The sequence below is a fragment of the Capricornis sumatraensis genome, chromosome 4 (assembly GCF_032405125.1).
Source record: "Capricornis sumatraensis isolate serow.1 chromosome 4, serow.2, whole genome shotgun sequence".
Taxonomy (NCBI): Eukaryota; Metazoa; Chordata; class Mammalia; order Artiodactyla; family Bovidae; genus Capricornis; species Capricornis sumatraensis.
Genome location: NC_091072.1, coordinates 36387897 through 36459985, shown reverse-complemented (window position 1 = coordinate 36459985; position 72089 = coordinate 36387897).

The window sequence follows — 72089 nt, the reverse complement described above, 5'->3', positions numbered from 1 at the left end:
AAGAGTTTCATGGTCAATAACTATTGTAAGTCCTTTGCATATAATTTCAGATTTTTTTTTTTTTGGTAACTTCCTTGCTTGGTGCTAGCCTGGCAAACCTATAACCTGATTGAATCCAATTCTCCATCCAGTGCCATGCCAGCATTGTAATGGGGCTGAAGAAAGCACAATCATGCTGACAGGCCTCATTGAATTCACAGCCGTGAACCTCAAGAGGGCTGCTTGGATCCAACTGTGTAACCGGATGCTATTCTAAGAAGACCATTTCATAGCTTCTGTTTTCATATCCCAATGCCTCTCCCCCAGCCTTCCTCTGGACTTGTTTTCTATTGCATTACAAAAATGGAAGCAATCAGGAGGGACTTTTCATGGACTCTGTCTTCCTCTCCTTCATCCGTGTGCTGTGCTTGCTCCTAACTGATGCTCCTTTTCTGCTACCCCAGCTGGAAAGCCCTAGCACTATGGAAAACCAGGGTCTCCCCTCCTCTCGGCAGGGCCACGACATTTCTTTGTTCCTTGAGAGCTGACGCTCCTGCCCACTGTGCCCACCCTCCCACCCAGGACACCAGGACAGAGGCAATGGGTTCCCTGCATAACCCCTCCCCTGACTGTTGGCCTCTCACTTCTATGGGCTCCACAAATACTTCTGTTATTATACCTCTTACATGCTATTATAGTTTCTTGTTTATATGATTGCCCTCTTCCCTAGGCTTAACTGTGGGAACCATTTCCTCACTCATTTTTATCTCCTCAGAACCTGACACATGGTAGACCCTTAAATATATCTGTTGAACTAAAATAATGCAATAAAAATATTTCTGAAATTGTAAAGAAAGGACCAGGATGTGACTAGATAACAGGAAAATAGGGATAGAAGTGTGCCGCTTGCTAAATGCTAGAAGTTTTGTTTCTGGAAGCTGTATTTGTGATAGAGAATGCATATCCAGGAGAATGTGGACCCAGAGTAGGCTTATAACTGAATTACTGTGTGTTGTTTGTGTGTATTTTCTTCTAAATACCTATGTGTTATTTAGAAGAAAAGTGTCAAAGGCATAACCTTTTGTTTTTATTACCCAGTAAGCAATTACCCAGTAAGCAAAATATTCTCAATTTCAATCTTAAAACAACAAGAAAAAAGCAAACAAAATACTGTATTTTTATCTAAGAGAATATTGCATTCATAGTTCCTAACTTACTTAGCTTAATTTCTGAGAGAAAAGTTAAAATAGACTAATTTCTATTTGTTCAGCATTATGTATGTAATTAGAAATGGTTGGGTCATTCATTAGGTAGTCTGTGTGAGAGTTCCATTACTAGTCTGTCTTTAATTCTGGTTTTCAAGAACTTTTTAAGATATATCTGCCAGCACATATATTTTAATGCCAAAAATAATGTGCTACTTTCCTTTGAATGAGTCTTTTTATCTTGGAGTATTTATCCTTGTTGACACTGCATTGTTTTAGAATGTAGAGTCCTGAATTTAATTCTGAATTCTGTCACTAACTTGGCTAACTTGGTCCAAGTCATTTTTCTACTCAGAGCAGGAGAATAAAAATAGACATCTAATCTTACCCTATTGGAAAACCTACAATAGTGTTTTCAAAGCACGTTGTATTCCTAAGACAAAATGCACTATATAAACCCAAAGTTTCATTCTTTCTAAATGTGAATTGAGACTAAAAGAAAAAAAAAAAGTCCAGGTTTATGATGGGGTTTCTTCTTCCTGAATAAATAATTAAAATGCCATGGAGGCACCCCAGGGTCCAGTGACTAAGACTCTAATTCCAGTGTATGCTCCCACAAGTGTCTTGAGAGCAATTCCTGCAGTGGTAAGGTCACATCCTCCTTGGGTTTTAGTATCCTTTTGCTTTGAATTCATCATAGATCATGTATAACATAACAGGTCTTTAATAAAAAATTGAAAACTTAAAAAGAAATCCCCCTCCTCATTCTTTTGACCAATTCAGAGTTAATTGCCCAACTCTCACACTTAACTATAAACAGAAGCCTGAACCTCCTGTGTAGAATATACTATTAGAATTTCAATTATATTGTATGATAAGGCTTGCTTTACAGTCATTTTATGAGCAAATACATTTGCAGGCGTCTTGATGCTATGAAACTAAGACCAAGAGCAGGCATTTTAAAGATCTCTGAGTCCTGCTGGAAAAGGGAATTTTTTAACCTTAATGCTTAATGTCAAAGCATCCACAGTGTGATGTACAAAACATCTGGGGTGAAGTGGGGTTGGAGATGGAAGTCTCTAGAACTTTACCTTAAATGAAAAGTCCAAGAACTTCCAGTTCCTTCACTCTCTTATCTTCAGGATGTCCCTTTTCTGGTTGTGTTTGAAATGTCAACCTCCTGTCCCCTTCATGTTTGTTCACTGTAATGGCCCCTTCTGTCATTGGCATTCTTCCACGTGTGCTTAAGATTCTAAGGTCATAGGGCAGTCATTCTCTTTCCTGCGTAATAAGCATCACTCTCCGTTTCACTTGGCAAAGCCCCAAACCTGGCAGAAACGCACATTTAACTGCCTGATTTATCCTCAGCCCAACTCAGGCTGCTGCACAGAAAGACCTCCCCTGTTCAGAGACTCCCGCTGAGACCTCCAGTGTCCTCCGGATGCTTCTGGAAGAGAACCGCACTTCCTCACAGGGCTTCGAGGACCACGGGTGTTCTGTGTCCCTCTCTTCCCTTCTTGGCACTTTGCAAATGTACTGTAAAAACAAGAGAGACTTTACCATGGGATTCCCCACCTCGTCCTGGGCTTTTCTCCCCGCAAATATTCTCAGACCTCAGCATTCAAAGAGCCATTTGGCTTTGAAACGATCCTGTTACAAAATCACAGTGACTGTGGTCGATTTGGTTAAGCTTGCGCTTGGCGTAGCTTAGCCACATATGTCTTTCAAAGTTTTTTCTTCCCAGAACAATTCTAGTGAATATACATATTTACTACAATGTATTATAATTATATTGTAATATGATAATTATTAATGTTATAATATATAATATATATTATAATTATATATTTATATAACTTCAGTCAAGTCCAACTTCAAGTCACTTCAGTCAAGTCCACCTCTATGTGACCCCATGGACTATCGCCCTCCAGGCTACTCCATGCATGGGATTCTCAAGGCAAGAATACTAGAGTGGGTTGCCATGCCCTCCTCTGGGGGATCTTTCCCACCCAGAGATCGAATCTTATTTGGGCAGAATCCTTTTTCTGTGTGTGTTTTTTTAGGTAGGGGATAAGAAAAGAAAAGTTTAATGACACATGCTGAACTCAGGTATTTCATGAGGCTGAGATATCTATCCTTGTTTGACCAGTAGACCACATTCTGATTACTTGAAATGTTCTGAGATTTCTTCTTCTTTTTCTTTTTTTTTGAGATAACTTCTTAACAAAAAGAGCAAAGTTACTTTCCTGTGAAATTGCAATACCAATACTATATTTTCGAGGTGAAAATGAACAGTCTGTTATTTTTCATAAGTGAAACCAGCATATTTTAGAGATTTGGCTTTTGTCTAGTTTTGTACAGTCATCATTCTTAGGCATACGATGCAATATACTTGCTCCATCACAAGCTAGAAACATTCAGGACAGAAAATTGTGAGACAGGAAGTGCTGATTGTCAGCTTCCTCTGCTTTCTCATCCTGCATCTCAGCCAGAGACGGGGCCCCACAGTCCTCGTTGGGAGGAATGGGAAACCAGTCCTCCACTTGGGACCTGCAGCCCTTTATCTGGGACTGAAGGGCCTGGGTTTTTATTTGTCTGCTTTGTTTTAAACCCCAGAGCAGACAATTTTCTGAAAATGAACTTGGCAAGAATATACACTGATACAGTATTACGTAAGTTTTTACAACATGGCTCAGACGGTAAAGAATCTGTAAACCATGTGGAGATTGAAGTTCTATCCCTAGATTGGGAAGATCCCCGAGAGAAGGAAATGGCAACCCACTCCAGTATTCTTGCCTGGAAACTTCCATGGACAGAGGAGCCTGGCAGGCTACATTCCATGGGGTCACAAAGAGTTGGATATGACTGGGAGACTAGCATGCTTTAGCATGCTTAACAAGTGGTTTCCAAGATACACCATTTTAATATTAATAATGGACCACTTTAGGCATGAAAGCGGACTAATAAGAGTAATGTTTTTAGACATGTTAGTTTTTCAGCAACTTTCGGAGCTTTTCATGGTTAAACCATAGTTTCTCAGCCTAGATTTTTGAATCATAAGAGGCTTCAAAGATTGGTTTCAGAATACCAGGTGTTTGTGAAGTCTGAAATAATAAAAAGAGCTTGCAACAATTTGTATATGCATATTAAATTTTTTTTCCTGGAAAGAGGGTCCAAAACATTATTTATATTTCCAATAGGGTCTGAGACCTCACAACCTATTAAAAACTAGCATCTGTTTTTGGTAACTTCAAAAACACTTTTGAATACAGACAACAGATATGCTTGCAATAAAGTTTAGAGACACGTTTCAATGTCAGCTGTTGTTTTCTCACCCTAGATAAAATCACTCTCTACACTACTTGATGTATATTGCATAACAATACAGTGTGCCTCTACATATATAGTTGGTGAAGACTTGAAGCATTTGCTGCTCATGAAAGGATCTTGTCTTTCACTAATTTGAGAACCTCAGAAAATTTCATGAGTCCTTTTCCTTCCCAAACTTAATTGTTGTCTCATCAGTTTTTTTCTCTTAATAGGCCACAGACACTAGTCTTTTAAACTAGTATTTAGTGTAGAAAGAAAAAAAAATCACAAACTGTGGCTTGCTCACAGTATTTTTTTTTTTTTGCTTCATTTATTTTTTTAAACATTTGTTGATGGAGTTTTCAACCTCAGTCTTTCAAGAATATATTTTAAAACATATTTTAAAGTTCTGACACTATATTCATTTACTCCTAAGGTAGAAAACAAAGTGGAACTAAACAACATTCCTAACCCATAAATGTGAATATAGGTTTGCTCATAAGATTTCCTATGGTATGATATCTATCAGTAAGCTGGTAGAATAAAAGATATTGTTAATTTTAACAAAATTAACTTTGTGCTTTGTCAGTGTTTTATATTTCTTTTTATATTTTTCCCTGGATATTTCTAATTAAAACCAAGTGCCTCATTTGCAGTCAAAGGATGCATTCCTGGCATTACCTGGCATCGTATTGGTTGAGTGTAAATAGCTCAGTAGCAGTTCAGCAAAGCCTACTAGATGCTCCCTTGAGCATGTTTTGAATTTTTTACTCTTCAGTTTTTAATATACAGAAATACAGGCACGTCGATCATTAAAACACCTCTGAACTCAACGTAATGTGGCTGCATTTAAATTATTTTCAGATCTGGTGCCCTATACATTTATCAGACCAGAGGTGTACTCACTGTTCTTAAAATCATGTCTGTACATACAAACTAAAAGTATCCTCGAGAATCCATCATAAGGGCAGGCTGCTCACTTGACACGGAGGTCTCTTTCTCTTTGCTCCATTAATTGTCACTGAGTGCAATTTTATCATAGTTAAAATGAATTCAGGCCTATTTCCCAGTAGCAATAATTTTGGAAGGCTGGAGAAATTAATATTCCTCAAAAACTAATTAATAATCTCTAAAGAATCATTTGCATAAAGGATGTTAGAATCTCACAGCCATTATGTGTTGTATGTAACTAATGAAAAGGTCCATTTTCATTATTGCCCATAGCCGGGAGGTGACAGGCGTGACCGCCCCAAATGGCCAAGCACAGGACTAAGTGATTGAGAAATCATGTGACATTATTTCATCCAAAGCATCAAATTGTTTTTGCAGTAAGGTCTCTCGAAGGAAGGAAGGAAGGAGGGAAGGAAAGGGGGAGCGAGTAGGAAGAAAGAAAAGAAGAGAAAAGCTAGCCATATGGTGGGATGGTTTTCAAACCTATGCTTTGTTCTACCATAAATTTCAGAACTTTCCACGTTTATTCCCCTTGAGTCCAGTTTATTTCTGTATTTTAATACTACAATGCATCAAGACAAACTGTTGATTTCACCATAAACCTACATGGAAACAGATTCATTATATAATACATATTTTTACATTAGCAGAAATAAGTTTCCAACTTTTCATTTGTTTTGATGTTAATTTATTACAAGAAACTACTGCCTGGAAATAGAGCTGTTGTGTTGCTCTGCTGAAAATTACTGTATATAACAGCCTTAATATGTTAAATTTGTTTGACTTATTGGTAGAGCTGGCCAAACAAGCTCCATAGAAGAGAGCATCACTCTTAGCAGACAGAAGATCCATTCATTATTTCTATTATAATTACAGTGAAAACATTATTGATAAATCAAACTGCAATAATTATTCTTTGAAAAGGAAAGGACATTTAGCTTTCTAATGTGCTGGAAGATGCTCTGTGTAAAATCTGTTTGCTTGCTAACTCTCCAACTTGCTAGGACAGCCCAGAAATATCAAATGTGGCTTTCCACATCATTTCCTCCACCAAACTTCATTCCCACCATCAACAGTGGTGAAATTACAGGCCTTCAAACAGAACATATGGAATAAAAGTCAATTCATCTGAATGAGGATGCAACATCAACCCCCCACCCCCAACCTCAAGCAAAAGAAAACAAAATGAGTTCTTATAGCTTTGAAGACAATCCATGGGAGGTAAATTTCCCCCATAGCAACACTCTGCTGAAAAGTGTGTGCTCAGAAAGCATTTCAATTACCAGCTAGCCGAATATGATTCACAATTCTCCAATAAATCTTTTCCCCCCAGTTTTCTGAATAGATAGAAAATTACTTGAAGAAATAACTATAGAAAATAAGAATGCTAAAGTCAGCAGCTAAAAATGGAGAGAGTAATGTTGAATTGTTGGTCAAAGAAATCTATTGAATCTGCACTTACATCGGTGGACTCCATATTTGAACTTAATGTGACAAGCTTATGTCATTGTTGTTAGCTGTGGGCATAAAGGTACTTGCATGAACCCATATGGAATCCTTTTTTTTTTTTTTTAACTATACATCTGAAGAATCTTTTGGCTTGGGAAAATAGTTGTCTTTGGCTTATTCTTTTCCTTTAAAATGCCCAAGGCTTTTGTTAAATGTGTATGACCTCATTTCTGACTGCTGTGTGCCAGGTTGGTCTGTCGACTGTTGTTATTTCCCAGAAGCCCAGAGTTACTCCACATTGTTTCAAATTGTGTTTCTGTATTCTTCAAGCTTTTCTTCAGACTGCTGTGCTTATAGCCATTATAGGGCTTTCTAGGAGCAAAGTACTTTTACAATCTTACAAAATACAATAGGAAAAACACAAAGATGACTTCATTTGCTACACCACACAAAATGGGAACATTTGCTTTAAAATGTCCCTGAAGAATGTTGCTGAATATTTGCATCAAGAAAAATCTGTTTAATTACAAAATAGCAAAGCAGCAGTTTCAACATTAAAATAACACCCTGGGTTAGCAGTGGTTTAAATAATCCCCCAAAGAGATTTAATGCTTTTGCTGAAATAGACAAAAATGCTGCCATTGCCACATTGTAAGAAGGGGTAGAGACAAGCCCTAGTTTACAGGCTTGGATTCTGGGAATTCTGTAGAAACCAATTTAGAAGAAGCAACAGAATACAGGGTTTTAGCTCAAGAGTGAGAGAGGACTGAGTTAATTCAGTGGGTTTGTATATTTTTTCATAAAAAATAAGCTGTGCATTTCATAACACAGGAGTCCTTCTGGAGTAATCAGAAATCATTTGGATTCTCATTTTTAAAATATTTTAGATTATGTCATCTCAAATATTATTGTATCAGATTTTACTACTATGACTACAAGTTCATTGAGGGATAAGCAGAATATTAACTAATATGTGCAAATAATATGGTATTTGGAGTGCATTAGCTATATCCATGGTTTGGTGCTTTTTTCTTTGATAACTATTTTTTAATATATATGCAGCATTATTGAAGTGAGTTCATAGATGGTATTAAAATCTACATATTATGCCTTACATAGTCACAATACAAAAATCAAATATTGCTGCTTCCTACCCACCCTATTCAGTTACCAAAAGTACTTCAAAGTATTTTCTCTGTTTAATTTTAAAAATTTGTATGCCTTGCAAATATTTTCTCCCTTCCAGTAGGCTGTATTTTGTTGGTTATTTCCTTTTTGTGCAAAAGCTTTTAAGTTTAATCAGGTCCCATCTGTTTATCTTGCTTTTGTTTCTTTGGAGATAGGTCCCCCAAAAATATTGCTACAATTTATGTCAAAGAGTGTTCTATGTTTTCTTCTAGTTTTATGGTTTCTGGCCTTGTATTTAGGCCATTAATCCATTTTGAGTTTATTTTTGTATATGGTATTAGAAGACACCCTAATTTCATTCTTTTACATGTAGCTGTCCAGTTTTCCCAGCATCATTTATTGAAAAGACTGTCTTTTCTCCATTGTATACTCTTTCCTCCTTTGTCATAAATTAATTGGCCATATGTGTGTGAATTTATTACTGGGCTATCTATTCTTTTCCATTGATCTTTGTGTCTGATCTATGTGTCTATGTACCAGCCACATACTGTTTTGATTATTATAGCTTTTTAGTATAGTCTGAAGCCAGGGAGTGTGATACCTGAGGATTTGTTCTCCTTTCTCAAGATTGTTTTGGCTATTCAGGGTCTATTGTGTTTTCATACAAATTTTAAAGTTCTTTGTTCTGTGAAAAATGCCATTGATATTTTGAAAGGAACTGCACTGAATCTGTGGCTTGCACAACCTCTCAGCCTACAAATAAATAACTCTTCCATATTAAAAGTATTTTCCATGTACAGTTACTCCTTTTCAGTTTGCCACCTTACCTTTCTTCATTAATTCATCAAATAATGAAGCAGGTTTCAGCTATATAGTAGACTCTGACAATATAAAAATGACAAAGGCAAAAACTCTTTCAGAAGAAAATCAGTCTAGTGGAGAAGACATAATGTAGGAAATAGAAATATTAAACCTACCGCCTGCACCAGACACCTCAGTTCTTTTCTCTCCTCCTTGACTGCTCTTTTTATACCTTAGAGAAGGTACATGGACTAAGGTCTGGAAGGTGGTATTTTTCTTAAATTCACCGTCTCTACTTCTGCTGAAGTTTATTGAGTCATGGATATGAATAAACATAAATCAAATTGTCTCTTCCAGATTTACACATTTATATTTGGATATAAGAGAGTGTGAGCTGCAAATTGGGGTAATATATAATGTAGATGGTAAGTAAAGAAGTTAGTCTACAAAAAAAAAAAAAAAAAGAAGGTAAATGGATGGAAATAAATATGTAATAAAATACCCTGTGCCAAGACCCCCGGCACAAAAGTGTAAACAATGTTTGGGAATAAAGTCATTCCAAAGTGTAAGAGGCCAGAGTCTATCTGGGGCAGTGGGCACAGGTGATAATAGCATAGAATGCAGAAACCAGATCACAAATGACCATATTTTGCCCTACTGAGGAGACTTAATTATATTCTAGAGGTGATTGGGAGTTGATGATAGAGACTTCCCTGGTGCCTCAGATGGTAAAGTGTCTGCCTACAATGAGGGAGACCCGGGTTCAATCCCTGGGTTGGGAAGATCCCCTGGAGAAGGCAATGGCAGCCTATTCCAGTATTCTTGCCTGGAAAATCCCATGGGCAAAGGAGCCTGGTAGTCTACTGTCCGTAGGGTTGCAAAGAGTTGGACGTGACTGAGTGAATTCAACTTCAATTTCACTTTCACTTTCACTTTAATGAGGGAAATGACATGATCAGGTTTTATTTTAGAATCTTTAGAAGATTCCATTTTTTTCCCCCCTGAATGTGTGAATGTCCTTGGGACTCTGTGTGAAAGGACATGCATGGAATTGCCTTATGTTGTGTCTAAAGGTTCTTTTATTTATTTATTTATATTTTAAGTTTTTATTCTTACTTTATTTTACTTTACAATACTGTATTGGTTTTGCCATACATTGACATGAATCTGCCACGGGTGTACATGAGTTCCCAATCCTGAACCCCCCTCCCACCTCCCACCCCATATCATCTCTCTGGATAATCCCCATGCACCAACTCCAAGCATCCTGTATCCTGTATCAAACATAGACTGGCGATTCGTTGCTTACATGATAGTATACATGTTTCAATGCCATTCTCCCATATCATCCCACCCTCTCCCTCTCCCTCAGAGTCCAAAATTCCATTCTATACATCTGTGTCTCTTTTGCTGTCTTGCATACAGGGTTATCATTATCATCTTTCTAAATTCCATATATATGCATTAGTATACTGTATTGGTGTTTTTCTTTCTGGCTTACTTCACTCTGTATAATAGGCTCCAGTTTCATCCACCTCATTAGAACGGATTCAAATGTATTCTTTTCAATGGCTGAGTAATACTCCATTGTGTATATGTACCACAGCTTTCTTATCCATTCATCTGCTGATGGACATCTCGGTTGTTTCCATGTCCTGGCTATTATAAACAGTGCTGCGATGAACATTGGGGTACACGTGTCTCTTTCAATTCTGGTTTCCTCGGTGTGTATGCCCAGCAGTGGGATTGCTGGGTCATAAGGCAGTTCTATTTGCAACTTTTTAAGGGATCTCCACACTGTTCTCCATAGTGGCTGTACTAGTTTGCATTCCCACCACCAGTGTAGGAGGGTTCCCTTTTCTCCACACCCTCTCCAGCATTTATTGCTTGCAGACTTTTGGATCGCAGCCATTCTGACTGGTGTGAAATGGCACCTCATTGTGGTTTTGATTTGCATTTCTCTGATAATGAATGATGTTGAGCATCTTTTCATGTGTTTGTTAGCCATCTGTATGTCTTCTTTGGAGAAATGTCTATTTAGTTCTTTGGCCCATTTTTTGATTGGGTCGTTTATTTTTCTGGAATTGAGCTGCATAAGTTGCCTGTACATTTTTGAGATTAGTTGTTTGTCAGTTGGTTCATTTGCTATTATTTTCTCCCATTCCGAAGGCTGTCTTTTCACCTTGCTTATAGTTTCCTTTGTTGTGCAGAAGCTTTTAATTTTAATTAGATCCCATTTGTTTATTTTTGCTTTTATTTCCAGTATTCTGAGAGGTGGATCATAGAGGATCCTGCTGTGATGTATGTCGGAGAGTGTTTTGCCTATGTTCTCCTCTAGGAGTTTTATAGTTTCTGGTCTTACATTTAGATCTTTAATCCATTTTGAGTTTATTTTTGTGTGTGGTGTTAGAAAGTGATCTAGTTTCATTCTTTTACAAGTGGTTGACCAGTTTTCCCAGCACCACTTGTTAAAGAGATTGTCTTTACTCCATTGTATATTCTTGCCTCCTTTGTCGAAGAGAAGGTGTCCATAGGTGCGTGGATTTATCTCTGGGCTTTCTATTTTGTTTCATTGATCTATATTTCTGTCTTTGTGCCAGTACCATACTGTCTTGATGACTGTGGCTTTGTAGTAGAGCCTGAAGTCATGCAAGTTGATTCCTCCAGTTCCATTCTTCTTTCTCAAGATTGCTTTGGCTATTTGAGGTTTTTTGTATTTCCATACGAATCTTGAAATTATTTGTTCTAGATCTGTGTAAAATATCACTGGTAGCTTGATAGGGATTGCATTGAATCTATAGATTGCTTAGGGTAGAATACCCATTTCCACTATATTGAGTCTTCCAATCCATGAACATGGTATATTTCTCCATCTATTAGTGTCCTCTTTGATTTCTTTCATCAGTGTTTTATAGTTTTCTATATATAGGTCTTTAGTTTCTTTAGGTAGATATATTCCTAAGTATTTTATTCTTTTCATTGCAATGGTGAATGGAATTGTTTCCTTAATTTCTTTTTCTACTTTCTCATTATTAGTGTATAGGAATGCAAGGGATTTCTGTGTGTTGATTTCATATCCTGCAACTTTACTATATTCATTGATTAGCTCTAGTAATTTTCTGGTGGAGTCTCTAGGGTTTTCTATGTAGAGGATCATGTCGTCTGCAAACAGTGAGAGTTTTACTTCTTCTTTTCCAATTTGGACTCCTATTATTTCTTTTTCTGCTCTGATTTCTGTGGCCAAAACTTCCAGAACTATGTTGAATAGTAGTGGTGAAAGTGGGCACCCTTGTCTTGTTCGTGACTTCAGGGGAAACACTTTTAGTTTTTCACCATTGAGGATCATGTTTGCTGTGGGTTTTATTATGTTCTATTCCTGCTTTCTGGAGAGTTTTTATCATAAATGAATGTTGAAATTTGTCAAAGGCCTTCTCTGCATCTATTGAGATAATCATATGGCTTTTATTTTTCAATTTGTTAATGTGGTGAATTACATTGATTGATTTGTGGATATTGAAGAATCCTTGCATCCCTAGGATAAAGCCCACTTGTCATGGTGTATGAGCTTTTTAATGTGTTGTTGGATTCTGATTGCTAGAATTTTGTTAAGGATTTTTGCATCTATGTTCATCAGTGATATTGGCCTGTAGTTTTCTTTTTTTGTGGCATCTTTGTCAGGTTTTGGTATTAGGATGATGGTGGCCTCAGAATGAGTTTGGAACTTTACCTTCCTCTGCAATTTTCTGGAAGAGTTTGAGTAGGATAGGTGTTAGCTCTTCTCAAAATTTTTGGTAGAATTCAGCTGTGAAGCCGTCTGGACCTGGGCTTTTGTTTGCTGGAAGGTTTCTGATTACAGTTTCAATTTCCGTGCTTGTGATGAGTCTGTTAAGATTTTCTATTTCTTCCTGGTTCAGTTTTGGAAGGTTGTACTTTTCTAAGAATTTGTCCATTTCTTCCATGTTGTCCATTTTATTGGCATATAATTGTTGATAATAGTCTCTTATGATCCTTTGTATTTCTGTGTTGTCTGTTGTGATCTCTCTCCATTTTCATTTCTAATTTTATTGATTTGATTTTCCTCCGTTTATTTCTTGATGAGTCTGGGTAATGGTTTGTCAATTTTATTTATCCTTTCAAAGAACCAGCTTTTGGCTTTGTTGATTTTTGCTATGGTCTCTTTTGTTTCTTTTGCATTTATTTCTGCCCTAATTTTTAGGATTTCTTTCCTTCTACTAACCCTGGGGTTCTCCATTTCTTCCTTTTCTAGTTGCTTTAGTTGTAGAGTTAGGTTATTTATTTGACTTTTTTCTTGTTTCTTGAGGTATGCCTATATTGCTATGAACTTTCCTCTTAGCACTGCTTTTATACTGTCCCACAAGTTTTGGGTTTTTGTGTTTTCATTTTCATTAGTTTCTATGCATATTTTGATTTCTTTCTTGATTTCTTCTGTGATTTGTTGGTTATTCAGAAGCGTGTTGTTCAGCCTCCATATGTTGGAATTTTTAATAGTTTTTCTCCTGTAATTGAGATCTAATCTTATTGCATTATGGTCAGAAAAGATGCTTGGAATGATTTTGATTTTTTTGAATTTATCAAGTTTAGATTTATGGCCCAGGATGTGATCTATCCTGGAGAAGTTTCCGTGAGCACTTGAAAAAAAGGTGAAATTCATTGTTTTGGGGTGAAATGTCCTATAGATATCAATTAGGTCTAACTGGTCTATTGTATCATTTAAAGTTTGTGTTTCTTCATTAATCTTCTGTTTAGTTGATCGGTCCATAGGTGTGAGTGGGGTATTAAAATCTCCCACTATTATTGTGTTTTTGTTAATTTTCCCTTTCATACTTGTTAGCATTTGTCTTACATATTGCATTGCTCCTATGTTGGGTGCATATATGTTTATAATTATTATACCTTCTTCTTGGATTGATCCTTTGATCATTATGTAGTGGCCTTCTTTGTCTCTTTTCACAGCCTTTGTTTTAAAGTCTATTTTATCGGATGTGAGTATTGCTACTCCTGCTTTCTTTTGGTCTCTATTTGCATGGAATATCTTTTTCCAGCCCTTCACTTTCAGTCTGTATATGTCCCTTGTTTTGAGGTGGGTCTCTTGTAGGCAGCATATAAAGGGATCATGTTTTTGTATCCATTCAGCCAGTCTTTGCCTTTTGGTTGGGGCATTCAACCCATTTACATTTAAGGCAATTATTGATAAGTATGATCCCGTTGCCACTTACTTTATTGTTTTGGGTTCGGGTTTATATGCCCTTTTTGTGTTTCCTGTCTAGAGAATATCCTTTAGCATTTGTTGGAGAGCTGGTTTGGTGGTGCTGAATTCTCTCAGCTTTTGCTTGTCTGTAAAGCTTTTGATTTCTCCTTCATATTTGAATGAGATCCTTGCTGGGTACAGTAATCTAGGCTGTAGGTTATTTTCTTTCATCACTTTAAGTATGTCTTGCCATTCCCTCCTGGCCTGAACAGTTTTTATTGAAAGATCTGCAGTTATCCTTATGGGAATCCCCTTGTGTGTTATTTGTTTCTTTTCCCTTGCTGCTTTTAATATTTGTTCTTTGTGTTTGATCTTTGTTAATTTGATTAATATATGTCTTGGGGTGTTTTGCCTTGGGTTTATCCTGTTTGGAACCCTCTGGGTTTCTTGGACTTGGGTGATTATTTCCTTCCCCATTTTAGGGAAGTTTTCAACTATTATCTCCTCATGGATTTTCTCATGGTCTTCCTTTTTGTCTTCTTCTTCTGGGACTCCTATAATTCGAATGTTGGAGCGTTTCATATTGTCCTGGAGGTCTCTGAGATTGTCCTCATTTCTTTTAATTCTTTTTTCTTGTTTCCTCTCTGATTCATTTACTTCTACCATTCTATCTTCTATTTCACTAATCCTATCTTCTGCCTCCGTTATTCTACTATTTGTTGCCTCCAGAGTGTTTCTGATCTCATTTATTGCATTATTCATTATATATTGACTCTTTTTTATTTCTTCTAGGTCCTTGTTAAACCTTTCTTGCATCTTCTCAGTCCTTGTCTCCAGGCTATTTATCTGTGATTCCATTTTGATTTCAAGATTTTGGATCATTTTCGCTGTCAATATTCGGAATTCTTTCTCAGGTAGATTCCCTATCTCCTCCTCTTTGGTTTGGTTTGGTGTGCATTTCTCGTGTTCCTTTACCTGCTGGGTATTCCTCTGTCTCTTCATCTTGGTTATATTGCTGCGTTTGGGGTGGCCTTTCTATATTCTGGGAATTTGTGGAGTTCTCTTTATTATGGAGTTTCCTCACTGTGGGTGGTGTTGTAATAGTGGCCTGTCAAGTTTTCTTGGTTAGGGAGGCTTGTGTTGGAGTTCTGGTAGGTGGAGCTGGATTTCTTCTCTCTGGAGTGCAATGAAGTGACCAGTAATGGGTTATGAGACATCAATGGTTTTGGAGTAACTTTGAGCTGCCTGTATATTGAAGCTCAGGGGTGTGTTCCTGTATTGCTGGAGAATTTGTGTGGTATGTCTTGCTTTGGAACTTGTTGGCCCTTGGGTGGTGCTTGGTTTCAGTGTAGGTATGGAGGAATTTGATGAGCGCCTATTGATTAATATTCCCTGGATTGAGGAGTTCTCTGATGTTCTCAGGATTTGAACTTAAGCCTCCTGCTTCTCGTTTTCAGTTTTATTTTTACAGTAGCCTCAAGACTTCTCCATTTATACAGCACTGATGATAAAACATCTAGGTTAAAGATGAAAAGTTTCTCCACATTGAGGGACACCCAGAGAGGTTCACTGAGTTATATGGAGAAGAGAAGAGGGAGGGGGTAGTTAGAGGTGACTGGAATGAGATGCGGTGAGATCAAAAGAGGAGAGAGCAAGCTAGCCAGTAATCACTTCCTTATGTGCGCTCCACAGTCTGGACCGCTCAGAGGTATTAACGGAGTTATACAGGGAAGCGGAGAGGGAGGAAGTAGACAGAGGTGACCAGGAGGATAAGAGAGAGGAATGAGAAGGAGAGAGACAAATCCTGCCAGTAACCAGTTCCTTAGGTGTTCTCCACCGTCTGGAACACACAGAGATTCACAGAGGTGGGTAAAGAAGAGAAGGGGGAGGGAAGAGACAGAGGCCACCTGGTGGAGAAGAAGGAGAGTCCAAAGGAGGAGAGAGTGGTCAAGCCAGTAATCTCACTCTCAGGTAAAGTTGGGTACTGAAGATTGGGTTTTTAAATGTACAAAATTGATAACAAATATCAAAAAGCAAAGATTAAAAATCTAGAGTAGAGGTTGGATTTTCAAAAATACAATATTAAAGAAAAGAAGAAGAAGAAGAAAAAAAAACCCAAAGCCACAAGAATTATTAAAAAACAACAACAACAACCACAAAAAGACTATATACAGCGTTTGCTTTAAAAATAGGGTCTTTTTTTTGAAAAGTAATAGTAAGTTATAAAAATTAAAATTAAATGAGAAATAGAGGACTTAAAAATTTTAAAAAGTTAAAAAAAAAGAAAATAAGAAAAAACAATCACACAACAACATCAACAACAACAAAAAGGAATGATCGTAAAAATAGTAAAGATATATCTGGCCCTTTCTCGGGTGTTGTGGGCAGTGTGGGGTCACTTCCAAGGCAGTTCCCTCTGTTTAACTTCTTCTGTTTGCTGGTCTCTTCAGTGTCTGATTTCCACCATGACACGGGGGGGGGGTGGTGGTGGTAGATACCTTTTTATTTTTTTGTAGGCTCACTTGTTCAGTCGTGCTGTGGGGAGGGAAGGATGCTGCAAACAAGTAACACTGGCATGTGCTCACAGTGTCTCAGCCCCACTGGGCCTGCCCCTGCTTGCGGCGCACACCGTTCAGGCTCTACGTTGCTCCACCGGGAACTGTCTGAGACCGGCCCTAGGATGCATGCACCTCCCCTGTCTAAGCCGCTCAGGCTTGGTGCTCAGGTTCCCCTCAGAGGCACAGATTCGGTTGGGCCCCCCAGGTCTGAGTAGCTCAGGTGTTTGGTGAGTGTGGTTGCTGCGAGTTATCGTCTTTCCCATCTCTGCTGCTCAGTTTTCTGGGTGTACTGCCGGCATCCCTTCTCAGGTGGATGATGACTGTTTTTGAAGACAATGATCTGCTTTTCTGGGTGCCTGATGTCCTCTGCCAGCATTCAGAAGTTGTTTTGTGGAGTTTACTCAGTGTTGAAATGTTCTTTTGATGAATTTGTGAGGGAGAAAGTGGTCTCCCCATCCTATTCCTCTGCCATCTTAGGACTGCCCCCTCAGAAGATTCCATTTTAGAAGATCTTTCAGATCTTCTTGGGTGAATTGTTGCTTGGCCATATAGGATGTCATACATCACATTCAAAGCTCATGACAATCTCCTTCTGGTTCCTAACACACCATGACAATGGAGCCTAAAATTAGCAGTTACCCTATGCAAGAATGAACTGAAAGACTGATGGGCTGGAATGATAAACACAATCCATACCTGTGCATGCATGGAGGGAACTAAGATAAGCAACAGAAGACTCTTATTTATCTGTGCTCTTGCCAGATCACTGGGGATATTTAAACTAGAAAATGTGCACTTACTCCATGACTCAACAGGAGCCCCCACATGGGATAGTAACTTATTAATATGTTGTCTCTCACATGTATCCTGTATTATGGGGTGTTGTTTTTCTTTTCAGATTCTTAGAATTGGGTAGAAATCAATAGTTTAGTAATGTCGCTCTAGAATAATCCTAAACTAGTTATTGGAAATAAGGGTGAAGATTTGTTGCTGTTGCTCAGTCACCAAGTTGTGTCTGAAGATAATAGTACAATAATTCACTTCTGGTTTAGATTCGAGAGAAAAATATTCCTGTCTGTTACATGACTGCAGTTAGAAATGAAGTTAGCAGTGATTAGGGAAATTTTAACATTACTTTGTCAGCAAAAATCAACCTAAAAAGAAACAATCTCATTCAAAATCAAGCAAAGATATGTCAGATGAATGTGAAATCCATGAAAATCTGCTCTATGAGGACCATTTCTCTGAAATCTCAGAGTAAAGTATTTGTGAAAATCCAATAAGAAATCAGATATAATAAAAATAAATAATCTTTTTTTGTACTTATAAAATGATTCCAAGTACAAGAGCAGGGACTGTAAAGAGACACTTATTTGATTCTCAATTCATCTCTCTGATTCCAGTTTTACTTCTCTGAAATCATCTCCTGCATAAAACTTTATAACATTATACAATGGTTCCCCACCACTCACAAGGGAAATCCAATCTCCCTGCCATGGGCATCTCCAGGAACAGACATCTCCGTGGGTCTCCTGCCTCATTTCTTATTACTTCCAATGCACCTGAGGCTCACAAGTACTGCATTGACAGTTTCACACAAATACTACTGACACCTGTCCAGATGCTGGTGAGTCTAGAGAGCCTTCCACTTTCCACTTCATGTGATGAAACTCTATTTGCTCTCTATCTCTGAGGAGTGTTTGTGTCACCACTGGGCCTAGTTTTGATGGACTCATCATGTTCTTTACATGTCTCTGTTACTTTATGAGCAGAGTGTACTTTCGTTATCTGTTGTGTGTTTGTCTCATTCTTTGGAATGTGAACATGTTGAGGTCAGGAGCTATGCTGTGTTTATCTTTAAACATGCAGTGCTTGGTATGACCCTGGGGCCAGAGCAGAAGAGGAAGATGGTGAGCCATGGGGTGAGATAGGAAGAAACAGAAAGGAATTTTAAAGGAACAACATGATACATGAGAACTACAGGTAAACAGTAGAGAGTGATTGACAGAATATTGAGTGAGTCATGCTATACAAGTTTCTGCAGAATACAAAGGCAATGATAAAAGAGAAAATAATGACAGGAAAGATAATAAGTAGAAAATTTTTCTATAAACTTATAAGAAAATAAAATCCTGAATCAGAAACCAAAATGGAACCGAAGCAATTAAAAAAATAGAATGAATGAAGATTTAATGAAGAAAAAATAAAATCTCAACTGTGAAAGAGATTGCTATTTTAAAGGCTAAAAAAGAGACACTTTGATAGAGACATATTAGCAATATCTTCAACCTCAAGAAAAATATCCTGCTGGCTTTCAAGCAGAACAACAATAACAAAACTTTGATTATTTTAAAAAATCTTACAGTAGCAATTGTCTACAACATGAATTTCCAGAAGGCAATGGAACAGTCAGTCAGTCAGTTCAGTTGCTCAGTCATGTCTGACTCTTTGCGACCCCATGAATCGCAGCCTCCCTGTCCATCACTAAATCCTGGAGTTCACTCAGACTCATGTCCATCGAGTAGGTGATGCCATCCAGCCATCTCCTATGTCATCCCCTTCTCCTCCTGCCCCCAATCCCTCCCAGCATCAGGGTCCTTTCCAATGAGTCAACTCTTCACATGAGGTGGCCAAAGTAGTGGAGTTTCAGCTTCAGCATCAGTCCTTCCAAAGAAATCCCAGGACTGGTCTTCTTTAGAATGGACTGGTTGGATCTCTTTGCAGTCCAAGGGACTCTGAAGAGTCTTCTCCAACACCACAGTTCAAAAGCATCAATTCTTCGGCACTCAGATTTCTTCACAGTCCAACTCTCAACCAGCCATAAAATTTTGAGAGAAAACAGTTGTGAAACAAAATATCAACACCCAATACCTGTAAATGCAACAAAGGAGATTTTCTCAGAAACATAAAGATTAGAAGGAGTGTCTTGAAGACTTACTCCTACTGAACAGCTGATCTTGAGATAAATGTAAATGAAAAATTTAAGAATGTGTAGTTCATAATATATGAGTACTACTAATGATGTTTTTGAACTGTGGTGTTGGAGAAGACTCTTGAGAGTCCCTTGGACTGCAAGGAGATCCAACCAGTCCATTCTAAAGGAGATCAGTCCTGGGATTTCTTTGGAAGGAATGATGCTAAAGCTGAAACTCCAGTACTTTGGCCACCTCATGCGAAGAGTTGACTCATTGGAAAAGTCTTTGATGCTGGGAGGGATTGGGGGCAGGAGGAAAAGGGGACGACAGAGGATGAGATGGCTGGATGGCATCACCGACTTGATGGACGTGAATCTGAATGAACTCCAGGAGTTGGTGATGGAGGCCTGGTGTGCTGGGATTCATGGGGTCGCAAAGAGTCGGACACGACTGAGAGACTGAACTGAACTGAATTGAATGATCACTGAAATAGTAATGTGAAATGAAAATTTTAAATTAGTTCTCATGAGAATAAATACAACAAAAGGGAAATAAAATAATTAGTAAAATATTATATTTAAATATTAAAATTAAAAATAAAATAATTATTGATTGGAATTTCAAGATTGAATTCACAAGAAGATAAAAATGGATGGGAGATAGAAAAATCAAAGACGTTTTTTCCCTCCAAGAGAGAGTGTCATATTTTTGTTTACTTTTCAGGCTGTCATATTAGGAGAAGTAGATTCATGTAGGTTTGGGAAAGCTTAGAGACAAATAGGACTAGACTTTTTTAAAAGTTTGACTTTCAAATTATTGAATAGAGTGTGAGAGCTCTGTAAATATAATAAACTGGCATAAAATAAATGAAACAACAAAGAAATCTAATAAACCAAAACATAAACCAAGAAAACAGAAATATACCGAAGAACATCAGTCATTGCTATAAATGATCGTAGGACAAAGTCCCCTACAGAAACAAAAATTCTCTCAGATTGTGTCAAACAACAAAAACAAAAGTAAATTTAATTATGTGCTGCCCATAATGGAAAAAACCTAAAGCAGAGTTAAACTGAATATTTTGACAGAATAAGAATACATTTCTAATAAGAGGAAAGACACACAGGACTTTAATTAATGATAGACAAAATTTAACAGAATAGAATTATTAATTTTATATTGATAAAAATTATTACATATGTTAGAAGGCTGTGCATTATCTCCCTAAAATGTGAAATCTTTGGGGAAAGAGACTACCACCAAGGCCAGACACAGTGACAAGTGCATGGTGTTCCTTTAAGAAAAACTTCATCAATAATATGAGACAAAGAGGGTAATGTTTTACTGCTAAGCTAGTAATCACCACTTTTGCCTGTGTGTAGTGTGCACAAGTGAAGCCTCATTAGTTGCAATAACTCCTTCAGCCATAATTCCTGTTAAAGACAATCTAGTCATAAAACTATGTGATAAATAATTGAACAGTAAAATATCTATGACAAAAGCCATCGGAAACCCAAGGTAAATTGATAACCACACAATTACTGGAAGAATCATTAATAAACTGTCTTCATTAAAGTATTATCAAATACATGAAAATAAAGAAGAAATTGGAGGTTTCAGCCCCATCATCAATGCAGTTAAACTAATATATACCATATCTTGTGCCCTACAAATAAAAAAAAAAACACATTTTTAAAGAGGCTAAATAAATGAAAGAGGTAAATGAATCTATAGTGTATAGAATGATCTTCACTGAGATAGAAAATTTGAGGTTATGGTCAGTTTTAGAAGTCTGGTTTGAGACATTTTGATATTGATGATTTATTTCCTGACCCACTTGCTGACAGGCTCAATTTTTAGTTGAAAAATTTTAAATCTTCTAAAAAATCCTATACTGAGTATCTGAACTTGATGGACTGCAACTCCAGTTTGTCTGGAGAGAACCTTATTGAAACAGCACCAATCTGACATCAAATTATGCTAAACGAATATTCATATTGTATGATATGACAGTCCATGCTGCAGTTCATGGGGTTGCAAAGAGTTGGGCATGTCTTAGTGAGTGAACAATGCCAACAATGACTATGACGGAAAGCAAACATCCCTGTTGTTAGATGCATGAGCAATTACTATCAAAGGAAAGGACACATAAACTGATGACATATTTCTCTGTAGATAGCGCAAAACCCCCTTAATAAACTCAGTGGTCTCACTTCACTTCTTCATTCGACTGGATTTCTTTGCAGAAATGGCAGTTGCCTTACTTTTGTTCTTGAAACACTTCGTATTGGTTGTTCTTCAAATGTCTTTATAATTAACCTCAGTCTCACTCACTGTTCACTCCTTTTTGCCCACGTCCTAAACAGTGATGCTTCTTGGGAATAAATCGCTTGTTTTCTTTCCATTCTACCTTAAAAAAAATTTTTTTCCCAGCTCCATAGACACGAAAACACTCTTCAGTAACCTTGGTTTTCACGTGGAACAGTGAAAGCAAATCAATGGTAATAACAATGGGAAGAAATAATGTGCTTGATTGAGATCGCATTGATTCTGAAGACCAATTTTGAGATAACTGACATCTTAACCAATTTTCATTCTTTGATCTTTGAACATGATATATTTCTTTCATTGATTTAAATCTCTAATTTTGGTGGTATTTTGTAGTTTTAACTGTATGTGTCTTGCTCAAAGTTGTTAAGTTTATTCTATCCTGTTTCTGGATGTTATTACAAGATAAATCAATTTTTAAATTTGCGTTTCTGGTTTTGTGTGACTGCTTTTATATAGACATATAACTGTTTTTATATCAACTATACATTCTGCATCTTGCTAAATTTATTTATTAATTCTGGCAACTTTCTTGCATATTTCTTTAGGCTTTCTCTATGCAGGATCATGAAATCTATTCCCAACCAGTCTGAATTTTGTTTCATTTCCCTCCCCCACCCTTATACACTCTAATACAATTGAGTAGAAGAAATTAGAGTGGTTATTTTTCTTCTGTTTCTGATCTTAGTCTTCCTATTTTTAGTATGATGTAAGCTCTATGTTATTTGTAGATGTTACTTATGAAGCTAAAAAAGTTCCCTTCTATCCCTAATTTTCTGGGAGTTATTATTATGAATGGTAGTTGGATAGTTTTCCTTTTATTTTAATCAATAAAGTCATATGAACCTAGAGGTTTTAAATTTTATTCTCTTATGACAATATATGGTTTTTCCAGTAGTCGTGTATGGATGTGAGAGTTGGACTGTGAAGAAGGCTGAACGCCGAAGAATTGATGCTTTTGAAACTGTGGTGTTGGAGAAGACTCTTGAGAGTCCCTTGGACTGCAAGGAGATCCAACCAGTCCATCCTAAAGGAGATCAGCCCTGGGATTTCTTTGGAAGGAATGATGCTAAAGCTGAAACTCCAGTACTTTGGCCACCTCATGCGAAGAGTTGACTCATTGGAAAAGACTTTGATGCTGGGAGGGATTGGGGGCAGGAGAAGAAGGGGACGACCAAGGATGAGATGGCTGGATGGCATCACTGACTTGATGGACGTGAGTCTAAGTGAACTCCGGAAGATGGTGATGGACAGGGAGGCCTGGCGTGCTGTGATGCATGGGGTCGCAAAGAGTTGGACACGACTGAGCGACTGAACTGAACTGATGACAATTTATTACATTTGTTTTGTTTGCTTGCTTAGTTTTGTGGGGGCTTGTCTGGGACTTGAAAAGTTTTTTTTTGACCTGCATACAGACTTCTCAGGAGTAGATAAGTGAAAGTCACACAGTCATGTCTGACTCTTTGTAATCCTATGGTTTATAGCCTGCCAGGCTCCTCTATCCATGGAATTCTCCAGAAGAGTACTGGAGTGGGTTGCCATTTCCTTCTCCAGGGGATCTTCCCAACCCAGGGATCAAACCCAGGTCTCCCTCATTGCAGGAGGATTCTTTACTGACTGAATTACCAGAGAAGGCCATTTCTTGAAGAATTTTCTAGAGTTTGTTGTGATCTACACAGTCAAAGTCTGTCAATGAAGCAGAAGTAGATGTTTTTTTTTTTTTTTTTTGAATTCCTTTGCTTTTTCTATGATCCAATGGATGTTGGCAATTTGACCTTTAGTTATTCTGCCTTTTCTAAATCTAGCTTGTACCTGTGGAAGTTATTGATTCACATACTGTTGAAGCCTAGCTTGAAGGAATTTGAGCATTACCTTTCTAGCATGTGAAATGAGCACAATTGTACTTTAGTTTGAACATGATTTGGCTTTGCCTTTCTTAGGGATTGGAATGAAAACTGATCTTTTCCAGTCCTGTGGCCACTGCTGAGTTTTACGAACTTGTTGACATGTTGAGTGCAGCACTTTCAGAGTATCATCATTTAGGATTTGAAATAGCTCAGCTGGAATTCAATCACCTCCACTAGCTTTGTACATGGTGATGCTTCCTAAGGCCCTCTTACTTCACATTCCAGGATGTCTGATTCTAGGTGAGTGACCATACCATTGTGGTTAGCTGGTTCATAAAGTGTTTTTTGTATAGTTATTCCATGTATTCTTGCCATGTCGTCTCAATCTTATCTGCTCTGTTAGGTCCTTGAAGTTTCTGTCCTTTATTTTGCCCATCTTTGCATGAAATGTTCCCTTGGTATCTCCAATTTTCTTGAAGAGATCTCTAGTCTTTCCCATTCTACTGTTTTCCTCTATTTCTTTGCATTGTTCACTTTAGGAGGTTTTTTGTTTTGTTTTGTTTTTAAAATATCTCTTTGCTATTCTCTGGAACTCTACATTCAGTCTGATATATCTTTCCCTTTCTCCTTTGCCTTTCAGTTCTCTTCTAAGTTATTTGTAAGGCCTCTTCAGACAACTACTTTGCCTTCTTGCATTTCTTTTTCTTGGGATGGTTTTGGTCATTGCTTCCTGTACAATGTTATGAACCTTGTCCATAGTTCTTCCAGAACTCTGTCTACCAGACCTAATCCCTTGAATCTATTCATCACCTTCCCTGTATAACCATAAGGAATTTGATCTAGGTCACACCTGAATGGTCTAGTGGTTTTCCCTACTGTCTTCATTTAAACCTGAAGTTTGCAGTAAGGAGCTCATGGTCTGAGCCACAGTCAGCTCTGGGTTTTGCTGAGTGTATAGTGTTTCTCCATCTTCAGCTGCAAAGACTATAATCAATTTGATTTCAGTATTGACCATCTGGTGATGTCCATGTGTAGAGTTGTCTCTTGTGTTGTTGGAAGAGTGTATTTGCTATGACCAGTGTGTTCCCTTGGCAAAACTCTATTTTGATCCTTTATATTCTCTTTTTCTTGATCAGTCTAATTTGAGTTTTATCAATTTTACTGATTTTTTTCCAAACAATTTACTCTTGGTATCATTTATCTTCAGTTTATTGTTTCTTCATTGTCTGTTTCATTGATTTTTACTCTTGTGTTTTGTGGAAGTTTATTTTCAGTCCTAGTTTGCTGAGTGTTTTAACATTATTAGTAAATGTAACTTATTTGTTACCTAGATAGTGTGTTTCACCCACAGTTTGGGTGACGACAGAGCATGGACGACAGAGGAATCTTAGAGACCAGCTTAGAACTGTTTTTACATAGAAGAATGTAGAGTGCTCCTCTCTTACAGCTTGTTGAACTTGGTTCCTAAGGCTGTCTGTGGTCTCTACTGACCTCTCTATGTTCAGTGAGGATTTTCTATTCTGGATGTGTAGAATTGGAATGCTCCGTCTCCCTGGGTGAGCTCTGAGGACAGTTTAGTTTATACCTCCCTAAGATTCTCAGCTGGCCTCATGGAATTTCACTCTTTGCCTGTTCATCTTGGTTTTCAGCAGCAAACTTAAGAGGAGCATTGAATGGATTTCTGGAACTCTGCCTCTGCATAGCTTTCTCTCTTCAGCCGTTTGTTCTGTCTCAGCCTCCCTGAACTCTGATCTCTTCCTCTTCAAGGAAGGGACACTGATTTGCTTTCGGTAGAAATCTGGCGGTGTTATAGGACTCATCATGTTTATTTACAATTTTTTAGGAATTAAAGTCAAGTGATGTTTGCTGTCCAGCATCTGAAAACAGTTTCCTTAGACGTTTTGATAGATTTTCTGTTTATTAATAACAGAGAGGCTATTTCAGGTTTAGGAATCTGAGGTGGTCAGAAGCAGAAATGTTTGATTTTAGTATGAAGGTGCGTGTACTACCATGGCTCTGGCTAGACAATACTATTATCAGACTTTGGGAAAATGTTGATTTCCTGCTATTCTCTGTCCCTAGCGTATTTTATGTATGGATATATGGGAAGGATCTATATAATCCTGCCTGAATATTCTAGGCTTACAATGATGTCCATAATCCAATCATTCTTTAGACCAGACAGAATTCTTCTGTCTCAGAATAATTTTTAATAAATTAGAATTTCTGGGAGTCAGTCATAATCATCATTAGTTTCTAGAAGCTAGACCTTCTTGTATGCAATAGATTATGAGAACCACTACTTAGATTTGTCTTTTGTAAATCCCTTGTGTTTTGTTTGCAGGTCAACTGTAATAGGAGGGTAGTTTGGTGAGTAGTTCTTTTCTATGCCTATAATTTGAAAGTAGTTTCACAAATTATGCTACTTTTTTCCCCTAAAAAGAAACTTTTGCATGTCATTTAAGATCTAGTGTGGTACAACCAAACCTGGTTAGAGTTTAGCATTAATTTCTAATGGTTCTCTTTTATAGAATATAACTTGTAATTTTACTAAAATATCCCAAAGGTGCTCACCCTCAGGGTGTGTAAGAATGAGCTTCTGCTTTCCTGGGAGTGAACTGCAGATCAGCATTTTTAATGCTGCCTAAGCTCCTTAGTGTGTGTGTTTTTAAAAATTACCAACATAGATCACGTTTATGTTAATTGTAAGAAAAAGACACAGAAATAATCACACACACAACTTTACGTTTTTAACCTAGTTCCAAGGCAGCAGAATTACTTAGTAGTCAGCACCATAAAGTAGGTAAAACTGGTCATAAAGCATTTCCTTTGACAACTTTTTTTCTTCTTCCTTGTTGCAGGCATGCTTGTGTACCGTGCATATTGATGTTGTGGTTGTAGTGATGTGGTTTAAATCAAATCTGCCTCAATCTACACTAAATATGTTTCTTTACATATGCTAAGCAGTCTACTCTGAATGCTTTCTCTGTTTCTCAAAGGTTGCAAGCAGCTCTTGACAGAAGTAAAAATGACTCTACTGGATACAACAGTAGAGAACAGATACATGAATTCCCTTGTGTAAAATTACACACACAAGCAAAGACATATAAAAAACACCTGTACTTTAAAAACTTTATAAGAAATCAACATTTATTGAGTGCATGGCTGTATACTTTATTGTCTGAGCAAGAAGTCCATCTTTTTTTTGAAAAGAAGGCCCCAGAGTAATGCCAAAAAAGAGGGGCATGGGGAAACAAGCCTTAGAAAGAAGTTGCTGTACACTTCTTCAGGGGCTGTGTAGCATTTTTCTGTCTAAATTACATACTAATTCTCTGCCCTGGTGTGTTGTCCTTCTGAATAAATGTATGCTTTCATCAATGAAAGATGAGTAACAGGGTAAAAAATATTTTTATTGAATCTATGATTTTAGAAGGAACATAGATTTAATTGAATATATTATAGTACTAGGAACATTAGTGAGGGCCTGTGATTAATTAAAAGGCTCTTGTTGTTGTTTCACAGTCTCCAAGTCATGTCTGACTCTTTGTGATCCCATGGGCTGCAGCACGCCAGGCTTCCCTGTCCCTCACCATCTCCTGAGTTCATGTCCATTGAATCAGTGACGCCATCCAAACATCTCCTTCTGCCCCCTTCTCCTCCTGCCCTCAACCTTTCCTAGCATCAGGGTCTTTTCCAATGAGTCAGCTCTTCACATCAGGTGGCCAAAGTATTGGAGCTCAAGCCTCGAGATCAGTCCTTCCAGTGAATATTCAGGGTTTATTTCCTTTAGGGTTGATTATTTTGAGCTCCTTGATGTTCAAGGGACTCTCAAGAATCTTCTCCAGCACCATAGTTTGAAAGCATTGATTCTTTGGCACTCGCCCTTCTTTATGGTCCAGCTCTCACATCCATGCATGACTACTGGAAAAACCATAGCTTTGACTCTAAGGACCTTTGTTGGCAAAGTGATGTCTTTACCTTTTAATATACTGTTTAGCTTTGTCATAGCTTTCCTGCCAAGAAGATACCATTTTCTAATTTCATGTCCTTTTGAGCCTTAAAATTGTTACTGAATTTTCTAGAATTGGAGTGGCCTCTTACACTCTTATTCTTTCTAACCTCCCTTTCACTTCTTTCCTGTTTGTCTCCTCATCACAAAGGACCTTTTGTGATATGTCCACCATTGATAGATTTCTATTTTTTTTTTTTTAATCCCATCACTATTCTGCAAATTTCTCTCTCAGACACACAGATAGACATCTCTTAAAACATCATAGATCATGGCAAGAACTTTTTTTTTTTTTTTTGGTACTATGTGATGGTTAATTTTAGGTGTCATATTGACTAGTATAATATAGTTGGTATAGATAATTTCTAGTTATCTGGTGAAATATTTTTGAGTGTGTCTGTGAGGGTGTTTCTGGAAGAGATTATCCTTTGTATCTGTAAGCTGAGTAACAAGATGTCTCCATCAACACAAATTGGCACCATCGAATTCACTGAGAGAGGGTTTGCATAGATCAGAAAGTCAGAGGAAGGGTGAATTTGTTCTCCGATTTGAGTTGGAACGTCTGTCTTTTGCTGCCCTTGGACATCAGTGTTCCTGGTTTTCCGGCCTTTAGATTTGGACTCAATGATACCAGTTAAAGTCCAATTCAGCCAGCTTGCCTCAGTGTTCAGCTTGCAGATGGTGGATGGTGAGACTTCCCAGCTTCCATGATCATGTGAGTCAACTCCTAAAATAAATCTCTCTTTCTCTCTATCTACCGCTATCTCTAAATATACATATATTTTGCTTTTAATTGTATTCTCCCAACAATAGCTGAATAACAATTTTGAAATCATAACCAATTACTACTTTTAGAGACAGAAACTAAGATCCAGGAGGTATGATCATAACTGGTCTGCCAAGGCTCTCAGAGCTGGTCAGCATGGCCCTTGTTCATATTCAAAAGTTTAATTGTATTTGAATGTTCCCATACGAGTAGCTAATAAATCCAGAGAAATAGTTTTTTCTATGCTTCAGTGGAAGTGAATCAGCATGGGGTGATATCTAAGGTTATTGGCATTTCCTAAGTGATAGCTGCTCATTGTAATGAGTAAAGACTTATTTCACTGACTTAATGAAAATCCAATCATTTCTACATTTTTGTGCTGAGTTAAGTGAGAGAAACAGAGAGAGAGAGAGAGAGAGAAGAGGTGCAAAGAATTCTTGCAAATATGAATCGATTTATTAATATCATTTTTTGCCAGTTCAATAGGATATGGCATGAAACATTTACAAAATGAAACCATACATGTATATTACCTTTAATGAAAGAAATTCAAAGATGTGATGCATAGCTGCAAGGTTGAGGAATAATAAAAAAATAGATAGTAATAAATGTGATATTGTAGCAGTTGTGACTGCTCAGGAAAAATAGATTTGGAATAAAACCAAGGTGTGAGACAATCGAACTTGTACCAATATGCACTATAAATTATATATATATATATATATATATATATATATATATATATATAAACAAACCCCCAAGAGTCAATTTTAAAAACAGCTTAGATGAGAATGAAAGGGTTTGAAGGTTGGCTAATTCAATCATTTATAAGGCTATAATATGTCAACACCATTTAAAAAATTGTGCTTTCATAAAAACAAATTCTTACAAAGTACCTAAGGAATGGGGCTTCCCAGGTGGCTCAGTGGTAAAGAATCTGCCTGCCAATGTGCCAATGCAAGATATGTGGGTTCAGTCCCTGGAGAGGGAAGATTCCTTGGGGGTAGGAAATAGCAACCTGCTCTAGTGTTCTTGCCTGGAAAATTCCATCGACAGAGGAGCCTGGTGGGTTACAGTCCATAGGGTCGCAGAGTCAGACATGACTGAGAGACTGAGCATGCATGCTCTTTTAATGCCTTTTGCTACTGTAAAATTTAAAAGGCTGTTCACGGATGAGGCAAAGGAGGGGATTTGAGTGAAATATTACCCTCATTTTCATATGTGAACTTGCCAGATGGTTAAAATATTTGGATGTTTTGGGAGGTGTAGGGGAAGGGTATAGGAACAGGAGTGGTAATAATATCATTTAAATGCTTTAACCAAAAAATGTTCTATATAATTTATCCTTTCAGTATTTGTTTTTGTGTAAGTAGTATCACGTATCAGGAAAATGATGTCTATTTCATATCAGTGTGAGCATTGTTACATGGAGTGGAAACAGTGATCTGAAGAAATTCTTTATTTTTAATTTGCATTTGAACTTAAGCAAATGCAAATTAATTAGTATTAAGTTCCGCCTCATTGCTACTTACAAACTGGTTTTGTCCTGTATCGATTTATGTGCCTGTGATTTAAAGACCTGTACTTTAAACTCAAAAATTTCACTAATAATTTGTTTCTTCATAAACTTATTGACCATGTTGTCCACAAAGTGGTAACATTTAGAAATGTAAAGATTAAAAAAGTGTAAATAATATTCTGTTTGAACTTAATATTTGACAGAATTGAGGGAATATATAAACTAGGAACATATTTCATGGAGAAGGAAATGGCAACCCACTCCAGTATTCTTGCCTGGGAAATTTCATGGACAGAGGACTCTGGTGGGCTACAGTCCATGGGGTTGCAAAGAGTCGGACCTAACTGAAGAGGCTAAGCATGCATAGGAACATATTTAAAAGATTGAATGTATTAATAGCCTTTACAGTGATTATTTATGATTCATAAAACTCATTTATGTTGACAATAGAGAATATAGCATAAAGTATCAATTTTAATGTAAAGTTGGTAGTGGCAAATTACTTGCTTTATCATTTAAATGAAATTCAATATAATTCTGCATCTTAGAGTCACTTTTTAATAACTGCAAACTATCTGAATATAAGAAAAATGATTCAAGCAAAAGCACAATGGATACCCAGAAAAGCTACTTTCTGCTGTGACATTGGTGATTATCTCAGGAATAGATGACAATTTTAGCAAATAGAGAACAAATTAAGAAAAATAAAAATAATTTCACACTCATTGAGGTATATTCATATCAGTAGCATGTTTCCACTTTGTATATTTCTGTTCAATATTTTTTCTACTTCAAAATTGTAATTGGACTCTGAGTACAGGGTATGTAGTGTTTTTCTCACTAGACATTATATTGCGAAAATTTCCTTATGATGTTAAAAAATTTTAAACACGCATTTTTATTATATGACATAGTCTTTTATATAGATCTGTCCTAATTAAGTGAACTGTTTTCCAGCTGTTGAAGATAATGACCTATCTACATATTATAACAAGGTTGTTAGCATTGTAACAAGATTGTAATGGAGATATTTTTACCTATTTTTATATCCAAATATGTGATGATGTAATTAGGAAAGATATCAGAATCAGAATAATTAATTCAAGTTGTATGCACATTTTTGGTCTCTCGATGTGGACTGTTGAATGCTTTCCAGATGTTTGAACCAATTTATATTCCCTGTACCCACTCATGAGCACTGAATAATATTTTAAAAAGTATTTTTCACATATAAGAGCGTGTTTTTCTTCAATCACTATAGTAACAACGGATATTGCATTTTTAATATATTCAAAGAACCATCATATTTTCTTATTTTTTCTTTTGTCCACTTGCCTATTCATCACTGCATTCTCCTATGTTTTACAATTATTTTAAGGGTATATTGTGTGTGTATGCAAACACAACATTAATCTTAGCATATTTTCCTACTTAAAAATGTTTGTTTTAATTATATTTGTGTTCTTTCTTGTCATTAAGAAGCTTTAGTTACTGTGTATTCAGATCTTCATTTTTTTTTTTTTTGGTGATTTTTCTATTGCTTTACTAATTAACAAATTACTTCTAAAGCAGCAAATTAAATATTTAATTTTTAATGATTTATTTAAGTATTTGCTCCTGTGTATTTGAAACTGATTTTGATTATCAGTACTATTTAGTGCACTGAATACCTTCCTTTTCTTTCGGCTTGTGTTCTTTAGCAGGATATCACTGTTTATAGAGGGTAGGCCCTATTTTATGACAGTTTAATGTGTTCTGTAATTTGCTTATTGACCTGATATAGTGCTGTGCTGTGCTTAGATGCTCAGTTGTGTCCGACCTTTTGTGACACCACGGACTTAGTCTGCCAGGCTCTTCTGTCCATGGGATTCTCCAGGTAAGGATGCTGGAGTGGGTTGCCATGTCCTCCTCCAGGGGATCTTCCCGACCCAGGGATGGAACACAGGTCTCTTGCATTGCAGGTGGATTCTTTACCGTATGAGCCACCAGGGAAGCCCAATCTGGTATAGTACTGAATTATTATACCAGATTATTTTTTATAGCTTGCTTTAATTATTTTGTGCATGCATGCACATGCAACTTAAAATCTATTTTATATCCAGGAAAGAAAGTGAAAGTGAAAGTTGCTCAGTCATGTCCTACTTTTTGCAACCCCATGGACTGTAGCCTTCCAGGTTCCCCTGTCTCTGAAATTCTCCAGGTCAGAATACTGGAGTGGGTAGCTGTCCCCTTCTCTAGGGCATCTTCTTAACCCAGAGATGAAACCTGGGTCTCCAGAATGTGCATTGCAGGTGTATTCTTTACCATCTGAGCCACCAGGGAAGCCCAATTTCCAGGAAGGTATGTCCTTATTCTTCTTTTTCCAAATTTACTTAGCTATTAATTGCCTCTTTATTTTTCCAGATGTAGTTTATAGTTGAAAACCAAAAGACTTTCATAAGGAAGAGGCTTGTAATTGTGTTGAAAATATAAGCTATTTTTAGAAGAATAACAATATTTGGTCTCCTCATGCAGCCACATGGTAGATCTCTCCATTCAGCTGAGACTTTTTTTTCATCTTCTAGTAATATTTTGGGTTTTCCCTTCATAAATCTCCATATTTTTGAAGAGTATGCATGGCTATCTTAAGATTTTATTTCTTTTAGCTTTTGTCTCTAGGTAGGTGAACAATTTATTTATATATTTGCATATAAGAAAAAAATACATGGTCTATACCATTAAACAGTGACTTTTCTTTTAGTATAGCAGCTTTATGAGATATAGTTTACATACCATACAACTTACCTACTTCAATTGTATGTCAATGGGTTTTTAATATATTCACATAGATGTGCAGCCATTAATCAATTTCAGAACATTAGAAAGAGAAGATCTGTACCCATTAGTAGTCACTCCAAATTTCTTCCCAACCCCTCCCAGCTTCTGGCAGCCACTAAACTATATTCTTGCCTGATGGATTTGCCTATTCTAGACCTTTGATGAAAAGGATCATATTTGTGATCTGACTGGCCTCTCTCCCTTACTATAATGCTTAAAAGGTTCAACTGTGCTGTAGCCTGTATTGACACTTCATTTTTTGTGGACAAATAATATTCCACTTTATCATTGTATCACACTTGTTTAGCCATTAATCAGTTGATGGATTCTTCTTTCCTCATTCCTGGATATTATAATTATTTCTGCTATGACTTTGGAAGAAAAGCTATGATCAACCTAGACAGCATATTAAAAAGCAGAGACATTACTTTACCAATAAGAGTCTGTCTAGTCAAAGCTATGGTTTTTCCAGCAGTCTTTTTGAATGTGAGAGTTGGACTATAAAGAAAGCTGAGCACCAAAGAACTGATGCTTTTTGAACTGTGGTGTTGGAGAAGAGTCTTGAGAGTCCCTTGGACAATAAGGAGATCCAACTAGTCCATCCTAAAGGAAATCAGTCCTGAATGTTCATTGGAAGGACTGATGCTGAAGCTGAAACTCCCAATACTTTGGCCACCTGATGCGAAGAACTGACTCATTGGAAAAGACCCTGATGCAGGGAAAGATTGAAGGTGGGAGAAAAAGGGGATGACAGAGGATGAGATGGTTGGATGGCATCACCAATGTGATGGGCATGAATTTGAGTAGACTCTGGCAGTTGGACAGGGAAGCCTGGCATGCTGCAGTCCATGGGGTTGCAAAGAGTTGGACATGACTGAGCAACTGAACTGAAATAAACTGAACTGAACTGGACTTATGACCATTCTTGACCAAGTTTTTTGAGGATATATGCTTTCAATTCCCGTTGGCATATACATTTAAGTGAAATTTTTGGGTCATTTGTTAATTCTGTGTCTAGCTTCATGGGGATTGCTGGATAGTCTTCCGAATTAAGGCACCATTTTAACTTCCCACCAACAGTGTATGAAGCTTCTGATTTCTTCACATCCTTGCCAACAACTGTTATTGTGTGCCTTTGAGCTCATACCCATTTTAATGCATGTGAGTTTCTATGTCTCTGTAGGTTTGATTTGCACCTTTCCTCATGACTAAAGATGTTGAGCCCCCCCCCTTTTTTTTTCTTTTTTGCATTTTAGTTATCTGTATGTTGTCTTTGGAAAAGTTTCTATTCAAATCCTTTGTCAGTTTTTAAGATCCAGTTGTCTTTTTGTTGAGTTGTATATTCTTATATGTTCTGAATGTTCTTTTTATCTTCTTCCACTCTGTTGGTTGTTTGGTCCACTTTCCTGATGGTATTTGATCAAGCACTACGTTTAGTCACTCAGCTGTTTTCGACTCTTTGTGACCCCATGGACTGTAGCCCACCAGGCTCCACTGTCCATGGGGATTCTCCAGGCAAGAATAATGGAGAGGGTTGCCATTCCCTTCTCCAGGGGATCTTTCCAACCCAGGGATTGAGCCCAGATCTCCTGTATTGCCAGCAGATTCTTTACCATCTGAGCCACCAGGGAAATCCTTGATAAAGCACAGTTTTAAATTTTGATGAAAGTACATATCTCCCTGTATCACCTTAACTGTATTTAACAAAGGAGATTTACTTTTGTGTTTTATAAAATTTTTGATAAGCTCATGCAGTTAAGGAATCTGTTAATTTATCATTGTATCCCCAGCACTTGGAACTCTGACTGGCTTATAGTTAGTCCAATAAATATGAGTGAGAAAAACCTCCTTCTTGCAGTAATTTGGAGTCCTTTGTTAGGATTAACATGGGGTGTGTTCTGGGCTTGTCTAGACCCTCTTTGTGTCCTTAACTTTAGTAAACAACAATTTATTGAATGCTTATTATGTGTCTGACATTCTTTAAAATGATTTAGGTATAGTAGCAAGCAAAACAAAATCCCTCCCTTCTTGGCACTTAAATTGGGTTATAAATAATATGTGAGAAATACTGAATGTAATAAAAAGTAAACTATACTGTCTAATAGGAGGACTTAAAATTAGAACAAGGTTGAAAAAAAAAATGGATGTAAATATGGAGAGTTGCCGTTTTAAATAGGTTGGTATGGATATGTTCTATTGAGAATGTAACATTTAATCAAATACTTGAAGGAGGAAATTAACCTTACAGATATGTGAGAGAAGAAATGTTTTTTTATGGACAGAAAAATAGTTAATGGAAAAGAAAAGACATTTGGTATATTTGAAGAAGAGTGAGGGGGTCACTGTGGCTGAGGTAGAGTGAGTGAAAGGAGTCACTGAGAGTTTGAAAGAGAAGAGGGATCCTGAGATGTAAAAAAGGGGGACAGGGTCAGATCAGAGAGCTCATTTGTGACCACAGTAGGTGAATGATATGGGGAGGCTGTTCACGGTTCCACTAAAGGAACAAGAATATGGCTAACCCTTAAAATGATCATTGTGGCCTTTATGCTGGCAACACACAGTAGGGGAGATGGAGGAAGTAGGTAGACCAGTTGGAGGTCTGTAGATTTCAAGGTAGTAGGAAGGGAGCTCTAGATTAGTGATCAGATCATCATGATTATCTGGGTCGTGAAGAAATTTTTTATACAGTTCTTCCGTGTATTCTTGCCACCTCTTCTTAATATCTTCTGCTTCTGTTAGGTCCAGACCATTTCTGTCCTTTATTGAGCCCATCTTTGCATGAAATGTTCCCTTGGTATCTCCAATTTTCTTGAAGAGATCTCTAGTCTTTCCCATTCTGTTGTTTTCCTCTATTTCTTTGCACTGATCGCTGAGGAAGGCTTTCTTATCTCTTCTTGTTATTCTTTGGAACTCTGCATTCAGATGCTTATATCTTTCCTTTTCTCCTATGCTTTTCACCTCTCTTCTTTTCACAGCTATTTGTAAGGCCTCCCCAGACAGCCATTTTGCTTTTTTGCATTTCTTTTCCATGGGGATGGTCTTGATCCCTGTCTCCTGTACAATGTCATGAATCTCTGTCCATAGTTCATCAGGCACTCTATCTATCAGATCTAGTCCCTTAAATCTATTTCTCACTTCCACTGTATAATCATAAGGGATTTGATTTAGGTCATACCTGAATGGTCTAGTGGTTTTCCCTACTTTCTTCAATTTAAGTCTGAATTTGGCAATAAGGACTTCATGATCTGAGCTGCAGTCAGCTCCCGGTCTTGTTTTTGTTGACTGTATAGAGCTTCTCCATCTTTGGCTGCAAAGAATATAATCCATCTGATTTTGGTGTTAACCATCTGGTGATGTCCATGTGTAGAGTCTTCTCTTGTGTTGTTGGAAGAGGGTGTTTGCTATGACAAGTGTATTTTCTTGGCAAAACTTTATTAGTCTTTGCCCTGCTTCATTCTGCATTCCAAGGCCAAATTTGCGTATTACTCCAGGTGTTTCTTGACTTCCTACTTTTGCATTCCAGTCCCCTATAATGAAAAGGACATCTTTTTTGGGTGTTAGCTCTAAAAGATCTTGTAGGTCTTCATAAAACCGTTCAACTTCAGTTTCTTCAGCATTACTGGTTGGGGCATAGACTTGGATAACTGTGATATTGAATGGTTTGCCTTGGAGATGAACAGAGATCATTCTGTCGTTTTTGAGATTGCATCCAAGTACTGCATTTTAGACTCTTTTGTTGACCATGATGGCTACTCCATTTCTTCTGAGGGATTCTTGCCCGCAGTAGTAGATATAATGATCATCTGAGTTAAATTCACCCATTCCAGTCCATTTTAGTTCGCTGATTCCTAGAATGTCAACGTTCACCCTTGCCATCTCTTGTTTGACCACTTCCAATTTGCTTTGATTCGTGGACCTGATATTCCAGGTTCCTGTGATCTTCATGACCCAGATAATCATGATGATGTGATCACTAATCTAGAGCCAGACATCTTGGAATGTGAAGTCAAGTGGGCCTTAGAAAGCATCACTACAAACAAAGCTAGTGGAGGTGATGGAATTCCAGTTGAGCTGTTTCAAATCCTGAAAGATGATGCTGTGAAAGTGCTGCACTCAATATGCCAGCAAATTTGGAAAACTCAGCAGTGGCCACAGGCCTGGAAAAGGTCAGTTTTCATTCCAGTTCCAAAGAAAGGCAATGCCAAAGAATGCTCAAACTACTGCGCAATTGTGCTCATCTCACATACTAGTAAAGTAATGCTCAAAATTCTTCAAGCCAGACTTCAGCAATATGTGAACCGTGAACTCCCTGATGTTCAAGCTGGTTTTAGGAAAGGCAGAGGAACCAGAGATTAAATTGCCAATGTCTGCTGGATCATCAAAAAAGCAAGCGAGTTCCAGAAAAACATCTGTTTCTGCTTTATTGACTATGCCAAAGCCTTTGACTGTGTGGATCACAATAAACTGTGGAAAATTCTGAAAGAGATGGGAATACCAGACCACTTAACCTGCCTCTTGAGAAATCTGTATGCAGGTCAGGAAGCAACAGTTAGAACTGGACATGGAACAACAGACTGGTTCCAAATGGGAAAAGGAGTATGTCAAGGCTGTATATTGGCACCCTGCTTATTTAACTTATATGCAGAGTACATCATGAGAAATGCTGGACTGGAAGAAACACAAGCTGGAATCCAGATTGTCAGGAGAAATATCAATAACCTCAGATATGCAGATGACACCACCCTTATGGCAGAAAGTGAAGAGAAGCTAAAAAGCTTCTTGAGGAAAGTGAAAGAGGAGAGTGAAAAAGTTGGCTTAAAGCTTAACATTCAGAAAACGAAGATCATGGCATCTGGTCCCATCACTTCATGGGAAATAGATGGGGAAACAGTAGACTTTATTTTTTGGGGCTCCAAAATCACTGCAGATGGTGACTGCAGCCATGAAATTAAAAGACACTTACTCCTTGGAAGAAAAGTTATGACCAACCTAGATAGTATATTCAAGAGCAGAGACATTACTTTGCCGACTAAGGTCCATCTAGTCAAGGCTATGGTTTTTCCAGTAGTCATGTATGGATGTGAGAGTTGGAATGTGAAGAAGGCTGAGCACCGAAGAATTGATGTGATTGAACTGTGGTGTTGGAGAAGACTCTTGAGAGTTCCTTGGACTGCAAGGAGATCCAACCAGTCCATTCTGAAGGAGATCAACCCTGGGATTTCTTTGGAAGGAATGATGCTAAAGATGAAGCTCCAGTACTTTGGCCACCTCAAGCTAAGAGTTGACTCATTGGAAAAGACTCTGCTGCTGGGAGGGATTGGGGGCAGGAGGAGAAGGGTACGACCGAGGATGAGATGGCTGGATGGCATCATGGACTCGATGGACGTGAGTCTGAGTGAACTCCGGGAGATGGTGATGGACAGGGAGGCCTGGCATGCTGCAATTCATGGGGTCACAAAGAGTCAGACACGACTGAGTGACTGAACTGAACTGAACTGAGGAAGGGAGCTGTTAAGAGGCTAGGCTCTGAATGTGTTTTAAAAGTAGAACCAACCATAGGATTTCCTGATGGATTGGATATTGTCCTGAATCTGTAAAGATTATTTTTAAACTTGTCCAAATCACGTGCTAATCCATTAAAGACTGATCCCGAAATATTGAACAGTTTCATCTAGTCTTACTCGTTAAACATCTAGATTTGCTGCTGGGTGTTATAAAAAAAAAAAAAAAGTCTACTTAAAACAAATACGAAAAAAAACCAAAAACCCTTCCTCCCCATAAAACCCAGTTATCTTCTTTAACTGAAAGGAAATGCAGTGGTCTTTTAGGAACATATTATGCAATGGAGGAGCTATTTTCTTGTCTCCTAATTGGGGAAGAATATTACCACTGTTACTATCATCCTGATTTCAGCAAAATCACTTCTTCATGTTTTACCTTTGACCTGAGAAATGGGGACAAGAAAACCCTCACCTTTGTAGCAAAGTATAGGTCAGCCTAAAATATTTTAATAGAACTTTAACCAAGGTTTGAAAAAGTCAAGAAAATATAAATAAAATGCAATTAGAAAAAATAGCATCAACCAAATGGTTTAGTCAACTATTCCTTGAGGTTCTTGACACAATATTTCAGCCATGGTCTTTGCCTCCATGGAATAGTATGGTCTTTCATCCCATCACCAAGAAATGACTTCAATTTACCTGGAATCCTTCAAGTTCGATGTTTAACCCCTAAACAGCGAGAACCAAGAAAAACAAAATGGCTGTCATTCTGTTATGTAAAGCCCTCCTTCTGAGTTACCGCTTCCTCTCCCAATATCCATCTCTGCCATGCAGTGAATACCATGGCTTTTCAGTGATGACTCCAGGAAATGTGTCCTTGCCTTAGGGCAGCCAGACCCCTGGCCAGAACACAAGACCTTAAGCTTAATATCTTACAAGAGAGACACACAGAGACTAACAAAAGAATGAGTGGCTTTTAGTTTGTTCTGTTTTGCTACACATTAAAGGTACTTCGGAAGAGACTGAAGTTTTTAAGTTTTTTCTCTAATACCTCACTACAAATTAGCTTGTCTTCAAATAACTGGAAAGATGAAAGTGATTTGATGTTCCTGTTGAATCAGGTTGGCTTCTGAGAACCGTGTATGCATTTCATTGGTATGCACCCTGAGGACTGGTATCACCCTTCTCATCCTTGTGAGAAGATACAGATTCTGTTCTTACTCCAGAAGAAAAATAATGTGGATCTGTCATGCAGAGCATTCTGAAGATTAGCTATTTAACTACTTAAGTCAGCTTTTGAATAATAAATTAATAACATGATTATGCTAATAAGTAACTCTAATATTTACTTAACAAAATAAATTTACCTACTCTGGAAGCAGATCAAGTGGTTAAATAGAGCAGTTAAAGAGTATTCTGGAAAATACATCTAAGTTCTATTAATCTAAACTATTTTGGGACTGGTAGCAATGTTTTCTTGGCCAAATATACATGACAGAGTCCCTGTCTTAGATACTTTCTTGGAAAAAAATTGATAATCATACTGCCTTCCATTTTATTATTTTCCAGCCTGTAAAATACTTTCATTACATCATTTCACTTAATGGACATACAAATAGGGGCATTACTGCCAGTGCATGCATACTTAGTTGCTCAATCATGTCCAGCTCTTGGTGACCCCATGGACTGTTGCCACCAGGCTCCTCTGTCCATGGGATTTCCCAGGCAAGAATACTGGAGGTGGTCACCATGCCCTTCTCCAGGTGATCTTCCCAACCCAAGGACTGAACCCAGGTCTCATACATTGCAGGTGGATTTTTTATTGTCTGAGTCACCAGGGAAGCCTGTTGCTGCCAGAATTAAAGAGCATTATTGTGGGTTCAGTGTTTGTTTGTTTGTTTGTTTGTTTAAGACTAATGATAGAAAAGCAAGGAAAGTTTTTCTCTAGTTACCTGTCCAAATGGTAATTCAAAGCAAGCTTTGTACAGTTTGAATAAAAAGTTTTTCAGTGTTAAAAAGATTCCTTATTTGAGAAAAAATATCTGAAAGACAAACTTCTCGGCAGACAGAGGGCATTGAGCTGAAATAGTGTTGAAAATGGATCTGTGAGAGAAGTCGAATGTGCCCTGAGGCATAAAGATACTAATTTTGTTTTATTGGATTTTACTGTAGCTATTAATATATTTTGCTAGAGATTTATGTGATCAATTTATCCTATGGCCTGAACTAATTCCCCCGTATATTTTATCAGAATTTGTGACTTTTTCCTAAATTTAGCTTTATTTCTAAAATTTTCCATGTCTGGGAAATATTCTATATCTCCTGACATGTTAAGTATTACAAAAGTATTTTGAGCATCTAAAGAAAAATAAAGCCAAAATATTACCTCTGTTCATCCTGAATGTTTGTCTCACATGTAAACCAAGGTTGTTTACACCAAGGTTATTTGCATGTCTCTAACATTATTGAATTCTTCAGTGAAATGAAAAATGGATTACATTTCTGGTTTTGTGGCTTTCATGACTTTATTGCTTTTTTGATAATATTTGCCTGTTCCAAGTAGTTATTTTTCATTAGCACATTCAATCATGAGTAATAATTTAATAATGGTGGATGTGAAGTTAATTAACAATCCAACAGGTATGGTCATTGGGCAGGATTGTGCTCCATCTCAAATACAAAGAAAACAATTTTATTAGTAGTTATAAATTTGCATAGAATGATACAATATGGGATTCTGGATAAATCTCATTCATGAGTAAAAGTGGACATTGGCAAACTGTACTCAAGTTCTCTGTTTATAGATAATTTATAATGTTATTTACAATGACAGTCATCATCACTAAGAACTCCTTAGTTAGGGAATTCTTGTAGTGGATAAATAGGTATAACTATTGAGGTAGTTGAGGCTCTTTAACATATTTTACAATTTGTTTGCATATATAAGTGGTTTTATAAACACTCAGGATATCCACGTGACTGTGATTTATCTTGTAATTTACCTATTAAAAATAAGAAGTGTGTACTGATGCAAAAATCCTCAACAAAATTTTAGCAAACAGAATCCAACAATATATTAAAAAGATCATACATTATGACCAAGTGGGCTTTATCTCAGGGATGCAAGGATTCTTCAGTATTCACAAATCAATGAATGTGATACACCACATTAACAAATTGAAAGATAAAAACCATATAATTATCTCAATAGATGCAGAAAAAGCCATTGACAAAATTCAACACCTATTTATGATAAAAACTCTCTAGATAGCAAGCATAGGAGGAACATCGCTTAACATAATAAAAGCCATATACAATAAACCCACAGCAAACATTATCCTCAATGGCAAAAAATTGAAAGCATTTCCTCTAAAGCCAGGAACAAGACAAGCGTGTCCATTCTCACCACTACTATTCAACATAATTTTGGAAGTTTTAACCACAGCAATCAGAGAAGAAAAAGAAATAAAAGAAATCCAGATTGGAAAAGAAGTAAAACTCTCAGTTTGCAGATGACATGATCCCCTACATAAAAAACCCTAAAGACACCACTAGAAAATTACTAGAGCTAATCAATGAATATAGCAAAGTTGCAGAATATAAAATTAATATACAGAAATCCCTTGCATTCCTATATACTAACAATGAGAAAACAGAAAGAGAAATTAAGGAAACAATCCCATTCACCATTGCAACAGAAAGAATAAAATACTTAGGTGCCGGGGTCCAGCCCCGGTGGATCCAGGGAATTCGAAGGGTGGACGGCGTTGGAGTGGAAAGACTCGTTTATTTATTAATATAAGATTAGATTAAGAAACTATAGTGCAGTAGGAAGATTAAGTGGAGAAAGAGGGCTGAATAGCTTGGTTTACGCAGAAGACCAATAAAATTCCAGACAAGGAATTTGCACCATCTACGTTGGGCCACCGGTGCCCGCTTGAATATCTAAGGGTGCCTCGCCTTAAGCTCCCTTTCACGCGGGTCTTAACAACCACGGCAAGTAAGTAGACCTGGCGAGCCTCCGCGCCCCAGATGAAAATTCAGCCTGAAATTAAACTAAAGAGCAGAGAGAGGGAAAGGGAGAGAAAATGAGAGAGAGAGAGACACGGGGGGAGCCAGATTCCCCAGAAACCAGGCCGAGAGACTAGTTCAAGAAACTGGTCCGAGAAACTGGTCCGAGAAGCTGGTCCGGTCCTTTATTGTTCAGAAGGCCTTTTATACTTTTGATAAAACATGGAGATCAATGGGTAACACAAAATTATGTAGCGTTCGCAGCCCAGACTCTTTCTATACATCATTTTGTAAACAAAAGGTCTCAGGTGATTTACATTATCTTCTGGCCAAGAGGCTTGTTAACACTTTTTGGCTCTCTTCCTTAATGAATGTTAATTTTGTTTCTCCTGAAGTGTTTTTCTTTAATCTGCATCTCCTTAAAAGCGCTAAAGTTACATCTCTATAGAACAAAGGCACAGTGGGTTATAACAAAGAAGGTACTTAACTCAAAGATCTAATGTTGCTAATACCAGGTCTACTACTTGTTTTTTTATATACCAACTATATCTAAAAACAAAGGATATGAAAATTTGGCAGCAAGCATTGACTCAACAAATGAAACTTTTAATCAGTCCTATTCTAAAGATTTTGACTCCTTGGAAGCCCCTACATTCCTAGGATGTTTTAAGCTTCCTGTGCCTCCTGCGGTCAGGAGGCCTCAAACAACCACATGCGCAGCTGTACGAGTCCTGCAGGCAGGTTAGAAAGCCATCAGAGGGGTATTTGGATTGAAACACTCTTTCAAATGCAGAAGACTAAAGCCCTGAATTGACTTTTTCCAGAGAATGTCAGAAGAGTGGAAAAGCAGAGCACAAAAGCCGGCAGATTTTTGTTGGGGTACATGCTTAGGAATTTCCAGAGGGGTCCCTGAAGTCTGAGCACGCCTTGCGTATGTCAGCTTCCTTCCTCATGACCTTGTCACGGGCGGGATTCCTCACACTGGCTCCCGGCACTTAGGAATAAATTAACCTAAAGAAACAAAAAGGAAAGTCAGTCGTGTCTGACTCTTTGCAACACCATTAACTATATAGTCCATTGAATTCTCCAGGCCAGAATACTGGAGTGAGTAGCCTTTCTCTTCTTGCAGGGCTCTTCCCAACCTAGGGATTGAACTGAAATCTCCTGCATTGCAGGTGGATTCTTACCAGCTGAGCCACAAGGGAAGCCCAAAGAAAAAAGACCTATATATATAGAAAAGTATAAAACACTGATGAAAGAAATCAAAGATGACACAAATAGATGGACAAATATACTATGTTCATGGATCAGAAGAATTAACATAGCGAAAATGAATATATTTCTCAAAGCAATGTATAGATTCAGTGCAATCCCTATCAAGCTAAGAACGATATTTTTCACAGAACTAGAGTAAATATTTTCACAATTTGTGTGGAAACACAAAAAACCTCAAATAGCCAAAGCAATTTGAGAAGGAAGAATGGAACTGGAGGAATCAACCTGCCTGACTTCAGATTATACTACAAAGCTACAGTCATCAAGATGGTATGGTACTGGCATAAAAGCAAAAATATAGATCAATGGAACAAAATGGCCAGAGATGAATCCACACACCTATAGACATCTTATCTCTGACAGACGAAAATATACAATGGAGAAAAGACGACATCTTTAATAAGCAGTGCTGGGAAAACTGGTCAACCGCCTGTTAAAGAAAGAAATTAGAACACTTGCTAACACCATACACAAAAATAAACTCAAAATGGATTAAAGATCTAAATGTAAGACTGGAAACACTAAAACTCCTAGAGGAAAACATAGGCAGAACACTCTCTGATATAAATCACAGCAGGATCCTCTATGAACCACCTCCCAGAGTAATGGAAATAAAAGCAAAAATACAAATGAGACCTAAATAAACTTAAAATCTCTTGCACAATGAAGGAAGCTATAAGCAAGGTGAAAAGACAGGCTTCTGAAAGGGAGAAAATAATAGCAAACAAAACAATTGAGAAATAATTAATCTAAAAAAATATATAAGCAGCTCATACAGCTCAATTCCAGAAAAATAAACAACCCAATTAAAAAATGGGCCAAAGAATTAAACAGACATCTCTTGAAAGAAGACACATAGATGGCTAACAAACACATGAAAAGATACTCTACATCACTCATTATCAGAGAAATGCAAATCAAAACCACAATGAGATACCATTTCATGCCAGTCAGAATGGCTGCGATCCAAAAGTCTACAAGCAATAAATGCTGGAGAGGGTGTGGAGAAAAGGGAACCCTTTTACACTGTTGGTGGGAATGCAAACTAGTACAGCCACTATGGAGAATAGTGTGGAGATTCCTTAAAAAACTGGAAATAGAACTACCATACGACCCAGAAATCCCACTGCTGGCCATATACACTGAGGAAACCAGAATTGAAAGAGGCATATGTACCCCAATGTTCATCGCAGCACCATTTACAATAGCCAGGACATGGAAGCAACCTAGATGTCTATCAGCAGACAAATGGATGAGAAAGCCGTGGTACATATACACAGTGGAATATTAGTTAGTTAGTTCAGTTGCTCAGTCATGTTTGACTCTGCGACCCCATGAATCACAGCACGCCAGGCCTCCCTGTCCATTACCAACTCCCGGAGTTCACCCAGACTCATGTCAGTGATGCCATCCAGCCATCTCATCCTCTCTCATCCCCTCTTCCTCCTGCCCCCAATCCCTCCCAGCATCAGAGTCTTTTCCAATGAGTCAACTCTTTGCATAAGGTGGCCAAAGTACTGGAGTTTCAGCTTCAGCATCATTCCCTCCAAAGAAATCCCAGGGCTGATCTCCTTTAGAACGGACTGGTTGGATCTCCTTGCAATCCAAGGGACTCTCAAGAGTCTTCTCCAACACTATAGTTCAAAAGCATCAATTCTTTGGCACTCAGCTTTCTTCACAGTCCAACTCTCACATCCATGCATGACCACAGGAAAAACCATAGCCTTGACTAGACAGACCTTTGTTGGCAAAGTAATGTCTCTGCTTTTCAATATGCTATCTAGGTTGGTCATAACTTTTTTTACTCAGCCATTAAAAAGAATACATTTGAATCAGTTCTAACGAGGTGGATGAAACTTGGGCCTATTATACAGAGTGAAGTAAGTGAGAAAGAAAGACACCAATACAGTATACTAATGCATATACAAGGAATTTAGAAAGATTATAACAATGATCCTATATGCAAAACAGCAAAAAAGACACAGATACAAAGAATAGACTTTTGGACTATGTGGAAGAAAGAAAGGGTGGGATGATTTGAGAGAATAACATTTAAACATGTATATTACCATATTGAAGTAGATGACCAGTCCAAGTTCAATACATGAAACAGGGAACTCAAAGTCAGTGCACTGGGGCAACCTAGAGGGATGGGATGTGGAGGGAGGTGGGAGGGAGATTCGGGATGAAGGACACATGTACACCCATGGCTGATTCATGTCAATGTATGGCAAAACCCAACAAAATATTATAAAGTAATTAGCCTCCAATTAAAATAAATTAACTAAAAAATAAAAATAAATAAACAATAAAGTATGTAAAATAATTTTACATTTATTGGCATAAAACTGTTTATATGTATATATCTAGCTTCCTTTTGTACTTCCTTACTTTCTCTCTCTCTCTCAATTTCTCCCTTCCCTTTTCTTTTTTCTGGTACCAAACACATTTTCTTCAAAATTAGCATAAGGAAGTCAAAATAAAAAAAGCTTTCACCATTTATTCAAAACTGTATAGCATACTGGTCCTCTTATTCTATATTATAGATAAGCTGTTGTATTAGCTAATCTGCTCATTTTATGTATGTAAGGAGTTCCCATTAGCATTATTTATTAGTTATTGAGTAGACCAGAATGCAAAGTCAAGTAGGTGATAAGTGATCAAACTCATGTAGCTTCAGCTTCAGCATCAGTACTTCCAATGAATATTCAGGACTGATCTCCTTTAGGATGGACTTGATGGATCACTTTGCAGTCCAAGGGACTCTCAAGACTCTTCGCCAACACCACAGTTCATAAGCATGAATTCTTCAGTGCTCAACTTTCTTCATAGTCCAACTCTTACATCCATACATGACTACTGGAAGAAAAATAAAAACATGGCTTTGACAATACAAACATTTATCGGTAAAGCAATGTCTCTACTTTTTAATATGCTGTCTAGGTTTGTCATAGCTTTTCTTCCAAGGAGAAGGTGATCTCATCATAAGTGATGCTTATGAAGCATCACTATGAACAAAGCTAGTGGAGGTCATAGAATTCCAGTTGAGCTATTTCAAATCCTAAAAGATGATGCTGTGAAAGTGCTGCACTCAATATGCCAGCAAATTTGGAAAACTCAGCAGTGGCCACAGGACTGGAAAAGGTCAGTTTTCATTCCAACCCCAAAGAAAGGCAATGACAAAGAATGTTCAAACTACCACAAAATTGCACTCATCTCACATGTTAGCAAAGTAATGCTTAAAATTCTCCAAGCCAGTCTTCAACAGTACATGAACTGTCAAATTCCAGATGTTCAAGCTGGATTTAGACAAGGCAGAGGAACCAGAGATCAAATTGCCAACATCCGCTGGATCATCGAAAAAGCAAAAGAGTTCCAGAATATCATTTACTTCTGCTTTATTGACTACACCAAAGCCTTTACCTGTGTGGATCACAACAAACTGTGGAAAACTCTTAAAGAGATGGAAATACCAGACCACCTTACCTGCCTCCTGAGAAATCTGTATGCAGGTCAGGAAGCAACAGTTAGAATTGGACATGGAACAACAGACTGGTTCCAAATCAGGAAAGAAGTATGTCAAGGCTGTGTACTGTTACCCTGCTTATTTAACTTATATGTAGAGTGCCTCATGAGAAAGGCTGGGCTGGATGAAGCACAAGCTGGAATCAAGATTGCCAGGAGAAATATCAATAACCTCAGATACATAGATGACACCACCCTTATGGCAGAAAGTGAAGAACTAAAGAGCCTCTTGATGAAAGTGAAAGAGGAGAGTGAAAAAGCTGGCTTAAAACTCAGCATTCAGAAAACTAAGATCATGGCATCTGGTCCCATCCCTTCATGGCAAATAGATGGGGAAACAACGGTAACAGTGAGACTTTATTTTTGAGGGCTCTAAAATCACTGCAGATAGTGACTGCAGCGAGAAATTAAAAGACACTTTCTCCTTGGAAGAAAAGCTATGACAAACCTAGACAGCATATTAAAAAGTAGAGACATTGCTTTACCGATAAATGTTTGTATTGTCAAAGCCATGTTTTTTTTTTTCTTCCAGTAGTCATGTATGGATGTAAGAGTTGGACTATGAAGAAAGTTGAGCACTGAAGAATTCATGCTTATGAACTGTGGTGTTGGCGAAGAGTCTTGAGACTCCCTTGGACTGCAAAGAGATCCAACAAGTCCATCCTAAAGGAGATCAGTCCTGAATATTCATTGGAAGTACTGATGCTGAAGCTGAAGCTACAATCCTTTGGCCACCTGATGCAAAGAACTGACTTCTTAGAAAAGACCCTGATGCTGGGTATGGTTGAAGGCAGAATGAGCTACAGAGGATGAGATGGTTGGATGCCATCACTGACTTGATGAACATGAGTTTGAGCAAGCTCTGAGAGCTGGTGATGGGCAGGGAAGCCTGGCATGCTGCAGTCCATGGGGCCACAAAGAGTCCAACAGGACTAAGTGACTGAACTGAACTGATTGAGTAGACCCAAGAGGGAAATCCAAAAAAGTAACAGGTGCTGGTCAAGATAGACTCTATAGGTCTGAGGTGGCAGGGGGACTTCAGTGAAAATGACAGTCACTGGAACAGTGTGAGCAGAGGATTGTTGTGAGTGAAATGATATTTCAGAAGCACCTGTCAATGGTGAATTGAGAACTGACAGCTGGGGGGAAGCTGAAAGGAAGGAGACCAATTTGGAAGCTCTCCAAAAATCCCAGCAGGAGACAGCAATGGCCTGGACCAGGACAGCCCAGGAGAGACCAGGCAGGATGGTCTAAGAGGTGGGCAGCTTTGGGGTGTATGTTGATGACAGAAGCAGAAAAGTTTACTGGCAGCTTAGACACAACAGCTTGAGAGAAAAAAAAAGGAACCCAGAATGTTTCCAAGGCTTTTATCCTAAACTATATGTCAAGGATGATGCTGTTGAAAAATAAGATCAGGAAAACTGTGGGTACAATAGGTTTTAGAAAAGACACTATTTTCAGTTAGGAAGAATTTAAATGTGGGTTATCTGTCACCCACATGGTGATTTTCAGTAGGCAATTGTTGTTCAGTTGCTCAGTCGTGTCCGATTCTTTTGATACCCCATGAACTGTACGCCGCCAGGCTCCTCTGTCCATGCGATTTCCCAGGCAAGAATACTGGAGTGGGTTGCCATTTCCTTCACCAGTGGATCTTCCCAACCTGGGGATCGAACTCATGTCTTCTACAATGGCAGGCAGGTTTTTTTTTTTTTTTTTTTTTTTTTTTTTTACCACTGAGCTACCAGGGAAGACCCTGGTAGGCAATCAGATGTAAGAATTTTAAGTTCAGGAGAGAGTTCTGTCTAGGAGATTTAAATTTAGGAAGCATCATTTAATAAAAGATTTGTATATCAGGATCTGGACAAAATCACATAAAGAGGAAGAAGTTAGGTCTGAGCGCTGAATGTGAGGGCTCTGCACCATGGGGACATTGTCAGAAAAGCAGAGTCTGGCGTGATGGGCCAGCAGTAGAGGGTGATCCAGAATGAGGAATGAGGGAAGCCGGGGAGACCCCGAGCTGCTGGGTCAGGGGAGATGGAGACCTGACCATTGATCGTAGCAGCCTGAAGGGTGCTGATGACTTTTGTTTCCCTGGAAAGGACAACAGAAATAATTATGAGTTGATAATGATATAATTCATTGCATTTTGTGACTTTCCTCACCTTAACAGCACTTATATTGTATCCCTGGCAGTCCTTAAAGTTTTTTTCAACTACTGAATCTTTAATTCCTGAAAATGAACTATGGAGAGGAGCCCATCTTTCTTGCCACCTTAGCAATACAGCAACTGATGTCAGAGAGGTTACGAAGTGGGGTCATGATATAAGATGTGACCTGAAGAGGTCTGATCTTAGAGACCTTAATCTTAAGCACTGCTGCTGCTGCTGCTGCTGCTGCTGCTAAGTCGCTTCAGTCATGTCCGACTCTGTGCGACCCAATAGATGGCAGCCTACCAGGCTTCCCTGTCCCCAGGTTTCTCCAGGAAAGAACACTGAGTGGGTTGCCATTTCCTTCTCCAACGCATGAAAGTGAAAAGTCAAAGTGAAATTGCTCAGTCATGTCTGATTCTTAGCAACCCCATGGACTGCAGCCCACCAGGCTCCGCTGTCCATGGGATTTTCCAGGCAAGAGTACTGGAGTGGGTTGCCATTGCCTTCTCCATGGCAAAGCAATGCAAAGATCAAATTTGTGTATGATTCTAAGTAGTACAAAAACAAAAATGACCATCTTTGAGTCATTATTGAGTGATAAATTTAGACTATTTTCATATCTAGTTTTATCCCTAAATATTTGCTCTTTTAGTAAACAGTTGACTAACAATTAGGCTCTGTTTAAAAATATTTAAACATCTTAACTTTTAATGTTTTTAAATTAAAAATGCTTCTGGTCTGAGTCCTTAGATGGTAGAGTAGTACAAAGTAAGATTTATTTACTTTCCATGGATTAAGTAATTTCTTAAAATTTTGTATTGGTATATAATTGATTAGCAATGATGTGTTAGTTCCAGGTATTCTGTAATAACTTAAATGGGAAAAGAATTTCAAAAAAGGATGGATATGTGTACATACATAAGGGAATCATTTGCTGTACACTGGAAACTGGCACTGGGTTTTAAGTTTTGAACCTCAACTTGGACCTTTTGTACTAGAAACTCAAGACAGGCACTGACAGCAAAAGCATAATCCAGCAGCCACTAATATCATTTCTTCCACCAGTCACATGGGATCATATTCCTTTATAACAAACCTGGGCAAAGCTTTAATCCCATTATTTACTGCTCCTCCTCTATCTCCCCTAATGAATAGCCTTATTTTCTATTACCATTATTATTACTATTTACTTGATTTTATTATAATCACTTAAGACCATCTGGGGTTCAGTTCAGTTCAGTCATGTCCAGCTCTTTGTGACCCCATGGACGGCAGCATGCCAGGCTTCACCAACTCCCGGGGTTTACCCAAACTCATGTCCATTGAGTCGGTGATGCCATCCAACCGTCTCATCCTCTGTCGTCCCCTTCTCCTCCTGCCTTCAATCTTTCCCAGCATCAGGGTCTTTTCCAAGGAGTCAGCTCTTCACATCAGGTGGCCAAAGTATTGGAGTTTCAGCTTCAGCATCAGCCCTTCCAATGAACACCCAGGACTGATCTCCTTTAGGATGGACTGGTTGGGTCTCCTTGCCATCCAAGGGACTCTCAAGAGTCCTCTCCAACACCACAGTCTAAAAGCATCAATTCTTTGGTGCTCAGGTTTCTTTATAGTTATACCCATTTAAGACCATCTGGGATTAAACTGAATTAATTGGAGTAAACCAAACCCACTATCTTTAATTCTTCTTAAGCTCATTGAAACTTCCAATTCTTTAGGTTATATGTATTTTTTAAAAAATCAAAACGTGCCATACACGTTTCATTTTCACCAAAAATTAACTATATTGTCTGCTTTGTTTCCTCAAAGTGAATACGTTTTAAACTCACTGCTTCAGTTGAGCTTAATTTTTGCTTAAACAATTTTCCCCAACCTCTGGTCTGATGATACCCATGTTTCTTTACAAGGCCTTCACCAGGAGACAGTTTCTTAGAATTAATAAGAATGCCTCATATTTCTGCTTTACTGTTTTAAAATTTATTACTTATCAGATTTTATTGTAATTCACTTTGTAATGTTTGTTTCCTTACCACACTTTCCATTTCTAAAGGGACACATTTGTGTGTGAGTGTTTTATTCATAATATACTTATTTTATGTATTCTTTTGTTGTGAACTAAACAGGGATTGCAACATTTAACCTACTATGACGTTTTGAAAAGTTAGACTTCATCTGGTAACAGGAAATTATGAGATATTCAAGTAGTGGGGTGAAGTAGGTGATTTGTGAAATGTAAGCCCAGAACCGGTGTCACACACAGATTGGAAGAGGAAATGGCTGGACCCAGGGAGGCCAGCTAGTACATGACTGAAATACTATTGTCCAGAGTCGATTAGCTCTAAATATCTAAAATAGAAGTAGAACTGGTGGGAAAGTGACAAAATCTGGGACATGTTCAAAACATTAACTATTTTCCTCCGCTGTTCTAGAACACTGAGAAACAGGACTAATGAAGCATTTCCCCTAGAATCATCTTCCCTCGCTGTTATTATGTTGTTGCTGTTTTCACCCCTCTCTCTTTCTCTCATAATAGACATTTTTAGAGCAGTTTTAGGACCACAGTAATACTGAGAGGAAAGTACACAGACTTCCTACTCTGTCTTGATACGTGCATAACCTCTATCATTATCATCATTCCTCACCAGACAGTATACTTGTTACAATTTATGAAGCTACATTAACATGTCATTATCAGCCAAAGCCCATAGTTTACATTAAGGCTGACTCCTGGTGCTGTATAATCTAGGCATGTGTGTTTGCTAAATCCCTCAGTCGTGTACAACTCTTTGTGACCCCAAGGACTGCAATCCACCAGGCTCCTCTGTCAATTGGATTCACCAGACAAGGATACTGGAGTGTATTGCTATGCTCTCCTCCAGGGTATCTTCCTGATTCAGGGATCGAACCTGTGTCTCTTATATCTCCTGCATTAGCAACTGAGTTTGTTACTGCTAGTGCCACCTGGAGAGCCCTGTACATTCTCTGGGTTTGGACAAATGTGAAATGAATGACGTGTTCAGTTCAGTTCAGCTGCTCAGCTTTGTCCAACTCTTTGTGACCCCCTGGACTGTAGCACACCAGGCTTACCTATCTAATACCAACTCCTGGATCTTGCTCAAACTCATGTCCATTGAGTCGGTGATGTCACCCAACCATGTCATCCTCTGTCCCTCCTCCTGTCTTCAATCCTTCCTAGCATCAGGATATTTTCTAAAGAACCAGTTCTTCACATCAGGTGGCCAAAGTATTGGAGTTTCAGCTTCAGCATCCGTCCTTCCAATGAATATTCAGGACTGATTTCCTTTAAGATTGACTGGTTTGATCTCCTTGTTGTCCAAGAGACTCTCAAGAATCTTCTCCTACACTACAGTTCAAAAGCATCACTTCTTCAGCCCTGAGTTTTCTTTATGGTCTAACTCTCACATCCATACATGACTATTGGAAAAATCAAAGCATTGACGATATGGACCTTTGTCAGTAAGGTAATGTTGGCAAAAATAATTAAAGATTTTAGTATGCTGTCCAGGTTTGTCATAGCTTTTTTTTTACAAGGAGCAAGCATCTTTTAATTTCATGGCTGCAATCACCATCTGCATTGTTTTGGAGGCCCCCAAAATAAAGTCAACCACTGTTTCCACTGTTTCCCCATCTATATGCCATGAAATGATGGGACCAGATGCCATGATCTTGGTTTTTTGGATGTTGAGTTTTAAGCCAGCTTTTTCTCTCACCTCTTTCACTTTCATCAAGAGGCTCTTTAGTTCCTCTTCATTTCTCCCTGCAATTTTGAGTCCAGCTTGTGCTTCATCTAGTCTGGCATTTTGAATGATATACTCTGCGTAGAAGTTAAATAAACAGGGTGACAATATATAGCCTTGATTTACTTCTTTCCCAATTTGGAATCAGTCCATTGTTCCATGTCTGGTTCTAACTGTTGCTTCTTGAACTGAATACAGATTTCTCAGGAGGCAGGTCAGGTGATCTGGTATTCCCATCTCTTGGGGAATTTTCCACAGTTTGTTGTGATCCACACAGCCAAAGGCTTTAGCATAGTCAATGAAGCAGAAGTGGATGTTCTTTTGTAATTCTCTTGCTTTTTCTATGATCTAACAGATGTTGGCAATTTGATCTCTGGTTTTCTTCCTTTTCTAAATCCAGCTTGAACATTTGGAAGTTCTCAGTTCACATACTGTTGAAGCCTAGGAAGAATTTTGAGCATTACTTTGCTAGTGTATGAGATGAGTGCAATTATGAAGTAGTTTGAACATTCTTTGGCATTGCCTTTCTTTGGGATTAGAATGAAAACTGACCTTTTTCAGTCCCGTGGCCACTGCTGAGTTTTCCAAATTTGCTGGCATATTGAGTGCAGCACTTTCACAGCAACATCTTTTAGGATTTGAAATAGCTCAGCTGGAATTACATCGTTTCCACTAGCTTTGTTCGTAGTGATGCTTTCTAAGGCCCACTTGACTTAGCATTCCAGGATGTCTGGCTCTAGGTGAGTGATTGCACTATTGTAATTATCTGGGTCATTAAGATCTTTTTTGTATAGTTCTGTGTATTCTTGCCACCTCTTCTTAATATCTTCTGCTTCTGTTAGGTCCATACCATTTCTGTCCTTTATTGTGCCCATCTTTGCATGAAATGTTCCCTTGGTATCCCTAATTTTTTTAAAGAGATCTCTAGTCTTTCTCATTCTATTGTTTTCCTCTGTTTCTTTGCATTGATCATTAAGGAAGGCTTTCTTTTCTCTCCTTGCTATTCTTTGGAACTCTCCATTCAGATGGCTATATCTTGCTTTTTCTCCTTTGCCTTTTGCTTTTCTGCTTTTTCAGCTATTTGTAAGGCCTCCTCAGACAACCATTTTGCTCTTTGCATTTCTTCTTCTTGGGAATGGTTTTGATCACCACCTCCTGTTCAATGTTATGAACCTCTGTTCATAGTTCTTCAGACACTCTATCTATCAGATCTAATCCCTTGAATCTATTTGTCATTTCTACCATATTATCATAAGGGATTTGATTTAGGTCATACCAGAATGGTCTAGTGGTTTTCCCTACTTTCTTCAATTTAAGTCTAAATTTGGAAATAAGGAGTTCATGATCTGAGCCACAGTCAGCTCCTGCTTTTGTTTTTGCTGACTGTATACAGTTTCTCTGTCTATGGCTAAAAAAATATAATCAATCTGATTTCAGTATTGACCGTCTGTGGTGATGTACATGTGTAGCATCTTCTCTTGTGTTATTGGAAGAGGTTTGCTATGATCAGTACATTCTCTTGGCAAAACTCTGTTAGCCATTGCCCTGCTTCATTTTGTACTCCAAGGTCAAACTCCCTGTTACTCCAGGTACCTCTTGACTTCCTACTTTTGCATTCCAGTCCCCTATGATGAAAAGGACATCTTTTTTCGGTGTTAGTTCTAGAAGGTCTTGTAGGTCTTCATAGAACCATTCAACTTTAGCTTCTTAAGCATTAGTAGATGGGACATAGACTTAGTTTACTGTGATATTGAATGTTTTCCTTGGAAGCAAAAAGAGATCATTCTGTCATTTGTGAGACTGCACCAAAGTACTGCATTTTGGACTCTTTTGTTGACTGTGAGGGCTACCCCATTTCTTCTAAGGGATTCTTGCCCGCAATAGTAGATATAATGATCTTCTGGATTAAATTCACCCGTTTCAGTCCATTTTAGTTCATTGATTATTAAAATGTTGATGTTCACTGTTACCATCTCCTGTTTGACCACTTCTAATTTACCTTGATTCATGGATCTAACATTCCAGGTTCCTGTGAAACATTGCTCTTTATAGTATTGGGCTACTTCCATCACCAGTCTCATCCACAACTAGGTGTTGTTTTTGCTTTGGCTCTGATTCTTCATTCCTTCTGGAGCTATTTTTTCACTCTTCTCCAGTAGCATATTGGACACCTACCAACCTAAAAGTTCATCTTTCAGTGTCCTATTTTTTTCCTTTTCATACTGTTTGTGGGGTTCTCAAGGCAAGAATACTGAAGTGGTTTGCCATTCCCTTCTCCAGTGGATCACATATTGTCAGAACTCACCACCATGACCCATCTGTCTTGGGTGGCCCTACATGGCATGGCTCATAGTTTCATTGAGTTAGACAAGGCTGTGATACAAGTGATCAGTTTGATTAGTTTTCTGTAATTTGTGGTTTCCACTCTGTTTTCCCTCTGTTGGATAAGGATAAGAGGCTTGTGGAAGCTTCCTGATGGGAGGGACAGGCTGTGGGGAAATCTGGGTCTTGCTCTGATTGGTGGGGCCATGCTTAGTAAATCTTTAATCCAATTTTCTGTTAATGGGTGAGGCTGTGTTCCCTCCTTATAATTTGGACCAGAACCTGACTATGGTAGGGGTAACAGCAGTAATGACGGCCTCCTTCAAAAAGACTTATGTATTTAGTGCACTGACCCCACAGCAGGCTACTGTTGACCCATGCCTCTGCCAGAGACTCCAGGACCACTCACAGGCAAGTCTGGCTCAGTCTCTTGTGGGATCACTGCTCCACACATTTATGACATGTATCTGTCATTATAGTATAGAGAGTAATGTCAGTGCCTTAGAAATCCTTCGTGCTCCTCCCATTCATGTAAGTTACAGATTCAGGATTTGCGTACCTGTCTCTTTTCTCGCTTCCTTACATGCTGAAACTCCAATACTTTGTTCACCTGGTGTGAAGAACTGACTCCTTCGAAAAGACCCTGATGCTGAGAAAGATTGAAGGCAGGAGGAGAAGGGAATGACAGAGGATGAGATGGTTGGATGGTGTCACTGACTCAATGGACATGAGTTTGAGTAAGCTCCAGGAGCTGGTGATGGACAGGGAGGCCTGGTGTGCTGCAGCCCATGGGGTCTCAAAGCATCAGACATGGCTGAGTGACTGAACTGAACTGATTATGGCCAACTACAGTTGCAGGATCCCCTAAGAACTGTAGGAAGAGAATTCATGTTTTCTTATTCCTATGCCCGTGTTTCTCTCTTGGTTTCTCCAGGGCCAAGACTTTATTTCTGTTTCTCTCCAGACTTTATTTCTGTTCCAATTCCTAAACCCCCAACTGGAACTTTCCTCCTGAGGTGTAATCTGTGACCAAATAAGCCACTGCCATTGAATTATAAAAAGCTATCAATTCTACATTATGTGCTAAGATTATTCTAATAGAAAATACACATTAAACTGAACTCTAAAATTCTACCTGTGAAATTGTGAATGCATGGTTAATGTGAATAACTGGTTAATTAGACAATTGCCATTGATTTTATCTCAAGTGAATTCTCCATGTAAGATGGCTTAAAATAAGAAAGCATCTTTTTTTTTTTTTTTTTTTTTGGTATGAAATTCTTGGGGTGGTGATAAATATTTTTGATGTCTTTGGCAAAAAATCAATGTGGTAGTAACATTTATTTTGCTTGAGATCTAGAATTCAAAGTTCCATGTTGAAGGGCTGTGGATATTTAAAGGAGAGACAGGAAATCTGTGGAACACTGCAACATTCATGACTGACTGCATTTAAAATGATCTTACACTACTAGGCACTGACTCTAACCAGATGAAAGCTGATGGCCCTCTGCATTATGGTTGAAATCATTGTTCCCCAAATAGAAGATTCAAACCTGAAAATTAAGTAAATCCTAAGTACTTTCTTTTCCTACTGCTGCACACTAATTATTGGAAATATTTATATCAGCTTCTGTTGTCTGTTTCTTTTTGATTTATCAACCTTAAACGTAACAGTCTTGCTTTGGCTAAATCTTGTTTCTTTCTGTTGAATTACATCCCATGGACAGAGCAGCCCAGTGGTCTACAGTCCACTGGTTCACAGAGTCGGTCAGGACTCGGTGACTAAGCCATCACCACCAGCCATTGTACTAGAAGGGATTAAAGAAAACAGGGAAGTAAACTGATAACTGGGATGTTGGATGTTTTGAAGAAATAGAAGTGCTAAGTTTTCACAAGTAGATTGGTTGATGATGATTGATTGATTTACATTTAGTGATATTCATTCCATGGCAACTCTGATTTGTATAGCAGTCTAACTGTATGTGAGAATTGAGAAGGAAAACAAATTCCATAATAAAAAGGACAATATTGCACACAACCGGAGTTTCTAATTTTGAAAGACTTTATAATATCAGGTTTATATTTAGTTCTCAGACTCAAATTTTACATAAAACTTTGGTGCTTATTAAAACAATATTGTTTTTGTTGTTGATTAGCTACTAAGTTGTGCCCAACTCTTTTGTGACTCCACAGACTGTAGCCTGCCAGGATCCTCTGTCCATGTAATTTTCCAGGCAAGAATATTGGAGTGGGTTGCCATTTCCTCCTTCAGGAGACCTTTCTGAGCTAGGGATCAAACCTGCATCTCCTGCATTGGCAGGCAGATTCCTTACCACTGAGCCACCAGGGAAGCCCATTAAACAATATTATTTAATATCAAAGCATATATTAGTGTAAATAATTTCCTAAATTGTCCATTTTTAGGGTTATGATTATTAATTGAATGAATAGTTATAAGAAAATAATCATAATATTTTATCACCTAATAATCTTATTATTTTATGATTTCTCTAACTCAACCGTTGGACCACACTGAGAGTCTGTTGACATGGACTATTATTAGTTTTCTGATGCAGTTGTATGAATGATATGCTTAGTGAAAAGTCATGCTCTTTTACAGAGCATTTGATGGTAGGCAACAGAATGAACAATTTGTAGCAGTATTATAAGCAAGGATTAAAAGCAAGTTCACAATGAAAAAAAAATGATCTCCAGAAAGAAGACTGTATATAAAAATCCAGATAAAATTATCAGATCTAGTTTTGAATTTGGAAGTCATAAATCAAGAACAGAGGTGGACAGAATCAAGACACTGTTTCAAGGTCACCGCTCATAGGAAACACATCGTCAAATCGGGGAAAAGATCCCTTTTTATGGCTTCACATCATGTAACCTCGTTTTATATCCAAATCTATTTTGAATCTCCATTAATGTGGCTATCTTGTTCCTGTACCATGAACTGAAAAGAGAGCTTTGAAACAGTCAACATTTATTAGAAGGGTTTTAAAAGTATGTTCTCAAATTTAAATTTCATCATCTTTCATGAACCACTTATTATCTCTTTTATTATCTACCTCACCTAAATTCTCTGGAAGTTACTTGAGAAATTAAAAGGAAGTTATTGAGCATATCAATAATTTTTTAGAGCAAGCATTAAAATGCAGTGAAGTGCAGTAATAGATTTTTTATGGGTGATATTATTTAGCTTTCCTTTATTGCTTCTAGTTATTTTTTTCATGTACAAGGAAAATGTTTAGAAAAGTACAATAGATGCCCATTGTCCCCACAGTCCCAACCCCCAACCTCCAAAACAGATCTATCCCAAGGCCAGGGTAGGGGGAATAAGATGAAAAGGAAGCTAGCACTGAACTTTTAATCACTTAACTTGTACATTACATTTTATCAACCACCCTGAGAGATTTAATTTTATGTAGTTCAGAGGTTAGTGGTGAAATCCCTGGAGACAGAAAGACTGGAGTATGAAACTTGTTTCTGATAATTTTTCCCTGTAATCTTACACAACTGATTCCAAGCTTTAGTTTATTTATCTATAAATTGAAGAAAATACTAGCATTGACCTAACAGGGTTATGGTGAGCACAAAATAAGTTAATGCATGGAAAACTTATAGAATTATATGAGAAGGTACACCAAAAGCATGTCATACATACTAGCTATTATTTTAATAGTCCCTGGTAACACAGACAGTAAATTATTTGCCTGCAATGCAGGAGACCCAAGTTCGATCCCTGGTTGGGAAGATCCTCTGGAAATGGGAATGGTTACCCACTCCAGTATTCTTGCTTGGAGAACCCCACAGACAGAGAAGCCAAGGGACTATAGTCCTCGAGGTCATAGAGAGTTGGATACAACTGAGCAACTGAGAACATATGTATGATCAGCTCCAAATAAAACTGATTGTTAATCTTTAAATAATGAAGAGAGGAATATCTGAATGTTTCAGGGCAGTGGATTTATGTAAATGAATTTGACCACAGTTTTGACCCAAAGATTTCATAATGCCATTGCATTCTCAGCAATTAACCATTCTCATATTCACACATTCATGCATTATTCAGGTCATTTATCTTCATTAAAAGAATACAGCACCTTCTAATGATCAATAATTGAATGACTCACAAAAGTAAATTTTAGTTTATTAAAAGTCCTCAGGATTATGCAACAGATGTTTAATCTATTCCTGCAAAAGTTATCTTCATGGATAAATAAAAAAGTACATATCAGGATTTGAGGTTTGCCTGTATTTCATGTTATTATGTAATGAATAGCACAATGGGGTTTTGGGGGCCCCAGATAAACAGTTTATTGAAATCTGTTATAATTCAATCTAAGTCTCCATTGGACTCATTATCTGCTTCCAGGTTTGGAAAAAATAATAAAACAACAGTTTTCTCAAAATAGACATTCTAGTGCTTCTCCCAACCCTCTGCATATAACCTGTGCCTTGAGTTTTACATTCCAAGTGAAATGAAGTCATATATCATTACTTTTGTCTACTGCTTTCCTATTTTTCCTTTCTTTCACAAAAGCTACTCTAGTTTATAATACTTCTCTCAGTTCCTGCTCTAAGATGGGAAGTGTATGAATTACTAGGGAAAAATACAATGATAATTTAGTGCTTATTGCAGGAATGACAACCCAGGAATGAAATACTTCTAAAATTGCATTCAAATAATCTCAGATGAAGACCATTTTCATGCTTAATAAGTAGGTCTATTCACTATATTTTGTTCTGTTTGCTTCATATATTTCCCAGTGTGGCAGACTTATAACAACTTTTGGCTCCCAAGTATGCTGTTGTTTGATTTTAATAAGGCATAAGCTTGCAGTGAACTGAATAGGCAATTTAAAGTGCTGATCTGTCTTACAGATCCCATAAACTTTCGTTTCTATGTCACAGGAACGAATGAGAATGAAATCCAGTGTCATGGTAAGTACAGTAATCTATTTCTAGATTTTTATATCCTGACACCATTACCTCCTCCCACTTTGTAGCAAGCTTTTTCTTTGGTGAGAAAGCCTCCGGGGGTGGGGGGGAGGGGGAAAGAAATAAGTCATGGGCTAATTTCTCTGGCTAATTCTTTGAAAATCTCATGTTTACCGTAACAGAGTCAGCAGACTCCCACTGGCTGCAAGTCAAAAAATTAACATCAGATTTCTCTGCATAGTAGACATTAATGCACCTTTTTGTTCAATGAGCTCCTTTAGCATATGGAATATAAAGTTCCGCTCTGTGATTATGTCTTCAGCTAGCTGAGTTATAGGCACTTCAAGTACTTTTTGGAGAGTAGATTTTAAATAACTCAGTTCATAGCACTTCAAATGTTCTGCTGACTTCCTGAGGGCTTCTCACCCAAAGATATTCAGCATAGGCACAATATAGCATCAATAAAGGACCACGTGCTTGCATGCTCAGTTGCTTCAGTTATGACCCTATGGACAGAGGACCTCATGGACTGTAGCCTGGTGGGCTCCTCTATCCTTGGAATTCTCCAGGCAAGAATGCTGGAGTGGGTTGCCATTTCCTTTTCCGCGTTATGTTCCTGACCCAGGAATCGAACCCTTTTCTCTTATGTCTTCTGCATTGGCAGGCGGGTTCTTTCCCACTAGTGCCACTTGGGAAGCCCAAAGGGCCATAAACATGCTCAAATATTGTGTTCCTTAGAGACATGCTTGGACATTTTAAAAAGGAAAATAAACTCATTATAAATTTTTAAATTTACAACATATAAATTCCATATCTGTTTTGGAATTAGTTAATCATGAAATCCTGAGCAGCTACAACAGGGAAATTATTTGTGTTATACTGAAATCATCATAATTATATAAAAAAATTCTTAGGTGATATTTGATCTGACAAACCTTTCTACTTGACTAAAGGCAGGTTGTGGTAAACCCATCACCACCAACACAGAGTGGGGAGCAATGTGAAAAGATTCAACAAGATGGAGAGAGAAAATAGCAATCCTACACTAGAAGTGACTGTATCAGATAATAGTCAGTGTCCAGAGACATCACATTTATTCAAGAAATGTGTTTACTTAGTATTTCTCATAATTGGAAACTCACAAAATTCAGGGATTTCTATTGTCACTGACAACAAGATATCACCCAAAGACAGGTTATCGTCCATCAGAGTAACCCTTGCGTGAACAAGTATGAAAGCTGGATTAGGACATGAAGCAGCTCTTGGAAAGCTTCACAGAGACAGCTGCCACCCTGCAGGTTTGCTTGTGCTGCAGAAGCGCTGCCCCTGTTCTCTCCTCTGTGTTTCTTTCACCACAGGTCAGACCTGTGTTTAAGGGGTAATTTGCTGGAATGGCTCACTTACATCTGCTCTCTGACAGATGAAGGTAGGGGCCAGACCAGAGTACATGCTGTTGGCAAGTTTCTGTGTTCATCTGTTTTTCTTCACAAAAGTGCTGGTCTGACAAATGAATGCATATCAACTTCCTTTCCTCTTAATCAGGACAGACTGATGGGCAAAGACCCATATGGTTCAAATAAGACTCTCATCTTCAGGTAGCCATTCCCCCATTACATGCTTTCTTTCTGCTTCATCTTAACTTTTATAGAGTTTCCCTGGTGGCTCAGATGGTAAAGCGTCTGCCTCCGCAATGCGGGAGACCCAGGTTCAATCCCTGGGTTGGGAAGCTCTCCTGGAAAAGGAAATGGCAGCCCACTCCAGTATTCTTGCCTGGAGATTCCCACAGATGGAGGAGCCCCGTAGGCTACAGTCCATGGGGTCACAAAGAGTTGGACAGGACTGAGCGACTTCACTTTCATAGCTCAATTCTGGACAGTCACCTCTAAGTCTTTCTCATTCAATGAGTTTAGTTAAATATGTTTTAATGTCTCAGGGTGAAAAATACATATTTATTTTTATGTATGAAAACTAATGCAAAGAAATGTTTATTTTTTTCTCTCTGCATTAAATATGCATTTCAGTTGATGAAATTTAGAGCAATTTTTGCAGGATAAATAACATGGCCTGGAAATTTTTTTTCAATGTTCTCACTCTTCATGACACTTTTTTTTAAATTTTAATTTTTACTTTAGTTTACTTTACAATACTGTATTGGTTTTGCCATACATTGACATGAATCCACCATGGGTGTACATGAGTTCCCAATCCTGAACCCCTCTCCCACCTCCCACCCCATATCATCTCTCTGGATAATCCCCGTGCACCAGCCCCAAGCATCCTGTGTCCTGCATCGAACATAGACTGGCTATTAGTTTCTTACATGATAGTATACATGTTTCAATGCCATTCTCCCAAATCATGCCACCCTCTCCCTCTCCCTCAGAGTCCAAAAGTCCATTCTATACATCTGTGTCTCTTTTGCTGTCTCACATACAGGGTTATCATTACCATCTTTCTAAATTCCATATATGTTAGTATACTGTATTGGTGTTTTTCTTTCTGGCTTACTTCACTCTGTATAATAGGCTCCAGTTTCATCCACCTCATTAGAACGGATTCAAATGTATTCTTTTTAATGGCTGAGTAATACTCCATTGTGTATATGTACCACAGCTTTCTTATCCATTCATCTGGTGATGGACATCTCGGTTGTTTCCATGCCCTGGCTATTATAAACAGTGCTGCGATGAACATTGGGGTACACGTGTCTCTTTCAATTCTGGTTTCCTCGGTGTGTATGCCCAGCAGTGGGATTGCTGGGTCATATGGCAGTTCTATTTGCAGTTTTTTAAGGAATCTCCACACTGTTCTCCATAGTGGCTGTACTAGTTTGCATTCCCACCACCAGTGTAGGGGAGTTCCCTTTTCTCCACACCCTCTCCAGCATTTTTTGCTGGCTGACTTTTGGATCACAGCCATTCTGACTGGTGTGAAACGGTACCTCATTGTGGTTTTGATTTGCATTTCTCTGATAATGAGTGATGTTGAGCATCTTTTCATGTGTTTGTTAGCCATCCGTATGTCTTCTTTGGAGAAATGCCTATTTAGTTCTTTTGCCCATTTTTTGATTGCATTGTTTATTTTTCTGGAATTGAGCTGCATAAGTTGCTTGTATATTTTTGAGATTAGTTGTTTGTCAGTTGCTTCATTTGCTATTATTTTCTCCCATTCCGAAGGCTGTCTTTTCACCTTGCTTATAGTTTCCTTTGTTGTGCAGAAGGTTTTAATTTTAATTAGATCCCATTTGTTTATTTTTGCTTTTATTTCCAGAATTCTGGGGGGTGGATCATAGAGGATCCTGCTGTGATGTATGTCGGAGAGTGTTTTGTCTATGTTCTCCTCTAGGAGTTTTATAGTTTCTGGTCTTACATTTAGATCTTTAATCCATTTTGAGCTTATTTTTGTGTGTGGTGTTAGAAAGTGATCTAGTTTCATTCCTTTACAAGTCGTTGACCAGTTTTCCCAGCACCACTTGTTAAAGAGATTGTCTTTACTCCATTGTATATTCTTGCCTCCTTTGTTGAAGAGAAGGTGTCCATAGGTGTGTGGATTTATCTCTGGGCTTTCTATTTTGTTTCATTGATCTATACTTCTGTCTTTGTGCCAGTACCATACTGTCTTGATGACTGTGGCTTTGTAGTAGAGCCTGAAGTCAGGCAAGTTGATTCCTCCAGTTCCATTCTTCTTTCTCAAGATTGCTTTGGCTATTTGAGGTTTTTTCTATTTCCATACGAATCTTGAAATTATTTGTTCTAGTTCTGTGAAAAATATCACTGGTAGCTTGATAGGGATTGCATTGAATCTGTAGATTGCTTTCATAGTATATTCATTTTCACTATATTGATTCTTCCAATCCATGAACATGGTATATTTCTCCATCTATTAGTGTCCTCTTTCATCAGCGTTTTATAGTTTTCTATATATAGGTCTTTGGCTCAGAGGGTAAAGCATCTGTCTACAATGTGAGAGACTTGGGTTCGATCCCTGGGTTGGGAAGATTCCCTGGAGAAGGAAATGGCAACCCACTCCAGTACTCTTGCCTTGAAAATCCCATGGGCAGAGGAGCTTGGTGCAGGCTACTGTCCATGGGGTCGCAAAGAGTTGGGCACGACTGAGTGACTTCACTTCACTGAGTTTCTTTAGGTAGATGTATTCCTAAGTATTTTATTCTTTTTGTTGCAATGGTGAATGGAATTGTTTCCTTAATTTCTTTTTCTACTTTCTCATTATTAGTGTATAGGAATGCAAGGGATTTCTGTGTGTTGATTTCATATCCTGCAACTTTACTATATTCATTGATTAGCTCTAGTAATTTTCTGGTGGAGTCTTTAGGGTTTTCTATGTAGAGGATCATGTCATCTGCAAACAGTGAGAGTTTTACTTCTTCTTTTCCAGTTTGGATTCCTTTTATTTCTTTTTCTGCTCTGATTTCTGTGGCCAAAACTTCCAGAACATGTTGAATAGTAGCAGTGAAAGTGGGCACCCTTGTCTTGTTTCTGACTTTAGGGGAAATGCTTTTAATTTTTCACCATTGAGGATAATGTTTGCTGTGGGTTTGTCACATATAGCTTTTATTATGTTGAGGTATGTTCCTTCTATTCCTGCTTTCTGGAGAGTTTTCATCATACATGGACGTTGAATTTTGTCAAAGGCCTTCTCTGTATCTATTGAGATAATCATATGGCTTTTTTCAATTTGTTAATGTGGTGAATTACATTGACACATTTTTAATCCCAGCATAGTCAAAGACTAAATTCTTATATGTTACAAGAGTAGCAGAGTCCATTATCCTCAAATTTGATAATTCAGGGAAATATAATTAATCAGATAAAAGTATTAAATCTTATCAAGTATGAAGTACTTTCCTTTACCAGTCAGCAAATCAGCTTCTTCATGATCTTAGACAATTGTGCATTCGGAAAAGATAGGAGAAAGACTATACTGTCTTTGGACTTATCAGTTACTGTTAATAACATAATAGTTATACTCTAGTCAATTGGTCTATTGATACTTGTTTCCCAGCTAAAACAACATTGTCTTTTCTCCATTCAGAAAATGGAGATCATGGCATCCGGTCCCATCACTTCATGGGAAATAGATGGGGAAACAGTGGAAACAGTGTCAGATTTTATTTTGGGGGGCTCCAAAATCACTGCAGATGGTGACTGCAGCCATGAAATTAAAAAACACTTACTCCTTGGAAGAAAAGTTATGACCAACCTAGATAGCATATTCAAAAGCAGAGACATTACTTTGCCGACTAAGGTCCATCTAGTCAAGGCTATTGTTTTTCCTGTGGTCATGTATGGATGTGAGAGTTGGACTGTGAAGAAGGCTGAGCGCTGAAGAATTGATGCTTTTCAACTGTGGTGTTGGAGAAGACTCTTGAAAGTCCCTTGGACTGCAAGGAGATCCAACCAGTCCATTCTAAAGGCGATCAACCCTGGGATTTCTTTGGAAGGAATGATGCTGAAGCTGAAGCTCCAATACTTTGGCCACCTCATGCGAAGAGTTGACTCATTGGAAAAGACTCTGCTGCTGGGAGGGATTGGGGGTAGGAGGAGAAGGGGATGACAGAGGATGAGATGGCTGGATGGCATCATGGACTCGATGGATGTGAGTGTGAGTGAACTCCAGGAGATGGTGATGGACAGGGAGGCCTGGCCTCCCCAGGGAGGACAGGTGATGGACAGGGAGGCAAAGAGTCGGACACGACTGAGTGACTGAACTGAACTGAACTGAACTGAACTGAAAGGTTAAAATAAAGCAAAATAAAACAAGCATGCAAACAAACAAACAAAAAAAGAGCAAAACTGAGGTTCTTTGGTGAGTCTTCAGATGTAGATGGTCCAAAAGAACCGAGGGTTTGCTCAAGATCCTTGGGGTAAACCAGTGACTGCATGGGGCCAGCTGCTTCTACCTGAAAGCACTCTGATGCCAGAAGCCACTAATTACAATACGTTTATTTGCAAGTTTTTGTTCTTTATCCCCAAGGCTATTTTCTTTTCTCTCCTGGTAAAAAGTTCTAAATTATTAGGAGACACTCTTCTTAAATCATAATAGTCCCAAGATTCTTGTCAGTGATAATCACCAGGTATGTGAAGTTAGGACACATCAAATGGTTAAAAACAGTTCATTAAAACAAGTGCAAGAAGGAATTCTGTTTCAAGGGGTCAAAATACTAACATTATAAACATGATACAAGCTCACTGTCCATTTAATGAACAGTGTTGTCAGTTTGGATTGATGGCAGTCCTAGGAGATGATGGTCCATCCTTTAGCCTAGGCTGGAAACCTACCAGAGAAGAGACTGGTAAAAGAAAAATACAGTCTCCGTAGACAGCTAGGCTGTGTGTGTGTTTGTAGAAAGCGGTGGTTGTGATGGGAGATAAGAACTTATACAGAAACTGCAACTTATAAGACGGGCTGATATATTACTCACAGAAGAGATAATTCTACCAAGCAAGAACATGACATATATCACAGACTATCTGCAATTAGAGTTCCCTGATATCAGCTTGATCAGACCCATATCTTCCAGAAATAAAATGTCAATATAAACATCCTTCTAGCTCCACATGGACTGCATGTTCTAAAGATGAGACTATCCCAGGACTTTGCCTGTTTTATACATCCTGACCAGTCCTTGCTAAGACAAACTGATGACTGACCTCATTAGCCTATCATGATCTAGGGCTTCCTTGGTGCCACTAGTGGTGAAGAACTCACCTGCCAATGCAGGAGATGCAAGAGATGTGGGTTAGCTCCCTGGGTTGGGAAGATCCCTTGGAGAAGGGCATGGCAATCTACTCCAGTATTCTTGCCTGGAGAATCCCATGGACAGAGGAGCCTGATGGGCTACAGTCCATGGGTTCACAAAGAGTCAGACTCAACTGAGACGACTTAGCATGCACACATCACCTTCTAAGATTATCCTTCTTTAACTTCTCATATGAAATTCCCCACCATCAGTCTCGTATTTATCATCCCTTGCTGCAAAGTAAATAAATACATATTTTTAAATTTTTTGGCCACCTGTATTTTAGGTGGTCAGTAGTTGTGGCTTCTATCAACCGTTAACAAAAGTAGTATTTATTACCATTGTAGAATTGTTATGAAACACGTAGTTAAGCATTAACAGTGCAATACCAAATTTTTAAATGGCTAGAAAATCATGTGCTAACTCATTTAAAATATTTGCCTCTTTACTGCTTTTCCTTTTGTGAGTTTGCTTTTGTCTTTGGCTGTACTGATCTCCGTTGCCGCCCGGGCTTTTCTTTAGTTGTGGTGAGTGGGGGCTACTCGCTAGTAGTGTCAGGTGGACCTCTCACTGCAGCGGCTTCTCTTGCTGCAGAGCACAGGCTCTGGGGTGCTCAGGCTTCAGTAGCTGTGGATGCAGGCTCAGTAGTTGCAGCTCTCGGGCTCGAGCACAGGCTTAGTAGTTGTGGTTCATGAGCTTAGCTGCTCCATGGCGTGTGGGATCTTCCCAGACCAGGGATCAAAATCCATGTTTCCTGCATTGGCCGGTGGCTTCTCTACCACTGAGCCCCCAGGGAAGCCCTTCTTTATTGCTTTTAATTAAATCTTCAATCTGATGAGTGGAAAGAAAATTAGAGATAATTTTTAAGAATGACTAAAAGGAAAATATTTACAAGAAAATACTTTTTATTTGCATCTCTGTTGGGAAGGGGTTCAGTGACAGTAAGCATTAATGAAAATTCATACTTATGAAATAAATCTCACTTCATTTTTCTAAACCGGTATGACTATCTTTGCAACACTGAGTTTTTTTAAAAAGGCAAATCCTGTATCCAACTGATCAGTTTATCCCATGCCTTACCATAGAGATGGAGGAAAAAATATGTAGTGTAATCAAGTGCTTTTTCCCGTAATATATTCTTTTAAACTTTCAGAAAACTCTAATTTCTCTGTCACTATCTGACTTAATAATACCCCAGATATTTCTTGTCTTTGTATCATGCTCAGGATGAATCAGAGATATTATGAGCTTCAGGCTAACCAAAGCAAAGCAATTACATGAATTATCTGATACTGAAAATGTGTGTCATTCAGGCTACTATGATTATACATAAAATGATAAAAGCTACTTTACATTTTAATATCAGATTTACCTTTTATCCTCATAGGGAAATATGCACGCATACAGTAAAGCAATTATGAGCTATAGTTAGAAACTGAATAATCACAATCCCGGTTTCTTACATTATTATGATTATTTTATTTCATTAAATATTTCTAACTCTAGACTATAAAGAGCTGATGGTCAAGCTCTATTTCAAAATGTTTGAAATATAAGTTCTGACTCATAAACGACGCATTTTTGAAGTTTGGGAAGGCATAGGTGAAGAGTTATAACCATTAATGTGTTGACCAGAAAGGACTAATTTTGCTTCATCCTTTAGGCTACATTTGAAACAACACAAAATCCATTTAGCTACAAGAAAAATCATATCATCCACTTCATTTCCCCAAAATAAGTACACTTGAGTTGAAGGGAAAATGAAAATGCCCCATTTGCAGTGGAACCCTTATTTCTATTTTGAGGTCATTAGTTCATTCAATTCCAGAAAATTAAATCAATTCAGGGAATGAACATTTCACACTGTAATCTACAACAGTAAACTCAGTGCATTTTTGCCCCTATTTTAAATGGCTAAGCTTGTTAGGAAAATTCTTACTGTGCATGTTTTTTTGAGAGTTTACCATGTCTCATTCAGTTTCCCAAACTGCTTTTTTTCTTGGAGTGAACCTAAAGATAAGGACCATTTAAAATAAAGATATCTCTGAACTCTATTATTTGAAGATAGGGTCACAGCATCTGCACCTAATTTTACCTTAATAATGTTGCTGCAAAAGTCTGTATAAATCAAGAAGCTAATTGTGTATCCCTATGCATTTATGGTATTTATTATTTGTTGCTCAGCCATTTCAGACATGTCCAACTCTTTGTGACCCCATGGACTGTGGTGGCCCACCAGGCTCCTCTGTCCATGGAATTTTCCAGGCAAGAATACTGGCATGGATAGCCATTCCCTTCTCCAAGGGATCCTCCTGCCCTAGAGATTGAACCTGGGTCTTCTGAATTTCAGGCAGATTCTTTACCATCTGAGCTACCAGGGAAGCCCGCTGTTTGAACTGCACAGTACAACACAGAATGAGAATTGGATAGTAAATAAATAATATAGCAAATTCTCACTCTGTGTTGTACTCTGTAGTTCGAATAGTTGAGGAATGACTTTAAATTCTGTGATTTGTTGAAAATGATTAATCTTGGCATGTTATAATGTGCAACACACTCAGAAAATAGCTTTATAAGTTGGCATTCGCAACCTGGAATTGCACAGTCCACGCTGAGATAAAAATTCCTTAAGCAATATTTTCTGATAATACTTATAATAATAAATATTTAGAAAATACTAGAAAACTTTTTAGGGTAAAAAAACCCCAAGTTAGCATGATTCTACCATTCAGAAATAACACATTACTATTTCATAAATAGCCTTTATATGGATATTTAAAAATCTAAATTGGAATCATGAACATAAGGCACTCTGTAATGGTATATTACATTGTGTAACCTGCCTATTATACTTACAGCAAATTGTTTTCCTAGATTCCTGAGTATTTAGGCATATGTTGCAAAGCTAATTTAACCTATTATGATCAGAAAAGCACCCAGGTGAAAGCCTTAACTAGAAATGACCCATTGTCACACAGGGTTGACCAAAGTAGGTCTGAAATCTAGGTGGTTGAGCCAGTTCTTCTTTACCAATTGTCCTTGGGTCCTTTGTTAAGCAGAGAGAAAGTGGACCCATATCAACACGTAGAAACTTCCCCATCCTCTGGCCTCCTTCCCTTTGTATTTCTGCTTTTTTTTCTTAGGTAGCAACTCTGCTACTCATTGCTGTTCTCTTAATCCATATGTTGTTGCTATTCAGAGAGGAAGACAGGAAAAAAACTATATATATACATATATATAACTATATATATACACGCATATATATATAACTATATATATACACGCATATATATATAACTATATATATACACATATATATAACTATATATATAACTATATATATACACTATATATATACTATATATATACACTATATATATAACTATATATATACATCTATATATAACTATATATATACATATATATAGACCCCTAGAGGAGGGCATGGCAGCCCATTCCAGTATTCTTGCCTGGAGAATACAAGCACACAGCATATATATATGCTGTATGCTTAGTCACTCAGTTGCTCATATATATATATATATATATATATGTATGAATGTATATGTGTGTATGTATATATATATATATATATATATATATATATATATATATATATATGCATGAGTGTTAAGTCCCTTAAGTCGTGTATGACTCTAACCCCATGGACTATAGCCTGTCAGGCTCCTCTGTCCATGGGATTCTCCAGGCAAGAATACTGGAGTGGGTTGCCATGCCCTCCTCCAGGGGATCTTCCCAATCCAGGGGTTGAACCCAGGTCTCCCACATTGCAGGGAGATTCTTTACCATCTGAGCCACAATGGGAGTCCATGAATACTGGAGTGGGTACTGTTCCCTGGAGAAGGGATATAAAATTGGTTTTTCATATTTAGATTCTATTGCATTAAAGACAGACATTTTCTCAAACAGAGGTAATGACGCTGAGGATACAGAAGGAGGACAGAAATACAATACCCACATAGTCCATGATTGTGATGGTGACATATTACTCTATCATATGGATATGCCACAGCTTATGTTGATAATCTATTACTCTAAAAATGAAACTATTTATTTTTTCCCAGTTATAAATAATAATGCAATGGCAATTGTATTTTCCTTCAATAGTATCTTTAGGATAAATTTCTGGAGGTGAACTTTGCAGTCAGGCATATGAACATGTTCATGAAATTTAACTCAAAATGCCATGTCTAATATAGAGATGTAGTTTATACTCTGTGGTGGTTGGTTGTTGTCTATTTGCCTTCACATCCTCCAGTCATGACCCTAACATCCATTCTTGGCCCCTTCCTGCTTAAATCCTGGGAAGTCTGCAGGCAGGAGTTTGATAACATCACTTGGGCTTCCTTGTCCTTTGGTTTTGAGTCAGGCTCAGTCAAAGGGAGGCACCAGCAGGAGAGGCCTTGGTGCTTTACTTCTTCTTACGACGCCCTTCAGGGCAACCACACTGCTATTGGTAGAACCTGCATTGTCCTCAAAGATTCAGAGTGTGCCATCTGTTTCCTGCTGGGATGCAGATTGACATATATTGTTGTTGTTCAGTTGCTAAATCATGCCTGACTCTTTGTGATCCTGTGGACTGTGGCATGCCAGGAGTTTGCTCAAACGCACATCCATGGAGTCAGTGGTGCCATCTAACCATCTCTTCCTCTGCTACCATCTTCTTTTGCCTTTAATCTTTCCATCATCAGAATCTTTTCCAATGAGTTGGCTCTTTGCATGAAGTGGCCAAAGTATTGGAGTTTCAGCTTCAGCATCAGTCCTTTCAGTGAATATTCAGGATATATACAATAATATATAATATAATATAATATATATTATCTATCTATCTATCTATCTATACAACCCCACACTGACTGAGGATGCTGCCTTCAAAATACCCTTGAGAATAGAAAGGATGACTTAATATAAAAGCTGACAATTTGAAAAAAGTTTTAGGAGAACAAGGCACCTCATTTTAATTTAATTTCTTTGTTACCTAATGAGGCTGAGTTTTGTAATATACAATTAATATTTTTATGTATATTTAATT